The sequence below is a fragment of the Leopardus geoffroyi genome, chromosome A3 (assembly GCF_018350155.1).
Source record: "Leopardus geoffroyi isolate Oge1 chromosome A3, O.geoffroyi_Oge1_pat1.0, whole genome shotgun sequence".
NCBI lineage: Eukaryota > Metazoa > Chordata > Mammalia > Carnivora > Felidae > Leopardus > Leopardus geoffroyi.
The window spans coordinates 8,210,664-8,282,310 of NC_059336.1; the positions used below are offsets into that span (position 1 = coordinate 8,210,664).

General features: G+C 45.5%; 2 protein-coding genes across 3 annotated transcripts in view; one reads left to right on the top strand and one right to left on the bottom strand.

Moving 5' to 3' along the window:
- Positions 1-15,509: 15,509 nt before the first annotated feature.
- On the bottom strand, positions 15,510-27,550 carry PFDN4 (prefoldin subunit 4). The gene is made up of 4 exons (XM_045444174.1): positions 27,298-27,550; positions 19,830-19,937; positions 18,850-18,990; positions 15,510-15,910 (listed from the first exon to the last, which is right to left on the bottom strand). The coding sequence occupies exons 1-4, from the start codon at positions 27,319-27,321 to the stop codon at positions 15,779-15,781; spliced, it is 405 nt and encodes a 134-aa protein (XP_045300130.1). The 5' UTR covers positions 27,322-27,550; the 3' UTR covers positions 15,510-15,778.
- Positions 27,551-57,192: 29,642 nt separating this feature from the next.
- Positions 57,193-71,647, top strand: part of LOC123579977 (1,25-dihydroxyvitamin D(3) 24-hydroxylase, mitochondrial) — a 20,473-nt gene continuing 6,018 nt past the window's right edge. The window contains exons 1-8 of one of the 2 annotated variants that reach the window (XM_045444175.1): positions 57,193-57,867; positions 58,077-58,267; positions 59,491-59,584; positions 61,586-61,682; positions 64,767-64,858; positions 65,508-65,676; positions 67,098-67,243; positions 71,230-71,396. In XM_045444175.1, the coding sequence (XP_045300131.1) occupies positions 57,610-57,867; positions 58,077-58,267; positions 59,491-59,584; positions 61,586-61,682; positions 64,767-64,858; positions 65,508-65,676; positions 67,098-67,243; positions 71,230-71,396 (1,214 nt within the window). In that variant the 5' untranslated portion in view covers positions 57,193-57,609. The remainder of the gene's footprint in view (positions 57,868-58,076; positions 58,268-59,490; positions 59,585-61,585; positions 61,683-64,766; positions 64,859-65,507; positions 65,677-67,097; positions 67,244-71,229; positions 71,397-71,647) is intronic. The other variant, XM_045444176.1, reaches the window with a different exon arrangement.

Consider the following 71,647-nt stretch of genomic DNA (forward strand, 5'->3'; position numbering starts at 1 on the left):
TCTCATTTCAAAGGAGATACAAATATGGGGAGGAGAGAAAGCTGTAAGACACTCTAAAAGGTTAAACAAGAAAACTAAGAGATACTTATAAAGTCTATGTGTCCGCCACAGGCACATTCCCAGAAAAAGTAGTCAATTCTTACCTTGCAGGCATATAAAAAAGGACTTGCTAAAATAACATCTTGTTGGGGCACCTGGGTGGCTCCGTTGGTTAAGCATCCAGCTCTTGATTTCGGCTCAGGTCATGACATGATCTCACAGTTCATTGGTTCGAGCCCCACATGGGGTCTGTGCTGACAGCACGGAGCCTGCTTGGGATTCTCTGTCTCTCCCTCTCTCTCTCTCTCTCTGCCCCTCCTGTGTGCACGCTCTCTCTCTCTCTCTCTTTCAAAATAAATAAACTTTAAAAATAAAATAAAATAAAGCAATTTTTGTAAATGAAGTCATATTAGAAAGCTGACTGATAAGAATAATGATCAAAAGAGAATACACAGGACAAAAGCAAGGATAAACATGATGCAAGGCTCATAGATTCACTCTCTAGCTAAAATGCATTGGTTGTCAAAAATGTAGATATTTCAAGGCTTCGACACTTCCTAGTGAGCACTCGCCACTTGCCTCGCCGACACCAATTCCCACGTCTTTGTATCCACCTCCCTCTTCTCAGTTCTTGCTGGGCGTGGCTCCACCTATGTTAAGGATAGAGCACCCAGGCCAGCCAATCAAACCACCATCGACCACTATCGGTCGATGATGAGCATGTGACCTAAGCTGGTCCAATCAGAAGGAATCTCTGTTTCCTCTGTGTGCTCCCGAGAAGGCTTTCTTTCTCTCAGGTGGCTTCCCAGAGCTGTAGGAAGACGGAGCCCCCAAAGCCATCTGTCACTGGGCACTGTTGCCTGCATTCTTCGAATAAAGCCAGCACAGAAGATGGCATCAGGAATAAATCCTAATGACAGTGTGTGAGCCCTGAATCCAGCTCCCCTGAAGCCAATCCTGCCTGTGAATGTTCAGTTATTCCGCACCAATAAATTTCCTTTTTAGCTTGTATCGGTTAGAGGCAACATTTTTGGCTGATGAGTTGTTTGGATTTTTTTTTTTTTTTTTTTTTTTTTTTAGATCACATTTGATAGAAAGTTTCTTAATGCCTTCAGGTCCAAGCATTTAAAAAATCTTAGCCTGTTTCAAACTTGATGGATAGCCTCAAGGGTTTGAGTATTTTGGGTCAGCTTATATCAGAACCTCACAAAATCTTTGTTATATAAAGGATCTGCTGCTACCAGCCAATGCAACAGGGAAGTATGATAATCATTATAATAATTTTTACAATAATCATTTTTGTAATCGTCATTACCATCACCATCATCAGCCACATACTAAGCGCTTCATATGCATCAAGTACTATGCTAAGCACTTTACGTATATTATCCCATTATTCATTTTCCTAGAAACAGGAGACTAGTTAAAATACAGACTCTAGAACCCAAGCACTCCAGATTTAAATCTTTTTTTCTGCCAATTTCTACCAGTGTGACCTTGTTTAAAATCTCTTTGTCTCCACTTTCCTTGTCTGTAACAGAGAGTGACGTTGCTGTTTTCATTAGAAAGTTGTGAGGATTAAAATAATTAATATCTTGGGGGTACCTGGGTGGCTCAGTTGGTTAAGCATCTGACTCTTGATTTCAGCTCAGGTCATGATCTCCCAGTTCAGTGAGTTCGAGCCCCATGTGGGGCTCTGTGCTGAGAGCATGGAGCCTGCTTGGGATTCTCTCTCTCCCTCTCTCTCTCTCTGCCCCACCCCTATGCTCTCTCTCTCTCTCTCAAAATAAATAAGTAAACTTGGGGCACCTGGATGTCAGTCGGTTAAGCATCCGACTTCAGCTCAGGTCATGATCTTGCAGCTTGTGAGTTCAAGCCCCGTGTCAGGCTCTGTGCTGACAGCTCAGAGCCTGGAGCCTGCTTCGGATTCTGCGTCTCCTCCTGCCTCTGCCCCTCCCATGCTCATGCTCTGTCTCTCAATAATAAATAAACATTAAAAATTTTTTTTAAAAAAGCAAACTTAGAAACAATAAAAAACAAAATAAAAGAATGTCTACAAGTGGTGTTTGTCCCACACAAAGCACTACCTCTGTTAACTTGTCCTGTTTCTTACAATAGTCCAATGATGTAAACGTTATTACGTTCTTTTTCCCGACAAAGAATTTGGTCTTTATTGGTCTTTACAGAAGTCTTTCTGAAGTTTACCCAAGATGGCCACTTAACAATTTAATTACATTACTGAAGCAAAATTCTGTGAGGATAAGGACTCTGTCACTCTCATCTTTGTATCCTGGACATTACCTAGTCCAGTGTCCTTCTAGTAAATATTAATAGAATGTAGACAAAGAAATTGGAAATATATATACAAAGAATATAAAGGCAGCCAGCTAGACAAAGAACAGTGGCCAAGAGTCAACAGTTCTGGGATATTGTATTAGTTATCTATTACCGTGCAACAGATTTTTCTCAAAACTTAGCAGCTGAAATGAGCATGCAGAGATCACCTCCAGTTTCTATGGGTTAGGCCTTCATCACTCAGCTGGGTGTCTCTGGCTTAGGATCTCCCATCAGGCTGCAACCAAAGTGTTGGCTGGTGATGCAGCTTTATCTGAAGGATGCAATTCTAGGCCCCCTCAGGTTAGCTGGGTTTGGTTACTCCAGGGCTATGGACTGAGGGCCTCAGTTCCTGACTCAGTGTTGATGGGTGGCATCCCTCAGTCCTTTGTCACAAGGGCCTCTCCAGCTGGCTTTATCAGAGCCAGCATGTTAAGAAGAGCCAGAAAGAGAGAGAGAGAAAACCAGTGAGAAAGAGAGCAAGCAAGATGGCGGCCATGGTCTTTTGTAACCTACACACAAGTGACATCCCATCACTTCTGTCATATTCTACCCATTAGAAGCATGTCACCGGATCCAGCCCACGTTCAAAGGAAGTGGATTACCCAAGTACTTGAATACCGGGAGGCAGAGGTCACTGGGAGCCAATTTAGAAGGCTGCCTACCACAGACATGGAACTGAAGTTGACTTTGTTTTGCTCTTTGACCCTGACCAAGTCAGACATTCTGTGCCTCCATTCCTTTATCCCTAAAACTTGTACTATAATTCCCCGGGATTTTCAACTCCAAACTGTGATTCTAGGAGGTCCTGAAAAGGAACACATTGCACTTTAAAATCACACTTAATTTCAGGGCACCTGGGTGGCTCAGTTGGTTAAGCGTCCCGACTTCAGCTCAGGTCATGATCTCACAGTTTGTGAGTTTGAGCCCCGCATCAGGCTCTGTGTTGACAGCTCAGCGCCTAGAGCCTGCTTTGGATTCTGTATCTCCTTCTCTCTCTGCCCCTACCCCCCTTGCTCTCTCTCTCTCTCTCTAAAAAGTAAAGATTTAAAAACTTTTTTCAAAAAATCACTCTTAATTTCAAAATGGCTCCAGAAGCTCACCTGCAAGAATGAAAAGGGCTTTAACCTCCCCCAACCCCCACCTTTTGTTAGCATCACATCTGGTAAACTTGTGTGTCAAGAACTATAGTGAGGAAAACACTGGAATGTGCCATTGGATCCTCTTCCCATGCCAAGAAGAGACTTGAGAAAAAAAAGGGGGCTTCTGTAGGTATATGCCCGTTTGCAGCATTCGAGAAAGAGGGACCATGGGCTTCCAAAATTTGATTGAAATGGAGAGTTTGATTAGTTTACCCTGAAGTGTCAATAAAAAATGGTGCATGGCAGATGGTTTTCCTGTGATCCCAACAGCAAGTCCATTTTGAGGTTAATAACCTTTTTGCTTTATTGACTTGTGGGCAAACTCTCTCTGGTGGTGTTTAAGTTTGTTTCCATGTTTTCTTGACCATTATTAAAAACAAACAAACAAAATTCTGTCCACCACTGTTTTTTTTATCTACTGAAGAAACTTCATACTGCTTTCCTTTTGAGCAACGTTCTGAAATCTCTTTTAACCCATCATAGCAACTGAGTAAGACGTCAACTAAAACTACATGTAAGCCATTTATTGATGTTGTAAAAAATATCCCTGCCATGTATTTATTAACTTTTCCTTTGGGTTGAAGATAGGCATAACAGGGAACATATTGGTGAATAGTGTCCTTTGGCTAAAACTCCAAAGGAAAGATGAGATTTTCCTTTTGACTATTAATTAAAAGGTGTTTGTCCGCCCTTACAGGTATCTGTTGATGTTCCCACATGAACCTGTTGTTCATATTCCCACATGAACCTGCTATGACTTGGTGGCCTCTGAATGAGGGTGTGCATATGTTCGTTGTTTGTCTCTTATTGCTCTGTTCTTCTCAATGCCTTTGAATTGGAATGATTTGACATGTAAAAATTGGGAAATTTCACCGTGAAAGAAATTCGGATTTCTGGCTTTCTTTCATCAATCAGAAGCTTCACGAGTCTTGCCCACATCCCAACACAGCGACAGCTGGGTGAAGCCAAAGAGTGGTTTCTTCCTTTGGTTAGTGCATGTCCTTGCCTGTCTTTACCATCACCCCACTCCCAAGTCTTCTAGGAAACTGTAATATCAGCTTAAAATGAAAAACAACTTAGGGGCACCTGGATGGCTCAGTTGGTTAAGTGTCCGACTCTTGGTTCATGGGATCCAGCCCCATGTTGGGCTTTACGCAGACAGCTTGGAGGGAGGCCTGCTTGGGATTCTCTCTTTCCCTTTCTCTCTGCCCCTCCACCACTCTTTCAAAAAATAAATAAACATCGAAGAAGAAGAAGAAGAAGAAGAAGAAGAAGAAGAAGAAGAAGAAGAAAAACAACTAAAAATCTCTCTTCCGTGAAAGCCACGGTGACTTTTAAGAGACAATGAGGGCAGGTATAAACTGTGGAGAATTCTGCCATCTCTGAACAAGGACAGCCTCTACTCACCCAGCCTGCTTTGTTCACTTCTGGGAGCTCCCCAGTCATGGGAGGGAGACATCTGGGGGTAGATCCAGGCATAGCATTTCTGGCCTGAACGTATCTTAGTTTGGGGTAAGATTATCTCATCCATCACGATGAAGGCCAACAGCATGAGAAAACCGTGTTGGGCCTTAACCCATTTTCTTTGCATTGTCAATGGCTTTCCTGTTGGTTTCCCATTCACCTGTTCTCACATTACTTGGTCCTTGGAGCAATCACACCCGACACTCTTGACAGAATGGGAAGGTACATTATTGTCTCTGTGCTGTCTTGGTTTTGTGTTAATAGCAGCCATAATGCTGAAATTAACCCATATTTTACACTTACCCATTGTCCTGCGTGGCACACAGCTGTCGTTAAGTGCACAGAATGAAGATGTGTAAGCATCCTGTTGTGTCCTATGTAAAATTTAGAACCTGCTCGGTGCATTACTTCTGTTCCCCCATCCCTATGTGTTTGTTTGCTTTTAAAGATCTCCATAAAAGGTTACAAACACCAGTTACCAGTTAAAAGCTCTTCAAATCCCATGAACAAACACCATCTAAGTTGCTGGGGGGATTTTTTTTTCTTCCAGTGCGTTGTCAAAGGCCTTCTAGAATGGTTCAGACTCAAGGCAAATAGGTCATTTAAGACTTTCAGGGAAACACGTATCCTATGCGATGCTTGATGCTAATGGTCTCTACGTATTATATTTAGATTGGCTCTGGCAGACTACTATTTAACTTGAGAATAAAATTGTGTATCTTGAAAGCCCCAAACCATGATTCATTATTTACATCAAGGCCTACTTAAATTCTAGCATTTCAGAGCATTTCATCAATGCTGTCTTCCCACCCTGTTCCAAATCAGGTAAAATGACACAAAACACTATCTCCATGAATTGCAGTCTCCTTTTCTGGGTTGTTTTCTGCTTTTTCATTAAATCAAAACGTCTTCATTATCATTTGAACTCAAATGTCATTTCATGCTGATGGCTGAATCTTTCACAGTAACTATGGCAATTGTAAAAAGAATATGAAAAGTAAAATCTCTTCCCCTCAAAAAAAGAATTTTGCCTTCAAAATTCTTCAAAGAAGAATTGTCTTTAGTTGTGTTTTTCAACCACAACGTCCCCCCGCCCCCCAGCCCCTGACCCCCTCAAAGAAATCCATTAGCTTCATCACAGGCACCTGACAAATCCCACCTTGTCCATTTAGACCCAGTGGGTATAGTGCCCATGGCCCACAACACCTTAGGAGTCCATGAAAATGTTTTCATTTCTTTTACAATTAGAAAAAAATAATGACTATAATCCAGCTTGGGTTACATATGTCTTTATGCCAAGGGAGTCATAAAATATACTCTGTAATATTTGCCTTATGGGTAAAAAGGCTCAGGAAGGCAAAAGTGTTCAGGGCCCAGGAAAATCCTAACAGAGGCTAATCACTCAGGCTAACTATGGAAGTCACATAGAATCCATCCACACGATAGAATTCATGGTGAAACTGCACACGTGTAAAGTTAGTTAGCTAGATGGCCTTGAGCAATGTCTTTGAGCCTCCATTTTGTCATAGGACTAATCCTAGCAGACAATATTTATTGAGTTCTTACCATGTTCCAGGCCCGCTGGGGAATACTTAATGCGGGCTGTCTCATGCGGTCTTTGGGCATGGCAGCCCTGGGCCATGGTTCTTGGGCAGCACTGTGCTAGAACTGTCCACACCCAGTGAGGTCATGAGGAGCAAGAGTGGATCCAGGTCTGCTCTTATCAGCACCGTGGACTTGGACAAGGAATTTCCCCTCACAGACCCTTGGTTTCCACATCTGACAAATGGGCATCATGAAAGAATCGGTCATAGGGTTTGAGGAGGGCGTACTAGGTAAGGCATGTCAAGCACTTCATGGAGTGTCTACGCTTGAGTAAATGCTCCATAAATGGTAGTTATTACTATCCTTCCCTAGAAGGTGATCTTCCCTTATGCTCCACTATTTCTAAACTTCACGTATGTGGAATCATACAGAATATCCTCTTTTGTGTCTAGCTTCTTTGTCTCTGAGATTCATCGATTTCTTTTGCATGTCATAGTAATTTGTTCTTTTCTACTGCTGTATAGTATTCCATTGCATCCATTCTCTTGTTGATAGAAATGGGGTTGTTTTCTGTTTGGGGCTATGAAGAATGAAGTTGCTATGAGTATTCTTGAATCTATCTTTTGATAGACACAAACTTCATGTCTGTTGGATACCTACCTAGGAGTGGAACGGCTGGATCATAATAAATATTGAGTCCTTATGGTAGGTAGGGGCTGGGAATATAAGAGGGAGCAATAGATCTGTATGTTCCCTGACTTCAGCCTAATGAGGAAGACACAGCAATAATCGGCACAGATCAATGTAAATTTAATAGCTGCACATGCCATAAAGGACTAGCACATGGTTGCTGTGAAAGTATGGGGGCGGGGGTTGCATGGTGTCTGGAAAGGGCACAGGTCTTATAATCAAAGGAGCCTGACAGACTTGGGGAACCGGAACAAAGGCAGTTAGTGCAGAGAAGAAAAGGGAAATGGAGAGGCTGGCAAGGTTCAAACCGAACAGGCCATGTGACATGTTTTCCACTAATCTTACCGAGCAGTGGGTGGGGGGACATTAATATTTTGAGGGGGAGGAAGAGGGCTGGGTAGAGAGTGATCTCATCAGGTTTGGAGTCTGAAAATATTTGTCTGGCTACTGGGTGGGAGACCGATTCCAGGAAGTATGTGTAGCAAGAGTGGACGTGGGGGACTCATTAAGACATGAGCCATGGTCCTAATGAGCAGTCGGGTCAGGCCAAGGTGGTAAGGACGGAGACGGAGGCATGGGGACCATGTTGAGAGTCATCTCATACACAAGCTTCACCAATCTTTCATGCTGGTTTCATCACAGTCCCTTTGCCACTGGGCAGCTCTTGTGATCCAGACCTCCTACATTTGAGCTGAATATTTAAAACAATACTTAGTTGGGGCGCCTGGGTGGCTCCGTCGGTTGAGCATCCGACTTCGGCTCAGGTCATGATCTCATGGTTGGTGGGTTCGAGCCCCGCATCAGGCTCTGTGCTGGCAGCTCGGAGCCTGGAACCTGCTTCGGATTCTGTGTCTCCCTCTCTCTCTGTCCTTCCCCTGCTCGCACTCTGTCTCTCCCTCTCTCTCTCTCTCTCTCTCTCAAAAATAAACATTAAAAAAAATAATAAATAAATAAATAAAAAATAAAACAATAATTAGTAGATTACTAATGAAATCCAAGTCCTCTTCAGGCTGCTTGTTTTCCATTGCAATCACATCCCAAGGAAGATTCAGTTCAGTTTCTCAGTGCATTTGCTCACCCGTATCTGCGTTACTGTGGGCTTTACGGACGTCTAACTGGACAAACTCTACCTATGATTCCAGCACTGCTGCCCGTTGCAGCATGACTGTGAAAGTCAGAGATAAAAACCACAAAACGAATCAGAGATCAGGACTAGTGTTCATCGTCCCTTTCCAACAGAAATGACCCTTCCCCAGGCCCCCAGTATTATTGTGCACGGCGGCATAGAAAGCCAAATTCAAGGTTCCGGGTGTTCTGTGGGCATGACCGGATGCCTCCCCTCATCTTACAGGATCAAATTGAAACGTGTTCCCAGTAAGAGGGGTCTTTTAAGGTGGCTCCTAGACCAAGGCCATCGCTGCTCTGCTTTCTAACCCCTACCCGTTTCTAAGGGAAGTCGTGGATTTGAAGTGACCACGGGCTCTCCTTAGATCAAGGGGAATTGCTAGAAGATTGTACGTTTGCACATTAGTATTGCAGTGGGGGGGTTGGGTGCTCAGAGGTGAAGCCCCGCGGCTTGGGTTTGAGTCTTGGATTCTCTCCTTAAGGACTGTGGAATCTTGAGCAGGGCCCCTAATTTCTCTGGGCCTCCGTTTCCTCATCTGTAAAGTGGAGATGGTGGTAATGATCATTGCCGCTTGCAGGGTTGTAAAGACTAGATTAATTCACGTATATGAAGGGCTCAGGCTGTGCCTGGCTGTATGGATGTTGGCTGGTTATTACCATTGATTCACTTCCATTGGATCGAGGTTAACTGTTGCGTTGCTACGGGAACTGGCCACGTGAATTCTGCCCTCGGATTTGCTCTGAAGCAGGCGTTGAAGTCACCATCTACCACATTGCCCAAAGCTCGTGCCCACTGGGGGAATTTTTTCGGGGTCAGGCCTCTGAAAACGTTGTCTTTCTCCTGAGATACTGGTATATACCCCTCATTCTTTTTTTTTTTTTTTTTTACATTTATTTATTTTTGAGAGACAGAGAGACAGAGCACAAAGTGGGGAGGGGCAGAGAGAGAAGGAGACAGAATCTGAAGCAGGCTCCAGGCTCTGAGCTGTCAGCACAGAGCCTGACGTGGGGCTCGAAATCACAAACCGCGAGATCGTGACCTGAGCCAAAGTCGGACTCTCAACCGACTGAGCCACCCAGGCGCCCCTATACCCCTCATTCTAATGTGGTATTAACTCATTTTTTCTGTCTTTGCCTTTGCCACCCAGAAGCTCAGAGCATGCTCATCTATCGTGTGGTCTCTGCGGCCAATTTATTGACTTTCCCCACTTTCACTCAACTCATTTCCGTTCTTTTTTCTTTTCCTATTCTGTTAACGTCCCATTTCTATTTCATCCATAGACACTATACATTCGCATGTGTATTTGAGAGGCTTTGTGAAATTCTGTTTGGTAAGTGAAAAAGACACAGATGAAATCATAAAACAAAATAAATCTCAGAAGTACAGCGTGTGCATTCATTAACAGCCCATTTGCAAGCAAACTGTAGGAGTGGGGGTGAGTTTAATCTCCACATCTGTACAATGAGGGGTAATGAGAGAACCTACTTGAAAGGGTTATTACAGGACAGGAAAAAATTAATCCATAAAACGCATTCAGAACAGGGGCAGCGCATACTGTAGGCACTCGGTGCTGGTCCTTGGGGTCACGGTCATTGGAATGATCTGTAGACATCACAGTGGAGATGCTCTCAGACCACTCATTACTGAGAAGCACCTAACACCAACAAGCCCTACGTGTTGTTCTCCAATTTTGTTTTCATGTTTACTTATTTACTTTGAGAGGGGAGGAGCATGGGGAGGGGGAGAGAGAGAGAGGGAGAGAGGGAGAGAGAGAGAGAGAGAGAGAGAGAGAGAATATCCCAAGCAGGCTCTTACTTTGAGAGGGGAGGAGCATGGGGAGGGGCAAAAAGAGAGAGAGAGAGAGAGAATATCCCAAGCAGGCTCCATGCTGTCAGCATAGAGCCCGACGCAGGGCTCGATCCCATGAACCGTGAGATCATGACCTGAGCCGAGATGAAGAGCTGGATGCTTAAACCAACTGAGCCAGGCGCCCCCTCCAAATTTTTTCTACCAAATCGTCCAGGCAACTTGTAAATTCTATCCACTACGTGTTGTGCGTAATCTTTAACAAAGATCCATGTTTTGGATTGCTGCTGTTTTCCCACCTTCGAAAATGGAGAGTCTCAATGCTCCACTTTATGTCAAATGACACAAAACAGCGTTGGAAGTGATGTAGTATGAGATCAGCAACAACCTCATAACAGGCGTGTTTTTCCCGTTTGTATCTGTGCCGTAACTAATAGGATTGTATAAACCGCTTGTCATCGTTGACGGAGTTCATGCACCACCAAGGATCCATACTGAATATGACACTGAATGTGAACAGCTCTGTCGCCCACAAACCGGCCTCCTGCCCTGGCCTCCCCAAGCCCATTTTCCTCGCCCTCCATAACTAGTCACTGATCGGAATCTGCACTTTAAAAAAAATTTGTTTTTTTAACATTTATTCATTTTTGAGATTGAGAGAGGCAGAGCATGAGCAGGGGAGGGGCAGAAAGAGAGACACAGAATCTGAAGCAGGCTCCAGGCTCTGAGCTGTCAGCACAGAGCCCGACACGGGGCTCGAACTCACGGACCGTGAACTCATGACCTGAGCTGAAGTCGGACGCCCAACCGACTGAGCCACCCAGGTGCCCCAAGGAATCTGCATTTTCTTCTAGCATTTAGTCCTCAAGGAAGGGGTCTATAAAGTTAAGTTTTTCCCGTGTGTTGTTTGTCTAAGCACTGTGCCTTCCCTTTCCTCCACAGACTCTTCCGGTGCTGTGTTCCCCATCTCTCGTCTCCTGACTTTGTCATCACCTTCTCTCCTGGATTCCTCCCCATCCACTCCTACGTGTCCTCATGTATGCCCTGATCTCATTAAGAAAAACAAACCAGAAAAAGGCCCTTTGTTCCACACTGCATGGGCATTAATGGTCGTCTGCCTCCTTCCCTCCACTGTTAAGTTTCTTGTAAGAATACTTCTCACTGCTGCCTCCGAATCTCACATCGCCTACTGCTTAATCTTTTATAATCTGTTCATCACTGGCAACATGACCCCTCTAGCTACCCTCTACCCCTAAGCTGGATGGGTCAGTCTCTTTGGATGCTCCCATATCTTGTTACTCTTCTCATCGTGAGGACCACGCATTAGGAATTCTCAGTTGGTACTCAGTCTGCTTCCCCAACCCCCAGACAGACTGAATTATTTGAGCCAGACTTGTTCTTTAGCTGAGTCAGAATCACCTGGAGAGCTTGTTAAAACACGGGTCTCCACCCCCAGTTTCTACAAAATAGTTGTTGAAGGCAACATCCATTCTACCCCACGGCATCACACCCGATTGGGGAAATCCTTTTATCAGGGTGTAGTCCTATGAAAAAGGCCGCATCCTAACATGTCCAGGATCCTGCCCTCCTCACATCGTAATTGCAGCCGCTGTCTCTTTAGCCAGGCCTTTCCCTCATACCTGCACTTTCCTAGGCCCCCTGTCATGACAATCTGTCTTAGCTGTCCCATGCACAGCCCATGCAGTGGCAAAATCTGCATCATCTGGAAGCGTGCTAGGAATGCAGACTCTCGGGTCCCAGCCCAAACCCACTGGAGCAAAACCTGAACCCTAACAGAATTCCCCAGTGATGTGTACGTGCCTTAAATGTTAAGAAACACTTGTCTCTAGGATGAGAATGGTCCTAAAATATGCCTCCCTGGTCCGGCATGGAGTGGAGGCAGCCCCAGGCTCATGGAGCTGGGAAGTGGGGACACCAACGTGGATTCCTGCCCCATAGCGCTGCCCTTGAGCCCCATGGGGTAGGGTGGGCGCTGCACCCCAGGGGACTGGCTGCAGCCATCCTCTCCGGGACCCAGGGTGGGTTCTCTGCTGGGAGATTGCCCAGCCCACTCTGGCTCCCTAGACCCGGACCGGGGCTCATCTGTCTTCTCAGTCCTGACATTTCGCCACCAAAGAGGGGCAGCTCTCCTGGGGGCAACCACGCCAGTTTCCCACCCCTCTTGTCCCAAAAGTAGAGGCAAGTTTCTACCCACCTGTCCCATAGCCGGTTGCCCATCTCCATGTGGTTGTCCTCCCAGCAACTGCCAAGGTCCAAAGCCAAACCCCAGCCCCTCCCCCGGGCCAACCAGACACTTCCGGTGGCCCTGCCTGAGTAATCACGGCAGCAGGCTGCGGGGGGGTGCTCACAAGGTCAAAGACAGGTGTGCAGAGGTGTGTACGTGAGCGGGGCAGGCTGGGGCTGAATCCGAGATAGCTTGCTTTGTCCACGGAGTGAGAAGTTGAGGACCGCTCTTTGGAAATGCGGTCCCGAGGTTGCCAAAATGCATGTGAATTTTCACGGGAGATCTCCTGTCTTCATTGTGGCCGGAAGTCCTTAAAAACTTTTTTTTCAACTATGAGAGCCAAAGAAAACCTGTCACAGGCCGTTACGTGGCCTGTGCTCAGAACCAAGTTCTTCGACTTTGGCCCCCCGTCTTTCCCTGGCCTCTCCGCGTCACTGTCTGCACCCCTACACTCCACCTGCTCTCAGCTCCCGCTTCCTTCTCTTTAGAGACTCCCGTTGGCCTCCAGCTGTCAAAACTTAACTGTACTGGCATTCCCTTCCCTTGCCACCCTGTCTTGATTAGGGCTCTTAAGACTTGGACAAGCCTGAGGGTGGTTGTGGAGACGGGAAGAAATGGACAGGTTTGAGAAGTATTTAAAACTTGGAGTCAGTAGCACAAGCTCCTAGGATTCTCAGTACAAACAATCTACTACCTACTTCCTATCAAAAGCCTCGATAAGATGTAACATACAGTGCACATGAGTTTGCAAACCGGCTGCCTGATGCTCAAATTTGTTTTGTAAGTATTTTCTGTCTAGCCTGCATTAAAAAAAAAAAAAAAAAAAAAAAAAAGTTGCACTCTAAAAAACCGTCATCAAGTGATTGTATGTAAAACTCAGCCGGGGCACCTGGGTGGCTCAGTCAGTTAAGTGGCTCTTTGTTTCAGCTCAGGTCATGATCAAGGTTCCTGAGATCAAGCCCCCCATTGGGCTCCCTGCTGACAGTGCAGAACCTGCCTGGGATTCTCTCTTTCACTCTCTCTCTCTCTGCCCCTTCCATGCCCACACTCTTGCTCTCAAAATAAACAAACTTAAAAAAAAAAAAAAATCAGGAGTCCTGGCCAAAAAATTAGTGGTGACACATCCAGACCAAACTGCTGTGTGGCCACTACTGGCTAGAGTTGAGTGTTAGACGCTTTGTTTCAGATGCAGGGCAAGCTGTTTACGTCTGCACCTAGCCCGACTAACCAAAAAGAGGCTTCGGACACTTTAGAAATGAATTTAAAATGGGAATCAAATATTCCTGTTGTCCTGGAAATTCCCAGGTAAATAAAGAAAAACAAGGTATAGTTAGCAACAATATATATTGATCTCCCCTGACCCTCATCCCCAATGTTAAGAGGGTTTTCTTGTATTAGGCTTACTTGTTCCTGTGCTCACAAGATTTTTTTAAGTCCTGGTCAGTTACATAATTCAATTTCTGGCACATGAGTGTGGTAAGCCTTCGTTGTTAAAATTTCTAAATGGCCCAGCTATAGCCACCCTCCTGTGCTGTGTCTCTGTGGGCCTTCCAGACGCATCCGTTCGCCACCCCTCTCCAGCTCTGAGAAAGATGGAATCCGAAGAACTACCTCCCGATCCCAGTTGGGTTTGGCCAATGGTGGGCTCCAACTGGGTTTTGGAGCAAGAACGAGGCCGACCGCCTAGTCTCCCGGCTCTGTCACTGCAGGGAGGTCGCAGGCTAGCTGCGTCCCACTTCAGATGAAGGCAGCCTTTCCCCAAGTTCCAGAGTGAAGGGCGTGGCTGCTCCCTCCTCTGGCCTCTGACGGTACACAACCCTCCTCGTGGTTACCCTCCACCCTGGGAATCTCGGCGAAAGTGTCCTCAAACTACGCGGAGTGTGCTTGTTAGCTCCTGCTACGGCCTGACTGACACACGTCTCTAGTCTTACCCCTCTAACTGAGCAGTAACCACATGCATGCAAGAAAAAATATCCTTGTAAGAATCATTTTCTAGAATCTGAATTATCACCGTTTGGAAACATTTTGCCCCAATTTAAAAGTCTGCCTTTGTGTCTTAAAAGAATCTTAGAATGAACGTATTTTTTTTATTTTTTATAGATTTTTTTTTTTCAACGTTTATTTATTTTTGGGACAGAGAGAGACAGAGCATGAACGGGGGAGGGGCAGAGAGAGAGGGAGACACAGAATCGGAAGCAGGCTCCAGGCTCCGAGCCATCAGCCCAGAGCCTGACGCGGGGCTCGAACTCACAGACCGCGAGATCGTGACCTGGCTGAAGTCGGACGCTTAACCGACTGCGCCACCCAGGCGCCCCTAGAATGAACGTATTTTATCGTTAAGCCTGAATCGCGTCTAAATATTTAACCAACACCTTGCGTATCAACGTTTAGCCTTGAAGGTGAACAAGTGACAGCACCTCTGAAATTATGTACATCTAATCCTAGAAATAGCCTCATTTTTGTATTACGATCCTGCCCTTGGTATTTTGGTGTGTCAGTGCCATCTGCTGGTAAGTTAATAAAATTTAGGTCTTCCAAATCCAAAACGTGTATCTTGGGGGCGGTGGGGGGAACAGCAAGGGATAAATGTACCGGTTAAGAAAAAAGCCTTATCTGTAACCACCTGGCTCCTGAACTTCCACACCATTGTCAGTATAAGCCCAATTAATTACAATGCTCTATCACAAAGTCTAAAACTTATAATAAAAAAAAAAAAAAACGCTAAATAGTCCTCCCTCCTGGTACATTTCTTGGTTTCTGAAACATTCTTCTGGCATTCTGTTCCATGTACGCGGCACAACATGCCCCAGCAGGTCTCAGCACCGTCTGGTTCTTTTACCAAGGTCTAGGACACCGACATATACATAACAGACACGTGAAATACGTTATGTCTAGATATGACATGTACTACGTATATTTAAACGAAATATGTACATTCAGCAGAGGACAAAGTTTTGGTGGTGAAGTTAGTAGTCGGACGTAGGACGGGATCTTTCTGTAGTCTTCAGCCACCTCCAAATACAAACTGGAAGAGACGTATGTAAACAATATGACCCAACGGCTGAATTTTCTTACAAATAAAAATTGCACCAAATATTCTAAATAATATAGAAACATAAAAGGTTGCTCAACCAATTTTAATAACATGACATAAAGCCCCTACACTTGATAGAATCGTTATGCAAAATACATAGATGAATACTGTCTTCTTTTAAAAATATAAAATAAATAAGCAAGACATGTGAAAATAGGCAAGTTTCCATTAAATAAATGAAAATTTTAAAAAAAGAAAATTTTGCTTTCCATATCATTTGAAGAAGGGAAATTATCATTTTAAACAATATTCAAGTTTATTAAACAAATTAAAAAAAAAGTATTATAAAATGTTTAACTGTCATCGGCTTCGAGGTTTATGTTGCTCCCGAATTTTGCATATAACTGAACTTTCAAATCTGCTAACACCCGCTGAATTGATTCCACTCTGGCTTCTAGGGCGTCAATTTCTTCTTGCAAATTTTTCTGGAAAAAATAAGTTGTTTAAATTAATTCTATTCAACGGATGGTTTCTGAGCGTCTGTAGACGAAATAACATAGGGGAAGATTTCTAGGTCAAAAACTTTCTAAACTTGGATAGGCAGCTAAGTGACACTGATAATTAAATCTAAACCAAAAGTCTGAATGCAGCTATTTTTAATTCATGATTTATATTTGCTTATTATAGAATACATCAAGCCTGTTTCCTCAGTTTTTGCTGATTTAAAACACAAAATGGACAAAAGAAAATTAATTCCTAAATTGTCATATCCTAATAAAGGAAGAGCCTCTATTACAAACACTTTTGGTAAACAGTTTATCAAAGGCCTCGCTTCTGACCCAGCCTCTTCCAACGTTCCCCCAAAATAACTACGAAATGAGAAGAAATGACAGAAAGTCACACTACCACCCGTAATTTAGAAGAACAACTTATAGCCAAAAGCTGGCAGAAATTTTCACTAACTGCAAGGCTCCTGGGGCTAGACTTTGAGAGACATCAGTAGTGGGTGTCTCATTCATGAAACAGATCAGCACCGCCCACATGAAATGCATGGAATATGAGAAGTTCCTTCCTGGCCAGGATCAAAAAAAAAAGGATTTCTCCTTAAACATGACCAAGAAACTCTGAAATAGTGCAGGGGAACAAGGGAAGAATGCCCAGTACTGACAATGTTATTCTTTTAGAAATCTGGCCAATGAATCTCAAAGTATGGCCCCCGGATCACTTGGAAACTTGTTGGAAACAAATTCCGGGGCCGCACTCCAGGCCTCCTGACCGAGAGATTCTTGGGATTTCGGTGACTGAAATTGTCCACAAGCCCTCTGGGTGACCCCGATGCCTGCTACAAGTCTGAGAACCACAGCGGTAAGAAAGAGAAAGAAGATGTACAGCTATTAGAAGGGAGATAAAACTCCTCTACCCAGAAAACCTAGTTCGTGAATGAAGTTGTAACATGCAAGGAAATTATTTTAAAATCGCAGACCCTACCACATTATCGCACATTTCTTAAAACCCCGCCGCGAAAGGCTCCTCTTTGCCTTGGGCCGGGGGAGCAGAAACCAGTCCCCGGGCCAGATCTAGCCTGACGCTCGTTGGCACAGCTTTACTGGAGCACCGCCATGGGCGTGCACGGACACTCCCTGCTCCCATGGCAGCTGTGACAGGGCCCAGGTGGCCCACAAAGCCTCAGATACCTGCTGCCTGGCCCCGCACAGGATGTTCGCTGACCCCTGCTAAAATAAAGTCAATTCATTCAACTTGACTGACAGAGTTCTTCGAGATGTGGCCATGATTTCGGACGTTCCCAAATCTCCAGCAAATTCAACTCTTACTCGTATTTTTGTGCCGTGATCGTTTTAGGACCATCCACACACGACCACCCCGCATCTGTCTGGAACATCCCGTCCTCCTTTCCAGAGAATACCCACTTACTGTCGAGCTGCTTCACCCCTTCGCCAGGGACCCCCTCCTGGCCCTGATGCCCACGCCAGACCCGGTCCTCCGGCCGCCTCTCTCCCCACACGGCCTCCCGCTCGTTAGTAGTTTGACTTGTTGAACTTCCTCTTTCCATTTATACTACACACTCTGTGCAGGCAGGAACCAGGCGTGTTTCGTGGTGTCCCTGTCCTCCCTCCACCCCCCGCGCCCCAAAACCCCATGCCCTGCTCCATGGCAGAACCCGATAGAGGGTAAGCAGTCCACAAATACTTCTGGAATGAATGCATGAATGAATGAATGTATGAATGACCACATAAAGGTTCACTACCTGCGGGGAGAGGGAGGACAGTATGTTCAGAGCAGTGGACACAAACGATAAACTATCTTGAAATACATCCAGCAAGACTATTTCAGGGTGATTAACAAGGAACAGAATTATAAAAATTTACTACGAAAGAGAAGATTTAAACCCAAGAGGAGACACCAATGTTTCTGCGTGGAAGATTCTGGAGTAAAAGGGTTAGTTCTTCCCACAGGTTTATTAAATGTGGGTTTAATTCAGAGGAAGTTTTGCTTTCTATGACATTTGAAGAAGGGAGACTAACATTTTAAATAATTTCTGGACTGATTAAGCAAACTTCAGAAGAATTAGGAAATGTTTGATTTCTATCAGCTTCTCATATGCACAATGTGATTGTTCTTCTCATAGACGGGTGGAGGGCATGTGAACCGGAAACTAATTTCATACCGTATCTCAAATGCCTTAAGTGTCAATAAATCCATACTCTGACCCAGTAATGACATGAATTTCCTAAATGTGAAAAAGCCTCAAGTGTAAGAATGCTCACTATAACATGACTGTGGGAAGATACTGGAAACAAGTGGACAGTGTCCACCAGCATGATGTGAAACAGTCATCAAAAATGTTGCTTTTAAAGCATGTGTGCTTGGCCCAGAGCAGGCCCCCGATGACTTTCTGCTGGACAAAGGAACGTTAAATAGAACCGGATTTAGAACTGGGCAAAATGTGAAGCAAACCTACCCAGAGAAAAGAGGTGAGAACATGAAAGAACTATATGAAAATGTGAATTAAGGATGATTATCTCAGGGAAATGGGATTCCGGGTGATTGCTACTGTCTACCTTATCATATTCTACAGTTTCCACACAGTTAGGTTAGGGCACGGGTTCTGCAGTCAAAAGGCCACTCCCTCTGTGTCCCCCTGAATGAGTCCATGACCTTCCCCAGCCTCTACCCCTCAATTCTAAATTGGGATGCGTGGTCCCTATTTCTCAGACCCCTTGTTAGCATCGAACGCATCACGCCTGCCAGGCTTTCGGAGCATGCCCGGGATGCTGGAAGAACCCCCGGGGCGTCCCCTCGCAGCTGCCGTTGTCCAACACCTGGAATTAACGTGTTCCTTATAGCAACACACACGCTGACTTAAGAGCTAGACTCCCTCGCCCAGGGAGAGACTTCAACATACCTTTGCTTCTTCTAACATTTCCTGTGTTTCTTCTTGAGAATGGCTAATGAAAACATCACCAATTTGATAGGGTATCATTAAGCAATCATCATCCGCAAGCATGATGTCCTCACAGGCATCTTCTAAATTTTGGAGTTGTTTCTATACACACAAAAGGAAACAGCCATGAAAAGCGCACTCAAAATTCCCTGATAGAAGCTGAAACGGCCCATTTTAATTTGGGGACACCAGCTCCGGGAGAGATCCTTTCACAAAGGTATTCTTACACGAACCGAAGACTTTCTTACATTTTTAGATGGCGTTTCATAAGGAAGCAAGCGCTGAAAAGCGAACTCCCACACCGAGCTCTAGAGATTTCCAGAGCGGTGTTTCCAAAACACGCACCGGTGCTGGGCAGCAGGTACCCGTGGCCACTCAAAGTGTCTCCTACCCTAAGAGTTTCCAGTTTGGGAATTCTGCCTCCCTCGGTAGAGTAAAAACAAAACAAACCTGCACTTCGCAGCCTTGCCTGATAATAGGATGAAAGCAGATAATAACTCAAATTCCACCAATCAAATGCACCCAAACTGGACTTCCACGAGGAGGGCCCCACAAGGAGAGGCTGGGCCCGGGCCTGTCGCGCAGGCGGGCAGGGACGGGGGTGGCAGCCCAGTGATCTGCCGGGCAGCTTCCCCTGGGGAGGGAGGCGGCTGGCTCTGGGATCACCGCAAACAACAGCGATTCCATCACCGGCCGCATTCTCGGACACGCCGTTCCCGGACCTGCTCCTGGAGCCCCGGCCCCGGCTCATACCCTCAACGGTCTCTAAGTTCTCCCACGCCCCTCAAGCGAGGTCTTTCCTCTTAAACTAACTGGAGTGGCTTGCGTCATCTGCGACACAGAGCCCAGAGAAACATAATCACATACTACCGAGTTCAGTTTTAAAAGCTATAGTATAAAGACCTTTTCCTTTCCTTAAATAAGATACGTTTCTTCACTACCTTCTTTACTTCTATTTCCTCCTTCAGCTCTGTGATTCTACTTGTATTCCGTGCAAATTTGTTTATCTTTTGTTGATCTTCAAAAGTAACGTTGACGTCTTCTGCAGCCTGAAAAAAAAAAAAGGTTAATTTTTTGTAGAATTAATTTTAAGGGAGAAGGTATAGGTTGGCTTTTTATATTGACTCTGAAACAACTCAATACACCATTTGCCCTCATACAGTCGAGAACCACAAGAGGTACAGAAAATCACAAACACAGGCGTTATACTTGTTTGCTCCACGAGCTCAAGATTTGTTCATACATCTGGGGCAACTGGTTGAGCGTCCGACTCCTGATTTTGGTTAAGTCAAAAGCCCAGGGTTGTGGGATCGAGCCCCATGTTGGGCTCCATGTTAAACATGGAGCCTGCTTAAGATTCTCTCTGTCTACCCCCCTGCCCCTCTCGCACTCTCTCTCTCTGAATAAAAAAAAAAAGATTTGTTCATACATCTATGATCTCTTCTGACATCCTACAGAATAGTACCTAAGCTACAAAAACACTTCCTATATAAACAACAATTAGGAGTAAGTCCTAAATCAAGTCAGCCAACTTTGGCCTGGAGCACAATTTCTCGAGTTAGAACATTTGTCATCAAGATAAACCACAGAGCAAAGATGATGTGGTAACAAACTCTGGCAAATGCCTCACACCAGTTTCTTCTCTCAGACTTACAACCTGCCTAAGCTTACTGAGGCTATCAGAAATCTGACAGTCTCTGTAATGTTTAGCACAAATGACATACTGGCAAGAAGGTTACTATGCATCTCAGTGGCTATATTCCACACAGAGTAAAAATTATGTTCCTTTTTTTAAGTGTTTATTTATTTTGAAAGCGAGGGAGAGAGAGTGAGAGCGAGAGAGAGAGGGCGCGAGCATGTGTGCATGAGCAGGGGAGGGGCAGACAGAGAGCGAGAGAATCCCAAGCAGGTTCCACTGTCAGAGCAGAGCCACATGTGAGGCTTGATCTCACAAACCATGTGATCATGACCTGATGAGAAATCAAGAGTCGGACACTTAACTGACTGCCACCCAGGTGCCCCCAAATTATGTTTCTTTTAATGCAAAAGCTTTTACAGACCTTAATTAAGAATGAGGGGCACCTGGGTGGCTCAGTCGGTTAGGTGTCCGACTCTTGATTTCAGCGCAGGTCATGATCCTACTGGTTTGTGAGTTCTAGCCCCACATCAGGCTCTGCACTAACAGTGCAGAGGCTGCCTGGGATTCTCTCTCCTTCTCTCTCTGCCCCTCCCCTGCTTACGTGCATGTGCACACACGTGCACGTGCGCACGCACACACACACACAATCTCTCTCAAAATAAATAAACATTTAAAAAAATGTTTTAAAAAGGGGGCACCGGGGTGGCTCAGTCAGTTAAGCATCCAACTTCAGCTCAGGTCATGATCTCACAGTTGGTGAGTTTGAACCCTACATCGGGCTCTGTGCTGACAGCTCAGAGCCTGGAGCCTGCTTCGGATTCTGTATCTCCTCTCTCTCTGCCCCTCCACACTCACGCTCTGCCTGTCTCCCTCTCTCAGAAATAAACATTAAAAAAAATTTTTTTTTAATTTTTAAAAGAGAATGAGGTGTAATGTACTATATATATAACATGATTAAAATCAAACGTTTAAAAATATTTAGTGATTAAATTTGAAAATTAGAGTACTTAGATGACAATCTATAAAATCATAAAAATAATAGCTAACATTTATTGAGCTCTCACCGTGTGCCAAGAACTTTCTGAAGTTTATCATCACTGTTAATCCTCCAATAAATCTTAACAAGTAGGACCATCAGGAAGTAGCACTATTTTACAGATGGAGAAAGTGTGGCACAGAGAGGGTAGGTAATTTTCCCAAAGTCACACGGCCAGTAAGTGGTGGAGCTGGATTTCAACCCAAGTAAGTTGACTCCGGGTCCAGACAGGTCCTCGAGCTCTCAGAAATTAAAGGGTGAAAATGTGTGTGGGCACGTGATCATGCACAGTTGGAAGAGGCAGCAAGAAGTCCTTGACTTTCATCAGATTCCCAAAGGAGGACCATGCATTTAAAAAAAAAAAAAAAAAAAAAAAATTTAAATACCACACTCTCCTTAGAGTTTCCCCTCATTTATAAAATAGGAATAAGAACACTGGATTACAAGGTAAATGAGGGGGGAGAGAGGGAAGGAGAGAGAGGGAGAGCGTGGGCCTTTCAGCAAGGATTATTTTTGCTCTTTGGTGAGGATTCACAACAACCACACCTCATCCTTTTACCTGGTTTCTCATGACCAGTCACATAAGAGGTGTATGCTTTTTTTGTTGTTTTTAATGTTTATTTATTAATTTTGAGAGAGAGAGAGAGAGAGAAAGGGAGAGAGACAGAGAGAGCGCAAGTGTGCAGAGGAGGCAGAGAAAGAGAGAATCCCCAGCAGGCTCCGTGCTATCAGCGCAGAGCCCAAGGTAGGGCTGCATCCCACAAGCTGTGAGACCACGACCTGAGACGACACGAAGAGTCAGACACCATCGACTGAGCACCAACACCCGGTGCCCCAAGAGGTGCGCACTTTGATTTCTCCAGAGGTAGAAAGTCAACCTGTTGTGTCAAGCAAGACTGGAGCTCAGTGGACAGAATGTCAAGGAAGAAGCCTAGAACTCAGCCCTTCCCCGTCCCGGGCCCTAACCACACCACGGTTTCACATGCATCAGGCTCGGCATCAGAGACCCAGAGGACATCTTGAACAAATCCTCTCCGTCACAATACATATAACTTTGAATATTCAACTTTGTGCATGATTTTTATGAATATGGAAATTGGGAAACGCGGGGCTACACTACAGAAGCAAAGTCCATATTCAGATATCTTGGCATTCAAGTTATTTTGCCTACATGAGAACTACCAATTCCCAAAGCAAACAGGGCGCGGAGAATTCTAGAGAGTTCCTGCTTGCCTGCGGAGTTGAAACACCGAGCCCCTGAAAACGTGAATATGTATTTATAGACACATTTGTCATCCTGAGGCTTTCACGGGGTAATTCCCGTGAAAGTAACTACCGCAGGGCTGGCCTGACACACAACGGAGGCTAATGTATTGTTTCTGAATTTAAATGTAAATCATGCTTGATCAGACTCACATACATACAGTTTCTGAAAAGCTGTGGAGGAATTTGGCTGTTTTTCCAAAGCAGGCGTTTCCTATTGTGGTCTCACCACACAGTAGCCCCCAGAATGTACTTGGGGCCTAGAGTCCATTTCCTTAACGGTGGTTTTTTTCACCGGCGTTAAGGGCTACAGGTGGTGAGTGAGGCAGCGTGAGGTCGGTGTGTAAACTGAATGCCACCCAGTGGAGTTCTGTTTACAGCAGAAAGTGAGAAGTCAGCACCTTCCATGACTAATAGCAGTGGCTTCTGTTCTCATCTCACTGTTCTAGAACACTCCTACACTGCTTGAAGCTTCACTGTGGCAGGGAGGGGCGAATTCTTCACTGGAGATCCCCAGACACCAGGAAGTCCATTTACCCCCTGAAATTGTAGGCAGCGTGGCACACACTGGAGGCACATTCCTCTGGGACTTCGCAGCTTTCCTCAGATCCTCAAAGGGATTCACACCCCCAAAGGTTAGCGCCTTCTGCTTTACGAGAAGCCGGATGTACTCACTGCGGCTCACAAAGTCATGAGAACCCAAAGAGGAAGGAGTTATGTTTTATTTGAGGCGGCACAGAGTGGTGGTAACAATGGATTCAAATCCAAGCAAGCAGGAACCTGGACAAACGAGTCAATTTTTTGTAGCCATCTCAGGGTTATCTATAAAATGGGGAAGGTGGTGCCCACCTCGCCTGAGTGATAAAATGAGCAACTAGCACAGGGCCTGTGGACAGAATCACCTTTCGACAAATGGCAGCTAAGTGCTCTGTTTCCTGAATAATGCTTAGCAAAAAATCATTACAGAGGAAAAAGACACAAGGACCTAGAAGAAAATCCTGCTACTCCAGGGAGGAATATGATCCTCAAGATGAAAAGTGGAAATTAAAATTCCCTAGACCCTCTTCTTGAGAATCAGCATCTTGTGGGATTATGTGAGGCAAGTGAACCACACTCAGCCTCGCCCCACACCGAGTTTGGCTATTAGCAGCAGAATGTGCATTGACAGGTGAGTCCATCGGTATTCGAAAAACCTAGAAGGCAATTCTGGCCGATTTCAGCCTGCCTTTATTTTTGTTTTGTAAAGGTGTCTACCAAGTCCGCAAGACGGAGTTTCGCTTCCTATTTTTATTCACTTTTCATGCTTACAGTCATCTATCTAACAGCTATGTGGTAAATGTTTCCTACATGCCGGGCAAAGTGAAGAGAGCCACCACAGCCCCACCCTCCTGAACACCTGCAAGCTTACATTCTCGAGAAGGAGGTGGGCAAAAAGCAAGGTGAACAAGGTAATGCTAGATGATAATGACACATGTGACGGGGAAAGTAAACCAGTTCAGGGGCTGGAAGTGTTGGGGGCTAAGGAGTGAAGGGGGCTTCTTTAGGTAGGGAGGTCAACGATGGCCTCTCCAGGGAGGGGCCATCTGTACTCAGGATCAGAGACAGAAATCGAACACACTCAGTTCCCAGCTGATGGCCAGGAAGATTGAATCACCTCACCTAAACATTTTCACCAGAAAAGCCGTGACCCATTGGGATGTAAACGTAAATGTCAAGCACTCCAAATTGTGAGCAGTTTTTATTAAATTCAAAGGACAGTCCTTATGATATTTCACACTCACTCACTGGCATGCCTGTTTGATCCCAGGGTGGGCAGAGGGCCACACTGCACACGCAGGTCACCGACCAGAGTGCTCCCAGCACTGGAAAACACCTGCAGAAGGCTGCTGCATCTATCAGGCCAGTCTTACTAAGACAACGAAAATCCTTCACATTCTGGCCACCCTCCACCCCTGGATATGTTCATTTACCATCTTGGCTCGACCTCCCCCAATTCTCTATTGCTCTAGCCACTCTTTCTTTCTTTCTTTTTTCAAGTGTATTTATTTTTGACAGGGAGGAGGGAGAAGCAGAGAGAGAGAGAGGGAGAGAATCCCAAGCAGGCTCCGCACTGTCAGTGCAGAACCCAACGCGGGACTGGAACCCACGAACCGTGAGGTCATGACCTGAGCCGAAATCGAGAGTTCGGACACTGAACCAACTGAGCCGCCCAGGCCTCCCTGGCCACCCTCTCTCTAAACACACTCAGGGTCTCTGCAAGTGATGCTCTCCCTCCACAACGCCTCATCCCTTTCCAACTTTCCCTTCCCCTCCTATGTCATCGCCTAGACCACACTTTCTCACCAAAGCCTTCTCTGCTCACAAAACAGACTCCCTCCAGCCCTCATGTCACAAGTCCTTTCTCTCATGGGTCTTAGCAGAGTTGGAAATTTTACAGTTTTCCGGAGGACTACTGAGGAATGCCTGCCCCTCCCCCAGAACAGAAGTTCTGCAAGGGCTATGAGGATAAGGGGATAAAAACATCACTGCTCTCGCTGCTTATCACCTCCAACCGAAACTGTGACACATTACATGCTCAGAAAGTTTGCTGAATGCATGAAAATGTGTTGGTAATCAAAAATTTTGCCGAGTCCAAGGCTGAAATCGTTTTTCTACGTTTACTTCATCTCCCCGCGCTTCAGTTACCACTTCTGTCAAGTGGGGGAGGGGAGAGCCTACAACTAGTTATCTCCCATGGAATTAAAGATCATACCTCACAAAGCGCCCGATTTACTTACTTATTTTTTTAACGTTTATTTACGAACGAGAGACAGAGCGTGAATGGGGGAGGGCCAGAAGAGAGGGAGACACAGAGTCCAAAGCAGGCTCCAGGCTCCGAGCTGCCAGCACAGAGCCCGTCGCGGGACTCGAACCCATGAACCTGAGCAGAAGTCAGACGCTTAACCAACTGAACCATCCAGGTGCCCCGACAAAGCGCCCAACTTAAATACAAAACAGAGGTGGAGTAAATCTTCCAAAGTTTCAGACTCCCCAGAGTCACCATGACCCTGAACCCTACTCTGGTAGGCTTTGTGGACGGCAGGCCAAGAGAGTGCACAACTCATCCTGGTGTGCCTGGGGCGGTCCTGGTATGTGGTCTGTGTTTTGTGGAAGGCAGGCCAAGAGAGTGCACAACTCATCCTGGTGTGCCTGGGGCGGTCCTCATTTTGGCACCCCACAATAGAAGCAATTGGCTCAGGCTATGCATATTGCTGAGTAGGAGAGCGAAGGAATTTGAAGTTGAATGACGCCAGCAAATCCCTTTAGCCAGGGGACACTCATCAGACACCACAGAGGTTAAAAACGCTCTAGAATCACAATGGTTGTGCTCATTTAAATCCTACCTTTGCCTCTATGCTTCAGTTGCCTCATCCGTAAAATAAGGAGCAAAGCAGTCTCTCTCTAAAAAGCGTGTAAGGTTAAAATAACGTATACAACTCGCTTAGAGCTGTGCCTAGCACACAATAAAAAGTGAAGCCTCAGTAACGATCAGATGTTATTATGTCCTTGCCCTTCCCCGTTTCATTTGTCTTCTATCTAGATACTTTCAAGCATCTGGGTAGACTCGGTGAATTACAAGCTGTGAACAGGAATTCAGCGTGCTTAGTAGAATAAAAGGTGGGCTTTGGGAAAAACAGAATAAAGACTGGGTTTGCACTCCAGCTCTGCTTATTAGCTGAGTCGTTTTGAGGCCACTAACCTCTGTTATGTTTCTCCATCTGTAAGATGGGAGGAAACCGTCTTTGCTAAGTTGCTGGGAGGACCAGAGATAATAAACAGACGGCTTCTGGGCCCTGGCCTATCGTCTATCCTCCATACACAGAGTTTTAGTCTGGAAGCACAGAGACATCGAGTGTGGATGCGGGCGGCTCAGGGCTACACACAGGGGCTCTGGGGTCAAATTGCCTGGGGATACAGGAGCCTGATCCGCTCCTCACAGCTGCGTGACCTTGGGCAGCTGACTCCACCTCTCTGGGCCTCGGCTTCCTTCCGCGCAAAGGACGGTACCAGCAGCACCCACGCTTGTGGGCTTGCGAGGGTTAAATGTGACAACCCAGGTAAAATGCCCAGCGGTGACGGCCAACCGCAGTCAATGGGACCTCTGGCTTCTCACCCCCGCAAGGACAAGGCGTGGGCCGCCGGGTCCACAGGCTCTCCACGGCCGTCCCCAGCACCGCGAGAGGAGACCCTGAGCTCCCCGAGGGTCCCGGCCCGGCTGCCCCGCCTCGGCCGGCCGGGGGGCCCGGGAAGACGTCCAGGGCGCCGGGCGCGGGGAGGCCTCGCCGCGGGGCCGCTCTCAAGGCCGGTGGGCTCGGCCTCGGGCCCCACGCCGGGCCTCAGAGCTGCACACCCCAGGCAGCCCGCGCCCGGCCCCCGGAGGCCGACCTCCGCCGGCCGCCCGAGCATCTCGCACCCCGAGCGCCCCACTCACCGCCTTCTTCATGGTGGCCGCCATCTTGGGACTGGACTACGACGCGCGGTGGGGAGGGCCGCAAGTGCGCGCCTCGGCCCGGGGCCGCTTCCAGCTCCCTGTCGGCCCAGAGCACCCCCAAAATACAACACTGTCTCCACATTCCCTCCTACCGCATCACCGACCCGTGATTCCTAACGTCTGGGACTCAGGGAGATAATGTATCCTGGAAAGACTTGGTACATGCCAATTAAAGGCACAGGCAACGCCCTGTGGGCCGACAGAAACTAGGGGGTGTGGCGAACGGCCCCAGCGTTCCGCGGCGGGCGGCAGGGGGCGCCCCGCGCAGCGGGGCGGGGCCGGACGGGGCTGGGGGAGGAGCCGGGGCGGGGCCACGAGTGGACCAAAGGGGAGTTCTCTTTCATCAATCCCACAGACCTTGTAAGAAACCGGCATGCGTTAAACAGAGCTAAGAACGAATGACCTTGGTCTAGAATGTGAGACGTTCGTGCCCTGGTGTAAAGGAGGAGACACTACTATTAATTTATTAAACACTTACTGCGCAATTACTGTGTACCGTGACGCTTGTGCCTCCAAATGTTTTTCTTTTTGTGTGTGTGTGAGGATTCCTTTACACTCCTAAAAATTATTGAAGACCCCAAAGATTTTCTGTGTATGTAGGTTATTTTCATCGGTATTCACCATATTTGAAATTAAAACAGAATTTTAAAACATTTATTAATTCACTTAATAAAGAAACCCATTCTATATTAATATAAGTAACATTTTAAGTTATACAAAGTCACTGGAAACTGGCCTGGGCTTCTGAAAACAAGTGAGAGAAAAAAGGATGTAAGCATGCTTGGTCAGCAGCCGATAGTGTTTTCCACCTGGGGCTCTGGGTGGTGGGGTGTTCCCCAAGCCAGAGTCTCATGGCTTGGGAGGGTGTCATTTGATCTGGGCAACCGCTTGGACAGTGGCTGACCCCTGGCAACCATGGTACTGGCTCTGTCCGGCTCAGAAGCCCTCTGCCTCACTCTGCATTTCACGGTCTCCATTCCCCTTCTCTCCCAGCCCTGGCAACCTTCAAGCAGACCTCTTTCCCAGCAGGAGAACCAGTTCTGTAAATATAAATGGGGACTTTCAAGTCTTCTGCTAAGCCTCCTCTCCTTTCCTTAAATTTGAGCATTTCCAACCTCTGCTTCTGGTTCTTTCTCTAGCAGGGGACTGTCCCCACTTGTTTGGACCGGCAAAAGAAAGAAGCTTGTGGTGCAAATGGAAACAATTGCAGGTCAGGAAGGAAAATCACCAGTCACCACTTGAAAATACTATCCCCACTAAGGGTGACTGAACGTATTCCCTTACACTAAGATGAAGACTTAGTGTCATCCACTGACAGGATCCATGTTTTTGTTTTTTGGTTTGGGTTTTTTTGACCCACGCAGTATTCTTATTTAATTGAACCCACATATGAAACTTACGAAATTGCACTCAACAGTATCAGATTTTTTATTTTGCTTGAGCTTGTAAAATCAGTGTCCCTGTGACCTTGAATCCACATTCCTGCATAGCAGCCAGCTGCTGCTGGTGATAATGAGGTAAGGCCTGTTTAGCTAACAGGCCCTCTCCAGGGCCCTGGCAGATCCCACCTGCCCCATCCTTGTGCCTGTCAGACCCTCCAGGTATGTGTACTTGTCACTGGTCAGGCTTCTATCCTAGCAGATCTAAAAGAATGTTTGTGTGTGCATCTGTTTGTTCAAAATCTGTATCATTGCAGATGCTATTGCAAAAAGGAAGATGAATTACACAAGGTGCTTCACATCAAGAAGCTTACAGTTGGCACACATATATCCCCACAAATTATAGCATGGGAGCTGCAGCCCTGGGACCAGTGCCTGAGGGGTCCTGGGGAGGAAGAGCTTAGCTGGAGTAGCCAATGAAAACCCTGGAATTGGTGGCAGGCTGAATGGATCAAGAAGGGCAGGTGCTGAAAAACATAGACAAAATTCCTTATCCTCATACAGCTTACATTCTAGTGATCAGAGACAGACCATATTCAAAATACAGAAATGAATTACATAGTATGTCAGAGATGAATGTTATTACTATGTGTTATTAATAGCTATAAGAAAGGACACTTGGGGCGCCTGGGTGGCTCAGTCCATTAAGCATCTGACTCTGGCTCGGGTCATGATTTCATTGTTTGTGGGTTCGAGCCCCGCATTGGGCTCTGTGCTGACAGCTCTGAGCCTGGAGACTGCTTTGCGTTCTGTGTCTTCCTCGCTCTCTGCCTCCACCCCCCCCCCCCACCTGCTCAAGCTCTCTCTCTCTCTCTCAAAAATAAATAAACATTAAAAAAAAAAAGAACACTTAAAATAATAATAAAAGACTGTATAACTACCAGGATGAAAACTTCAGGAGAAAGATACAAGAAATGGTAAGTATGTTGGCTTGAAAATTGAAGGGGAAAAACCCCCACCTACCCATCTATTTGAGTTGACATGTAACCTACAAAATTGTCCAGACATGCCCCAGTTTAAGATTCTGTCACAAAGCAATAATGGACTCATGTCATAGCAGAACGTGCATGAATGCCCTCCAGAACCCGCTCCATCCGCGCCAAGCTCCTGGTTCTGAGACTTAAAAAGGAAATCTTGGTGGGATTACCTGTTCACGCGGGCCTTGAGGAGTAAGGGGCAACAAGGAGCCAACCTTATTATCACGTGGTAATTTGTTCCAGGCCTGCAGGGGGCGCCCGAGGGTCGTGGTAGTGCAGCCATTCAAGGCAACCTTTGTAATGTTTTGCCAAAATACAGAACTATTATTTTCCTAATTTTTAAGATACAGTCTATTTTTTAAATTTAGAAAAAATATATTTTAAAAGGGCATTTAAAAATCTCTGACTTGGGGCGCCTGGGTGGCTCAGTCAGTTAACTCTCCGACTTAGGCTCAGGTCATGATCTCACAGTTTGTGAGGTTGAGCCCCAACAGCTCAGCTCAGAAACTGCTTCAGATTCTGTGTCTCCCTCTCTCTGCCCCTCCTCTGCTTGTGTTCTCTCTCTCTCTCTCCGTCTCTCAAAAATAAATAAATAAACATTTTTAAAAAATAATAAATGGGAAGTCTCACATTGTCAAAACCTTCACTCAAAATCTTCACGTATGTATACCAGGCAGATGGAAGGCATAAGCCACCCACTCGCTTGTGACCATCAGCAAACCTCCCCATATGCACATATTATGGAATGTTCTTAAGCCCAAATGTTCCTCCTAAATGAAATTTTTAATAAAGTCCCTAAGTTTACTGAAGTCAAAATGCAAATTAGGAACTCTGGCTTTTACTGAAAATTTCATCGCCAAGCTGTCTGGTTAGTATTTTCCCTTCTCGCCTCCTTCCTATGCTTGTCCGTGATCATCAGAACTTCTTCAGGACTCTTGACCTCAGGTGGTGCCTTTAAACCTAACTCAACATTTAATCCATTCTCTAAAGACTTCCTTGTTTCTCATCAACCTGGTCCATCTTTAAATTCTCCACTTGCTACACAATTTGGTGCTTAAAAAAAAAATGTTTATTTATTTTTGAGAGAGAGAGCAACAGAGCACATGCAGGGGAGGGGCAGAGAGAGAAGGAGACCCAGAATCCAAAGCAGGCTCCAGGCTCCAAGCTGTCAGCACAGAGCCCGACGCGGGGCTCAAACTCATGAACCGTGAGATCATGACCTGAGCCGAAGTCGGGTGCTTTCACAACTGAGCCACCCAGGCGCCTCAATTTGGTGCTTTTTCTAAGCTACCACTGCATATGCCTTACCCTTTCTCTCTCTCTGCTACTTCTTTTGAATATTCTTACTGTGATGGGTAACATAAGGTAGTGTGAATTTGTATATGGCTCAACAATTTCGTAAATGATTTCCCACGACCCTCGATGAAATTCTTCTCTGTCTTCCTATTGCACTTAGGGTGTAATTTAGATTTATTACCAAGGCCTAGCCTCTGTCTCCGACATTATTTTTTATACCATCTTTCCCCTCAATATCCTCCATCTTCTTGGGTCTCCTTTTGGGAATGATACCTGCTCCCTTCTACCTCAGGGCCTTTTCACCTGCTTGTCTTGCTACTCAAGAGGCCCTTCCCCTGTTTTTCACCTGGCTGAATTCTGCCCATCCTCAACACTCAGCCTCTGTGTCGCTCCATCAAGAAATCTTTCTCTTGGGGCGCCTGGGTGGCTCGGTCGGTTAAGCGTCCGACTTCAGCTCAGGTCATGATCTCACGGTCCGTGGGTTCGAGCCCCGCGTGGGGCTCTGTGCTGACAGCTCTGAGCCTGGAGCCTGTTTCAGATTCTGTGTCTCCCTCTCTCTGTGACCCTCCCCCGTCCATGCTCTGTCTCTCTCTGTCTCAAAAATAAATAAACGTTAAAAAGAAATCTTTCTCAAACACATCCACCACCCAGAAAGAGCAACATCCCCCTTGCAAACACTGTTACAAGCCTCTCTCGCACATTTTCTTTTGAAATACGTCTCCCCTGGTTTACTCGCAGCACCCAGTAGTATGTAATTCAGTAGTATGTAATTAATTAGGGTTAGGGTTAAGCTCCAAAGTAATGGGATTAATACAGTAGTATGCAAAACAATATAGCCGTTGATGAATTCATTCAGCAATACGGTACAAGAGTCCATGGCTTATCTCCACTCGCTTTGTGTGTGTGTGCGCGCGCTGGATATGGTACCAGGTGCCTCGCCCAAATAGCGATCACGTGATCATGTGGCTCCATTGCCTGCGCAATCCTTCCCTTCTTCACCAGGTGGCGCTGTGACTCCAGGACATTTTATTTCTGACATTTTTTATTTCTGCAACTCCTTAGGAACTGTCCGCGTTCTCGGCCACACTCTGCTAAGCAGGAATACACAAAATCAAGAAAACCTCTCTTTGAGACAAAATGTACTCATCTCTCACTGGTTTGAATTCTAACCTTAATTTTTACCTGGCAAAAAGCAAAGCATTTTCCAGAACCCTCAAATGTATGCATTGGGTTTAGGCCTTTATGAGATAGACCATTAACTAGCCTGTTTATTTCAAGGGTACATGCCTGTAGCAATTTTCATATTAAGAAAGGAGTCAGTCATTGGGGCACCTGGGTGGCTCAGTCAGTTGAGCGTCCGACTTCCGCTGGGGTCATGATCTCACAGTTCGTGAGTTCAAGCCCCGCGTCGGGCTCTGTGCTGACAGCTCGGATCCTGGAGCCTGCTTCGGATTCTGTGTCTCCATCTCTCTCTGCCCCTCCCCTGCTCATGCTCTGTCTCTATCAAAAATAAATAAACATTAAACAAAATTTTTTTTAAAAAGAAACGAGTCAGAACTTGTTATAAGTACCAGTCACTACGTATCTTCAAATTAAAATATACATTTGATTCATTCAACAAGAACCTCGTATTGAGTCAGGTAGCCTCTTCGCATAGATGCTATTCATAAAAAGGATCTGTTTTGTGCTGGAGTGGGCATCTGTTGTCTTTTGAATACTTTTCTCTATATTTAACATTTCCAGGTGATGAGTGTCGCCCCTCCATTCTGGAAGTCAGGACTCAATTTCCTAGCATCCTTGAAGCTCGGATGCAGGCCTGTGATCAGAGTCCAGCCAATCAGATTCACCAGTGACAGGCCAGTGACCAATGAGGGGAGAGCAATGGAGGCAGGTGCCAGGTGCCCAGGAGATTCCACTCCAGACAGCCGGAGCAGCCTGGCAAGGTCATCTCAATGGCATCCCTGGCTCTTTTGTGTCCACTGTGGATCCCTGGCCACCTCACAAAGGGTCTGTCCACATTTCAACGTCCTTTTTCAAATTCTTGTGCTATATCTATCTATAGGGAGTTCTGGTGTTTGACACAAAGAACCCCGAAGAGATGTGACTTTTAAAAGAAAGTTACTCTTTAGCCATGGTAAATTCAGCTGAGATGATCAGGAGATGGAAAGAAAAATGTTGCAGGATCCCTGTGCTCAGCACAGACAGCTGTGCGGGTGAAACTACCTGAAGAAAAAAAAATCCACTTGCTACATGGCCACAGCACACGCAACGCCAACATAAGGACACTGAGCTGATTTTCAATGCTTTTTATTTTGTAAAGCACATTTAATGAAGAGCCATCAGCTGAAGCCAGCACCAGAACCATCATAAACCACAGCCACAGAATGCTAGTCACCTGGGAGGGCCCCACATGGAAACAGAAACTGATGGAGGAAGAGAGAAGGGACACTGGTGAGAAGTGGCCACTGCCTGGGGCTGGGAGAGCCTCAGAGGCATCAGGATGAGTCTTGGCAAGAAACCTGACTCCGTTTTGCTGACGAGCAAAGGACAAGATTGAAGACGTCATGGGAATCAGTGTTGTCAACTCCTAACGCTTCTGGGGTCTCTCCTTGAGCAAAATACTTGGCGGGCACTGAGGCCAAAGAGGAGGAATAAAAAGCAGCCTCTGCCCCACGCTCACTCACTGCCACCAGAAGAGAAGTGAATGCTGAGACATGTGTAAACAGCAGTTAAATAAAATGAAACGCCATTTTTATTGTTTAGGAATAATTCTACTTCTGGCCACCTATTCTGAGAACATAGGTCTAAAAGCAGAAATAGACTATTCCAAGAGTGCGTAGCAAAGTGGTGCTTATAAAAATGAAGCATTTCAACTACTCTTAAGGGTTTGGCAAAAGAGACCAGTTTAAGTGGCCCATAGGATACTCACCGCAATATGCACGTGTCACAACGCCCATCCTAAAAAGTAACAGCAGAGGGAAACGTGGAAAAACAGGTCAGATGCAAAATTACAATTCCAATTTTGTTTTTAAAAATCATTTCTATATGAGACAGACACTTAGAAACGTATAGGAATGAAATATGTAAAAATGTCAATATGTAACAGTGATTTTATATAGGAGGTATCAGGAATTAAATAGAACTTTTTACTTCCATCTTTATACTTTTCTGTATTTTCTAAATTTTAGAAAGTGAATATGGATTCATGGTTAGTCAGGTAGAAATTAGTATTAAGCCAACCAATATGTAGTAATGCAAGATGTAGTGAAAGCTGATGCAAGCTATAAGGTGAACACATTGTGATTCTAACTAGAACCACAGACAGAATATATAGAAAGAAATACACAACTATTCTGAGCAGTTGTCACTGGGTGGTGACATGAAATCCAATGTTTTCTTTTTTGTACTTTCTTAAATTTCTTTTAATGATTATATGTTACTTTAATAATATTTGGGATGTAGCAGGATTCTTGCACAGAGTCGTGACCCCCAAGGCTTTCCTTTCCAGGAAGCAACTTTATTCGTGTCGGCACAGCTCAGTTGGGTTCATACGTGACGAACTGAGCCCCACACGCCACATGCATTGTTTTTCATACATTTTTTACTTCTTTGTCTCCCATATATGGTAACACACAAACATGTAGTCTGATTAAGTGGTCTCATGTTACAGGGTCGTGAGAGATGTCATGTACGCGTATAACCAGGTTACCTTGAGGTTTTTTATTGTGGTTTGGTTGGTTGTTTATTTATTTTTTTTCTTTTCCTTAGAGAGGGGACCCTATCACAGGGAAACTTCTTTTCCTTTTATAAAAAATTTTTTAATGTTTATTTATTTTTGAGAGAGAGAGAGAGAGAGAGAGACAAAGCACAAATGGGGAGGGATGGAGAGAGAGGGAGAGACAGAATTTGAAGCAGCCTTCAGGCTCTGAGCTGTCAGCACAGAGCCCGACGCGGGGCTCAAACTCATGAACGATGAGATCATGACCTGAGCCAAAGTCGGACACTCCACTGACTGAGCCACCCAGGTGCTCTGGGAAACTTCTTTTTCAAGACAGGACTACACTATTACCTTCCCAGTAAAGAAGGCTAGATGATTCTCACATTCTCCTAATCGCAGGATCTCAATCATCAGAAGCAAAGGATTTATATTGAAATAAGTTCTTGACATTATTGTCCTAAGTCTCTGAGGAGGAATAAGAAGCTCCCTGAAGTATTAAATAGTTAACTACAATTTTTAAAAATTTCTATAAACTCAATCTTTAACATGATGAGCACAAATCTTATAAAACATGGTTGCTATGAGAAGTAGCATTCATTTAATCTGTAAATGTTTGTTATAAGAAATTATTTTGCTAATTTAAAGTATACCTAAATATAATTTTTTATCATTAACTCGGTATTAAACAGAGATATATAGATATATGGAGACATATATGTTTTATATATATAGGTAGATAATTATCAAATATATATTATATTTATATATATTATCAAATATATTTTATATTTATATATTTTATATTATCAAATATATTATATATTATATTATCAAATACACACACACACACACACACACACACACACACACACACACACCATTTGATTATCTGTCCAAGAAGAACTACTCTTCCTAAATACATGGCATTTGCTCCCCCCACATGCATTTCCCCTTCTGGCAATGGCGCTGATTTTGGTTTAGAGATCTTCCTCTAACTCCCTCCAGTGGTCACTTTAACATGTAACTTGCAGAGACATTTGGCCAAACATTACCTTGTGTGTGTCTGTAAATGTTTTTGACTGAAATTAATATGCGAACCATAGAGTAAAGCCCTTCCCAACGTGGGTTGGCCTCATCCAATCAATAGAACATCTGATTAGAACAAAAAGATGGCCTAAGAGTGAACTCCTCCTGCCTGCCTACTGAGCTGGGACACTGGTCCTTTCCACTTTTCAGACTTGAACTGACACATCAGCTCTCCTGGGTTTCTGGCATGCCAACTGTGGATCTTGGGATTTATCTCCATAATCACATAAACCACTTTTTGATAATTATCTTTCTTTCTTTCTTTCTTTCTTTCTTTAAAAAAATTTTTTTTTAACCTTTATTTATTTTTGAGACAGAGAGAGACAGAGCATGAATGGGGGAGGGTCAGAGAGAGAGAGGGAGACACAGATTCTGAAACAGGCTCCAGGCTCTGAGCTGTCAGCACAGAGCCCGACACGGAGCTTGAACTCACAGACTGCGAGATCACGACCTGAGCCGAAGTCGGACGCTTAGCTGACTTAGCCACCCAGGCGCCCCATCTTTCTAACTTTCTATCTATCTTTCCATCCATTTTTATATCTATCCTCTAACTATCTTTCCATCTATCTTTCTATCCTCTATCTTTCCATCTATCTATCTATCCTCTATCTATCTATTTATCTATCTATCCATCCACATTCTACTGGTTCTGTTTCTCTGGAGAACCCAGACTAATATACTCCCAATCAGTCCATGTGATCTGGATGGGCTCTAACACTGTCCTAGGAGTAGAGCATAAGAACAGGCTTCAGCCAATCAGCAAATTGTGGCCGTGTGATTGTTCAGCAATCAGCATATGACCAAATTTAGGCCAATCAGAGCCAGGGCTTCTGATTAGCATGGGCGCCAGAAGACATCTCTCCCTGCTGGCTGTAAAACTATAGGAATGTAAATTCTAGAACAGTGGCCAGCATCTTGCCTTATAAAGAGTGAGCTCATCTGAAAAATGGAGCCAACACACAAGTGTGGCCGAGGAATGGAGAGAGATAAAATAAGGCTTGATTTCTCAAGTGTTGCCCTGGTCCCACTAAGCTCGGCTAGCTCTCCTCCTGAACTTCTCAGTGACATGAGTCAATTCTTTATGTGCCTAATGGGACTTGCCTTAATTTTCTGTGATTTATAACCAAAAGAGTATTAGCTGACATGTTCTAGCAACGGCAATGTCTGAACAGAGCCTGAGACAAAGGCTTGCCACAGGGAGTCAATATTGGGAAGTGACTCTGGAGAACTGGAACAGGGGGTAGGGAGGGGGCTGGGGAAAGTGAAAAAAGCTGGGCCAGGAAGCTGTTCCAAGGGCTGTTTACTGAGCTAGTTACCCCGTGGCCAACTGGACTCACCCTTCCTGGGAACCCTTCAGGGCACCACATATCATAGAATTGTTCTCACCACAGAAATAGCACTTACCTACCCTTTCTGGTTTGCTTGAGTGTTGCCCTGGGGTGTTAACTTTCTTGCACTTTGTTCTGGTACCAGAAGGGTTGCGGGAGCTACCTGCGGCCAGCAGAAAATCCTCTAGAGGTAAGGCAGAGATGAGTAAGGTGCTCTTTGCACAGCTGTTGGTGAGGCCAATGGCCAGTGTGGAAAGATAGGTCAAGGCGGGGATATAAGACAAGGCCTTAAAGATACACAACACCAATATAGATCAGTTATCGGTAGAACAGACTTCCCCTCTAAGATTGAACTCCACCATTTTTTAATGTTTTATATATTTTTGAGAGAGAGCGCAAGCAAGGGGGAGCAGAGAGAGAGGAAGTGAGGAAAGGAAGCGAGCTCTGCACTGACAGCAGCCAGCCTGATGTGGGACTCGAACTCACGAACTGCAAGATCATGACCTGAGCCCAAGTTGGGTGCTCAACTGACTGAGCCACTCAGATGCCCCTCCACTATTTTTTTTTTTTTTTTTTTTTTAATGAACTCGGAAAAGAGCAGGGCTGATTCCTGTGGAGTCCAACCAGGACTCAAATATTGATGTCTCCCATCACTCTTACTTAAGACTAAGTAATCCCCTTTGGGAGTTTCCTGAATCCAATTCTTAGGAAATCGTTCTGTTGCAGAACAGGGTCAGACCAGTTGTGTGTAGGTAGAGGAGGGCTTTCCCCTGAAATGAATGAATGGCCCCCATTGTCATTTATCGATGGAAGAGATCAGTCTTGATCTGACAAATTAAAACGAGGGAGGTAAATTTTAGATCGAGTGAGGAAAAAACTTATTTTTTTTCCACCTCCATCCAGAATTTAAAGAGGTGAGGAAAGAGGCACCTGCCCTTATTCACTCACTCATTCATTCATTCATTCAGCATGTTATTTATCGAAGTTACCAGGAGCAGGCACATAATTTGCAGGTCGTAGCGCAAAATGTAAATGGTGGGGAGGAGGAATTGTTCGAGTATCATTAAGAATTTCTGTAGGGCAACAGCAGAGCATTAGACCAAGTGTGGGGACCTTCTGAGCAAGGGGCCCGAATGTCATCTGTGTGTCAGTCATTGTGCTGAGTTTCAGGCGTACGTTGGCAAACAAGACACATCCAGCATTTGTCCTCGGGAAGAGTCTAGGCTGGGATTCCTGCTCTTCCCTCGCTCGGTCTCCCTCACAGCCTCAGCACCTGCTAGAGTGAGCTTCATTCTATATTAAATAATTTTTCATGCGACCTCCTCCCTAAACCTCGGGAGCTCACCTGAAGAACCAGTGATATATTCCGGGGCAGAGGGGGTGGTCTGGCTACGTTGAGGGACGTCAGGCGTGTCTCCGGGAAACACATTTGTCCCGAGGGCCAGCTTCCTGGGGATTGTCAAATATCAGTTCAATTATTAGTCACAGTTGATTTATAATCTCATTCATACCCTAACTGCTAAGTGATCTACGACCCCGGTGGCCTTCCCACACTCCCTACGGCTTTCATACCTGACTGCTTAACACAGCTACCCTATCTGCACAGTCTGTGAAGCGTTTTGAGTCCGGGACTGCTGAAATCCACAGTACTCACTTGCTAATCTTTAAGCAAGGAAAACATTTCCTTGCAAATGTTTTCAGAGAACATCTCTGCAGCCTCTAAAGCTTGCCAGACACCAACATCTGCCTAGGGGAAGAAAGCTGCCAGATCCAGCATAAGCCACGACGAGTTCTCCTAAGTTGGGGAATGAGGGCAGGTGCCACTATGGGAAGCATGAAGGGGGCTCAGGTGCAGTTAGGACACACGCAGGAGTTCGTGACTCAGGTGTTCTTAGTGCTCCTGGTAGGGGACTTCCGGGACGCGCCTTGCCATGGGTAACGAGGTTTACATTACAGGAATTTGTGTTTCTTTTCATTGGGTTATATGAATTACTCTTATATTCTCAGCTGCAGGCACTTTCACCGTGGCTTATGTTGTGATGGGTTCAGTAAACTAAGGACTAAAAATTTTAGGAATCCTGCGAAGCTCTTAATCCCGAAGGAGGCATCTCCATCTGCTGAAAATGCTATGGGGCAGTTAGTTCTATTTCAAGTGTAAGAAAAGAAAAAAAAAAAAAATGAATCTGAAGGTACATTTAATTTTAAAGATCTCTAATTCATACGCAAAAGTAGGATGCTTCATGTTCAAGTTTTCCACATTGGATACAGTCCCTGATTAAGTAATAGATACTTTTGGGGTGCCTGGGGGGCTCAGTCAGTTAAGCGTCCGACTTCAGCTCAGGTCATGATCACCGTTTGTGGGTTCGAGCCACGCGTCGGGCTCTGTGCTGACAGCTCAGAGCCTGGAGCCTAGCTTCAGATTCTGTCTCTCATGCTCTCTTTCTCTCTCTCAAAAATAAATAAACATTAAAAAAAAAGAATCTATAAAAAAAAGTAACGGATACTTTTTTTAATTTCAAAAGTGACTCCTTTTTTGTATGTATATTACAGTTCAATAAAATTTTTTAAAACGTTTATTTATTATTCAGACACAGAGCATGAGCAAGGGTAGGGGCAGAGAGAAGAGGAGACACAGAATCTGAAGCAGGCTCCAGGCTCTGAGCTGCCAGCACAGCGCCCAAAGTGGGGCTCAAACCCAGAAACTGTGAGATCCTGACCTGAGCCAAAGTCGGACACTCAACCGACTTGTCCACCTAGGGGCCCCTAAAAGTTTTCTTTCTAAAACAATCCTACTGTTTGTTTTTTCCTGGGTCATATGATTGCAGATGGTTTTTGTTGGCTTATTTTAAATTTGTTGCATTTCCTAACTGCCTGGGATGAGCTGCTAACGCTTTAATTCTTTCCCTATCAATTCTGTCCTTGTCCAAAATCGATGATCACGATGATCACGTAATGAGCATTTGCTGATACAAACGTTATTCACCTGGTGCCCCAAGCCCAGTACTTCTCAGATCAGAAAGGAGATACACGCACACTGAGATAACATTGTTCTCCTGAGCAAAACAATTCAGTCTCAAAAGTTTCGAGTTACCTAGAACAAAACAAGGAAGTGTTGCTGAGATCGTTTGAAAGTGAAACGCTTACTCGTTTGAAACCCGCCCCATTTAATGATTTCCTCTTGTCTTGGCTCCCTAAGAAGTTCGGAGTATATTCAGAGGACGTGAAATTTGCAGCATTCACCGGTACCCATCTGCAGAACACGGTTTATTCTGAATGGGAGCCAAGGTGACTTTTGTGAACAATCCTGAGTCTCAAATCCAGATGCCCGAGAGGGTCACCGGAACGTGTGATTCACCTAGCTATTTGAGCAATAAAAATGTCCAAGCGCTTTGAGTCTTAAGAACCTGCAAGCGAGAATGCTGATCAAATATCCTGCTGGTGTTCCAATGATACCTGCTGAATGCCGCTCCCGGTCTCCTTGTCCTGCAGCCTCGGTGCTGACAATCCTCTAGTGGTGGGCTTCTTTTGGAATCCTTCCTCATCCTCACCTTGCAACACTTTGGCAAGCCTCTGTCATATGCCAGATAAATTCTCTTACTGGTTAGGATAGTCGGCACCAGTGTCTGTTGCTTATAACTGAAAGAATCTAAATTAAATTTCCACCCGCAATTCCCAAAGGTCCATCCACACCAGGCCTCAAGAAAGGCCTGCAAATGGGAACTAGTAAACCATCAGGACCCTCCCTCCTTTTCTCCGCTCGGCTCAGCTGCTACAACCTTTTTTATCTCTGAAAATTTTCTTCCTCTACTGATTCAGTGACAGAGGGGTGGGGAATAATGGGTGGTCCCTCCATAACCTCTGATCAAGAGACCAGTTCGCACTAACGAGCGTGCTGTTTCCCAAATCCCAAATCGATGAAATGCTTCAGAGTAAGATCCAAGTGGCCCATTTGAATCCATTGTCACTCCAGAAGGTATGGCCAGAATCCATTGTCATACACGATCATGGCTGCCAAGGGGCCAGGCCTGTGCGGTAAGGGAGAGAGACCATTTTTCACTCTCTCACTTTTTTATCTTTCACATGGGCTTCCCTGAGTCATGATTCTGGGAAGGTTTGCATTGGGATCTGTGATCACTGCCTGGCACGAACCTCTCGGTGTCTTTCATGAGATTATTAGTCAGCAGAGACCATGATTTTATAAGGGTTAGTGGAAGATAGTTCCTTGAAAGTTCACGGGTGACAAAATAGTAGGAGATAGTCGCTTTAGAAACTGGGTTTGATCTTCTGTGCCTTCATTCATTGTCCTCATTAAAATATCCTGGTTGATTTTTCCTGATCAAAAAAAAAATTGTTCTATTTGTATCTCCTGGGCCGAAGGTATTAAGATAGCAGAGGGACACAGAAGCATACTATACTTGGGATAACAGGGAGAGTTGCTTGATCATGATATGAATAGTTCTCAATCCTTTGAATTTCACATCCCAATACATTTTTTTAAAATACAGACTGGGGAGCAGTATCATCAGAGGTACCAACTGTTTATTTTGCCAAGGAAGGATGTGAAACCAAGGAGGCTTACATCTAAGATCAACAACAGAAAAACAAAGACTTTACCATGGGGGGAGAAAGAAGTTGCTGGAAAAGAATAAAGAACTACCTTTCCCCACAAAAAGTTGTTCTGCTAAACTTGTTCCAATTCGATAAAACCCCCAGGCCACTGAAGCAACAGACTACCCGACAACCCTTGCTAGTGAACTCGCATTTGAAATCCACTCCAAGGCACAACCTACCTTTCCAGAGAGTAGGGATAAAATGGGGCCAGAGACAATACCACTTCCGTTAGAATTCTTCCCTCCTGCAACCATGGTTTTCGACAGAAGTGAGGACATGCTCCCCCATCTGAGTGCGATGTCCTTTTGTGCCATGAAGTTCTAGCTGGAAGCAAAACGGACCCTTATACTACCTACTTGGCATGTGCTGGGCACTCCGCTAAGTGGTATCCATACAACTACCCATGAATTTGGTAACATTCTCCTTTTCACTGATGAGGAAGCAGAGGCTGGGAGAGATGCTATCACTTTCTAAAGACTGGGATCAGTTCTGGGGCTGGGATTTGAGCCCAACTGCCTCTGAGGCCAAGTCCGCTCTTCCAACCACGACTCTCCTCCTTTGAGATTCAAACCAGGATTTTGACAACCAGAAGACACACACACATTTTCATTTTAGAGAAAAGTCGTTTAGGAAAGAACTCATTTTCTTTTGGGCTCCAGACTTGAGACCTCAGAAAATGTTCCTAGCTCTGTTGCCTGAGTCATGGCGGAGTCATCTTGTTGAATAACAAAATATCTGAGTCACTCGGACTTCATGTAGGAAAAAAACAAAACAAAACACACGAGCGGCTTTATTTGAGATTGAATGGTTTTGAAATCAAGTCACAGGCCGGGGCATGAGGCTAACAGACTTATTTATGTTGGTGAGATGAACTGATTGTAAGTGTTATGTAAGTAAAAGTGACACTCCCCAGGATGAAACAATGTTTCATCAATGTCACCATTGTTCACGGTGAAACTCTATGGACTCACTGATCATTAGTCTTCAGAACAGGCAGGGAGCCTTTCTGTTTCACTCTGTCCATTGCTTATTTATCTCAAGGATAAAAACCAATTCCCCTCCATACATATGTCTTCTGATATATTTCAAAGTCTGAATTTAATTCCTGTACGTTCACTTGCAGGCTTGACCGTGTATAGGTGGAATTGTCATTGAGTTCTATGAGTGCAGACTCTTATGTCCCTGAAAATATCCCCTGAACTTCTATAAACATCTCCAGTTCTCTTACCAGGAAATTCACATTTAGAGAATGGGCTTCACTTGAGGATATCCCACTGATAGAAACAAATTCAGACTGAGATCCATACACAATATCAGATTCTTTTCCGAAAGCTGGTTTTGACAGGAGCAAGGGGACAAGAACAAGTGTGTATTAGATATGATGATGGGGCGCCTGGGTGGCTCAGTTGGTTAGGTGTACGACTTTGACTCAGGTCACCGTCTCACAGTTTGTGAGTTCGGGCCCCACGTTGGGCTCTGTGCTGACACCTCGGAGCCTGGAGCCTGCTTCGGATTCTGTGTCTCCCCCTCTCTCTCATTCTCAGTCTCTCTCTGTCTCTTAAAAAATGAATAAACAGGGGCGCCTGGGTGGCGCAGTCGGTTAAGCATCCGACTTCAGCCAGGTCACGATCTCGCAGTCTGTGAGTTCGAGCCCCGCGTCGGGCTCTGGGCTGATGGCTCAGAGCCTGGAGCCTGTTTCCGATTCTGTGTCTCCCTCTCTCTCTGCCCCTCCCCCGTTCATGCTCTGTCTCTCTCTGTCCCAAAAATAAATAAACGTTGAAAAAAAAAATTAAAAAATGAAATAAACATTAAAAAAAGGGAAAAAAATTAGATATGATGAAAATACATCAAGAGCTAACATTTGCCTGGCATTTACAAGGGACAAGACATTATTCCAGGTGTTTGACATGAATTAACTCCTTGAATCGTTTTAACAACATTAGGAGATAGGTAGTCTCCTAATCCATATTTTATAGATTAAGAAACTGAGACACAGAGATGCTGAGTGATTTGCCCAAGGTTGCACAGCCAGGAAGTAGGGGAGCTGGATTGAAACTCCATTGGTCTGACTTCAATTAGTCCCTTTTGCCCACTGCACTAACTAGGCCATTGAGCTGGGGCAGGAAGGGGCCGGGTGACAGCAAGAGCATGGCAGACAGTGAGCTGCATCCCAGGAACGACTCCCGGCTTCCAACCTTACTGAGGACGTCCCGCTAGCCCTGTTTGTATTCATTCAGCCTGGAAAAGAAAATGCGCAATTCTCTTATCGATTCAAAAAGAAAGATGCCAATATTCCAAGAGTCTTTATGAAAAGTCTGTTTACCGCCAGGGCTTGGCAAGTCTCAGAAACGGGCAGCTGCTCAGGACCCTTGCAAGGTTGAAGGGAGGACACCCCTGCCACATTTGCAAAGCACACGGCCTCTTTTCTTCACCGTGTGGCCACAGTCGGTCAGATTTCTTGTGTTTGAGTAACAGACGTCCATGACAGCTAACCAAAGCAGAAAAGGAAGTTGTCGATGGGATATTGCGGAGCCCACGGAATTGATGGCAAAGCTGCACAAGCAGATCTGGACAAGCGGGCAGACCTCGAGGGAGATTAAGCAGCCACGCTGTGGCCCAAATTGCAGCAAAAGGAAAGTCTGGTTGGATTCAGAGTCAGGGAGACGGCCACAGCACGGCCGGCAGAGCACATTTGATTCCCTGGGGGCCGCTCACTACCCGACCAGCAATCAGGACCGCAGGCTCTTCGTCGGAGCCCTCAGCCGGAGCATCCGATTGGCTGGGGTTAGTCACATGATCTCTACTTGTTGAGCTGGGAGGCGGGCTTTCTGTTTTTCATTCCCCCCTAATTAACGTGCAGTGTCATATTAATTTCAGGTGTATGATATAGCGATTGAGCGATTCTTGTTCAACAATTCTGCGCTCATCGTGATAACTGTGTTCTTATTCCCCACCACCTGTCTCACCCATCCCCCCACCCCCTGCCGTCTGGTAACCATCAGTTTGTTCTCTATGCTGAAGAGTCTGCTTGTTGGGGGCACCTGGGTGGCTCAGTGGGTTAAGCCTCCAACTCCTGGTTGCAGCTCAGGTCCTGATCTCACGGTGTGTGAGGTCAAGCCCCACATCGGGCTCCGTGCTGACGGTGCAGAGCCTGCTTGGGATTCTCTCTCTCCTTCTCCCTCTCTCTGCCTCTCCCCCACTTGCTCTCTCTGTCTTTCTGTCAAAAATAAATAAATAAGCTTAAAAAAAAAAAAGAAAAGAGTCTGGCCTTTGCTTGATTCTTTTTTTTTTTATTCTTTCTTCCTTTGTTTTGTTTCTTAAATTCCACACGTGAGTGAAATCGTATGGTATTTGTCTTTCTGTCACTAACTTATTTCACTTACCATTACACCCTCTAGATCTACCCCTGTTGTTGCAAATGGCAAGATCTCATTCCTTTTTATGGCTGAATAATATTCCACTGAATATATATCTACCACCTCTGTTATGTTCGTTAATCTATTTATGGACACTTGAGTGGTTTCCATATTTGGCTACTATAAATAATGCTGCAATAACCATAGGGGTGCATATATCTTTTCCAATTCATGTTTCCTTTGGGTAAATACCCAGTGGAATTACTGAATCGTATGGTAATCCTATTTTTTTTGAGGAACCCCCATACTGTTTTCCATCGTTGCTACACCAGTTTGCATTCAAGGGGGACTTTCGGGAGCCCCTTCGGCTTCTGTAGTTGGTGCAAATGTCCCCATTTTAGGATTTCTCAAAATATTCTAGGCTCCTGTGCTGGGCAGAATGGCATATTTGCCATCCAGATTTAAAGAAAATGCAATAATCATCAAAAGTAGGGCAAGAGATTATTCTCAAGATAGAACGTGGAAGAGTATGGATGAAGACATGCTTTGATTTTCAGCTCTCCCACAAGCTTACCACGTGACCTTGGGAAGGTTGCTCACAATTTCTGACCTTGCATTTCCTCATTTGTAAAATGATAGTCAACGTGGTATTTACCTTCAGGATTTGTGGTGATTCCCGGAGATGGTGAGAGCAGGGAAATTCACATTTACAAGGTACACCCGAACATCTTACATATGCATCTATATTTATTTTCCACTTCCTCTAGATGCAGAAGTGGCAGAAATAGAGTTCTATAGTGGGAAAGGGGCCTTAAGTTAGGGTGGACCACGAGAGATGCAGGGTTGAATTATGGAGAAAACCTGGAAAATGGCCATCCCTGCTAAGGTTCATAGCAAAATCTGCTCACACCTTCTTGCGGCATCCTTGAGAATGTAACACCTCAGGTACTTCTTCTCCTACAACTAACTGGATGGCCATGATCCCTGGACGTTCCTTCTGGGTGTGTGTTTTTCAAGGTATCTGGCAAAAGTTTCCCTTTAGGAACCTTCTGTTTGTTCCCACATGATAGAGGCTTCTGAAGATAGGATTACACATATAAAAAATGCTCCCTGGCCCCAATATTCCACCACAGATAAACCTACCCAAAACATCCACCAAAAGCACTACTTCTGGAACTAAGACATTCCCCTGTCTGTGGCTTCGATTAATAGTAATTTAGCTGACATTTCCTTGTGAATATTTATTGACTACTTGCCACATGCCTCATCTGCATTGTCTTATTTAATCCGCAAAACAATTCTATGAAGTAAGTACCACCATTTACAGAAAATGGAAATCGAGTCTCAGCGAGAGGATGTCATGTGTTCAAGGTCATGCCTCAAACCCAAGTTTTTCTTACTGTAACCTTAACTATCATCCTGTGGACAATGTATTTGGCGGGATGGGTGAGCAGGTGGAGTTTTTGCAGCAAATTAAGGGCTGCCGTGTTCTTTGAGGGCCCTCGTGCAGTAATTGGTTCCCTCACCCCTCTATGGCTCAAATGGCAAGGATCGCTCATAGCTACCCTCACCTTTTCCCCACTAACATAGGTGTGTGCCAAAAATGAAAAAATTCTGAATGTTCCCTCTGGGGCTTATCAAGAAATTCCATCTCATGCGTTCTTTTGACATCCCTTATGGGGTATCTACCTTCCATCAGGCCGTGTGAGGAAGTACCCTTTGGAGGTAAGCCAAAGGTGGTTACAGTGATTCCCCCTGGTTGAAGCCTTTGTGGTTCAGGGAAGCTGTGCCCCTCCACACCACAGTGGGAACAAGGACTTCGGGTAGAGGGCTCAGTGCCAGACCACAGGATATACCAGGCCTTCTTCCTCTGAGTTGGGGCAGGGACTGAGGGTAGGTGTTAGGAGAATTCAAAATTCCTGTTTTGTGTTTTTCTGGAAATACAGACCCATTATCTTTTGGACTGAAGATCATACGTGATTACAAAAAGGGGCTGGGGGGGCACCTGGGTGGCTCAGTCGGTTAAGCGTCCGACTTCGGCTCAGGTCATGATCTCGCTGTCCATGAGTTCTAGCCCCGCGTCGGGCTCTGTGCTGACAGCTTGGAGCCTGGAGCCTGCTTCGGATTCTGTGTCTCCCTCTCTCTCTGCTCCTCCCCCACTCATACTCTGTCTCTCTCCGTCTCAAAAATAAATAAACATTGAAACAAATTTTAATGGGTTGGAAAATGACATCATAGACCTTCAAAATAGCAAGTGCTATTAAATCTGCAGGTGTGTGTGTGTGTGTGTGTGTGTGTGTGTACGTATGAGTGTGTGTGCGCACGTGTGTGTGTGTGGAGGCAGAGGTGTGCCAGGGATAAGCACATGTGCATGGGTGTAAGCCTGGGGGTTGTGTGGTTGTGCGGGGGTGCATACGGGTGTGTGTTGTGGGTGCTTGTTCATGTGCTGGAAGGCGTGCTTGTGAAGAGGTTGTGCCCCCGCAATGTGTGTGTGTGTGGGAGGGTGTGACTGCGGGGGCATGTACAGATCCACAGCTATAAGTGTGTGGGCAGGTATATGTGCTGGGGGGACGTAGCTCCACAGTGGAGACAGATTTCCCACATAAAGGGAGAAGACCATGGGAGATCTGTGAGGTCCTGAGATTTTGAGATACAAGTTGCCACTTAAACTTGCCATATGAGACTTTTAGAGGTCCTCATGATTTTACCCGTCCGCCGAGAAGGCCACTGTATGTCTCTTTGCACGATCATTGTGAGATGATCTCTATTGAAATATCCACTTTCTCTGAAGTCTCTAGCTGGTAGGGAAGAGCTTTTCTGATGATCACTTCTTTTGTAGTAGGTTACGAAAATCAGATCCCAAAGAACTCTCGAGCGCTGTGCTGGAGTTTTCCTGGAGTAGCCACCTAAGTGGCCTTAGATGAAGGCTGTCTGGCAGATGCTTTTCACCTTGGACTCCACTTCTGAGGGAGTGTCTGACTCGAGCTCCCCACTGTGGATGCGGCCACCCAGCTTTCCTGCTGGCGGGGCAGAAACGTAACTTCTGGAATAAGAAGCATGGGCTTTTTGTCTTTTCCTTTAATACCTTTCATTTTTTAATGTTTTTATTTATTTTTGAGAGAGAGAGAGAGGCACAGAAGGCGAGTGGGGGAGGGGCAGAGAGAGAGAGGGAGAGAAGAAATCTGAAGCAGGCTCCAGTTCTGAGCTGTCAGCACAGACCCCGATGTGGGGCTTGAACACATGAATGGTGAGATCATGACCTGAGCTGAAGTCAGATGCCCAGTTGACTGAGCCACCCAGACAACCCTCCTTTAATACTTTAAGGTAAGAAGTTGTCACACATCTAACACTGACGTTTAAAAGAACAGAAAGAGTCATTCATTAACAATGATGGAAGAATGGGGCATCTGGGTGGCTCAGTCGGTTAAGCGTCCGACTTCTGCTCAAGTCATGATGTGGTTCATGGGTTCGAGCCCCGCGTCGGGCTCTGGGCTGATGGCTCAGAGCCTGGAGCCTGTTTCAGATTCTGTGTCTCCCTCTCTCTGCCCCCTCCCCGCTCAGGCTCTGTCTCTCTCTGTCTCTCAAAAATGAATAAACATTAAAAAAAAACTTTAAGAAAAAGCAATAATGGAATAATAGAAAGAAAGGGAAAACGAAAAGAGAAAGAAAAGGAAAAGTGCCTGCATGGAAGCATTCACACCCATGGGGAAACACTTATTTTTTTTAGGGACAATAAACTTATTCTTGGTAAATAAAGCAGAGTAACTTTGGAGTTAGACAGGCTTTCGAACTTGGACAAAATACTTACCCTGAGTTTCATCTGTTTTCCTGTAAAATGGATAATAATATGCACGCTTCTCAAATTTAATACTCATACAAATCACCTAGAGGTCTTGGAAAAATATGGATTCTGGGGGAACCCGTGAGTGTTCACGTAAACATACAAGATCTCAAATTATTCTGTCCAAGTTGCAATAGGATCAGACTCCGATTGACTTCCCCCTCGTTGCCGGAAGCACCACCATTTGACCTTGCACAAGAACCAGCCTGCAGGAGGTTTGCATATGGTTCTCCGGCAGCAGAAGATCAGGTCACAGGATCCGGACTGTGAGAGCTATTTGGCATCTGCTCCTATATGAAGGCTGCTTAAGTCCTCTGCTAGCTGAATTTTATTTTCCCAATGGACAAAAGAACTCTCCCGGAGTTTTCTTGCTTCAGAAGAGTTTCACTTGGCCCACTTCACGAATACTGAACAACGACCAGCTCTCCATTTGCATTCGTCCTGGAGTTGACTCACCCAGACCACAGAGGTACTTTCCACTGGTTCCCCGTAGGTGCCTGTCCCCTGTGGAGGTTTGCACTGCTGGTTCCTATTAAAGCTCTGGCAAAACACAATCAGAGCTCGACGATGCTTCATGCAAGTCAACAGCCGTAACAAGAAACGTCAAGGCAGGTTCTCGACTTACAGGAGCAAAAAACAAAATGGACTTTGCTTCCAAAGTAATGAGCAGCAATAATTCTATCATGGGATTTCTCCAATTTTCACCCCGATGGAATTAGCCAAGTTATATTATGAAAAAAAAAACTACAAAGAAAATTAAAAAAAAAAAAACAGAATAGGTATCAAAGTGATAATGCAATGATGATGTAATTGTATTTTGATTTGATTTTAAGTAGGCTTCACACCCAGTGTGGAGCCCAACACGGGGCTTGAACACATAACTCTGAGATCAAGACATGCGCTGACATCAAGAGTCAGACACGTGGGGCGCCTGGGTGGCTCAGTCGGTTAAGCGTCCGACTTCAGCCAGGTCACGATCTCGCGGTCCGTGAGTTCGAGCCCCGCGTCGGGCTCTGGGCTGATGGCTCAGAGCCTGGAGCCTGCTTCCGATTCTGTGTCTCCCTCTCTCTCTGCCCCCCCCCCCCCCGTTCATGTTCTGTCTCTCTCTGTCTCAAAAATAAATAAACGTTAAAAAAAATTATAAAAAAAAATTAAAAAAAAAAAAGAGTCAGACACGTAATTGACTTAGCCACCCAGGCACCCTGACAATGTAATTTGAAAAGTCAGTGATGAAACATATACAGCACCAATGGGATTTTTCAGCATCAATGGATTTTATCATAGGTAGCTCAACTTCACTCTAGATCTAATAGTTATACCTACACCTTCTAAAACTGTTATTGATAATAACAGATAATACTATTTGCCATGCAACAAATACTGTTCATAATATTAACTCATTTAATAAATTCTTTCCATTTTCATGTGGAGATGTGTTATTACTTTAAAGAGTGCACTGGGGCGCCTGGGTGGCTCAGCCGGTTAAGCGTCTGACTTTGACTGAGGTCATGATCTCACCGTTTGTGAGTTCGAGCCCCATGTCGGACTCTATGCCAACAGCTCAGAGCCTGGAGCCTGCTGCGGATTCTGTGTCTCCCTCTCTGCCCCTCCCCTGCTCACACACACACACTCTCTCTCAAAAACAGACATTTAAAATTACGAAAAAAGAAATAAAATAAAGAGTGCACATCTTCTTTGTACAGATTTCTACTTTCTCAGACATGTGAAAAAAAGAAAAAAATGAAATAAAATATTCCTTTATATATAAGATTTGTAATGAAACATATTATTTACTAGGAACTGTTTTTCACTAGAACCGTAAAATCAATCAATTCAAACAAGTACAGCTATAACAAATAAGACGTTTAATCTCTGTTACCTTGTAGTATATTATTTGACATTTATTGAGCACCTAAACTGATCCAAGCATAGATATAGGTACTAAGAATATAGCAGAAAACAAGACAGATAGTCTTCCTGCCTTTAGGGAGCTGACATCCTAAAGCAAGCTAGAATTCAAGTTACAAGACTGTAATTATATAATACCATTATATATTATAATATATTTTAATATTATATAATATTATATATTTATATTTATATAAATTTATATAAAATTTATATAAATATATATATTTAATATTATATAATATTATATAATAATATAATATATTTTAAATATAATATATATTATATATAAATATAATATATATAAATATAATAGGGGCGCCTGGGTGGCGCAGTCGGTCAAGTGTCCGACTTCAGCCAGGTCACGATCTCGCGGTCCGTGAGTTCGAGCCCCGCGTCAGGCTCTGGGCTGATGGCTCAGAGCCTGGAGCCTGTTTCCGATTCTGTGTCTCCCTCTCTCTCTGCCCCTCCCCCGTTCATGCTCTGTCTCTCTGTGTCCCAAAAAAAATAAATAAACGTTGAAAAAAAATTTTTTTTAAATATATATATAAATATAATATATATAAATATATATATAAATAGAGAATATATATAGGGAAATATATATATTATATATTAATATATATTAACTATATATAATTATAAATATAATATATATTTTATATATATTGTATTATATATATTATATAATATATATTATATTATTATATTATATTATATTATATATTATATTTGTATATATTATATATTATATTATTATATTATATTATATATATTATATTTGTATATATTATATAATATATAAATATATATAAAGAGAATATATATAGAGAAATATAACATATATTATATATTAATTGATTAATTGATTAATATAGTAATTAATTAATATATAATATATAATATATTATATATAATAATTATGTAATATATTATATATAATAATTATGTATTAATATATATTATGTATTAATATAATATATATTAATATATTATATATATAAGAGAATAATTAATTAATTATAATTAATTATGTATTAATATATATAGAGAAATATATATATAATATATAATTAATTAATTACAATTAATTATGTATTAATATATAGAGAGAAATATAATGCATATATTATATTTATATATATGCATATATGCATATATATTTATATATATAATATATAATTAATTAATTATAATTAATTATGTATTAATATATATAGAGAAATATAATGCATATATTATATTTATATATAATATTAATATATTATATAATATATTATATATTATATATATTATATAATATATTATATTATAATTATATATATATTATTTATATTATATTATTATTTATATTATATTATTATATAGTATATTATTATATCTAATATCTAATATAATAATATAATATATAATGTATATTATATATTATATAATTATATACTATATAATAATTATATTATATATATTATATATATATAAGAGAATAAAAGAGACAGCCACTATTATTTCCATGTTATAGATGAAGAACCAACTCGGCAATACATGGAGGGATAGAATGAAACTCAGGTGTAGCTTAAACTCCCTAAGAAACAAGCGTTCTCACATAAAAAGCAAAATAATACTTACCTTAGAGTTTGCCATGTTCGTAGAGATAGTAAAGCATCTGGCAGACACATAGGAGCTCCTTGATAAACTATACTTTGTTGTACAAGGAGAATGATTCATGAGCTTGAGTGTACACATTGTATTTTTCATCTCTTTCGCAATGGAACAGCTCTTTTAATGAGGAACCTTTTCAAAAGTTCTCCCCAACTATGGGACTCAGTCAGTTAAGCGTCCAACTCTTGATTTCAGCTCAGGTCATGATCTCAGAGTCATGAGATTGAGCCTCGAGTTGGGCTCCTTGCTGGGTGTCGCGCCTACTTGGGATTCTCTAAATAAATAAGTAAATAAACAAACAAGCAAACTTTTTTTCAAAAAGTTCAATAAGAAGTTCTCTCTGTGTAAACACGTCTTGGGGGATTTAGGATGCATTTTTCCATAATGTAACTTTAACTTACCAACAGGACTGAATTGTACTCGGAAATCATTAAGCATATTTGGGGCCAGATGAATGTTTGGGAAGATAGTGTTTAATTGTGTCAGGAAGGTATTTCGAGGATTCACCTTGGAGCACCTGGGTGGCTCAGTCAGTGTAAGCATCCAACTCTTAGTTTCAGCTCAGCTCGTGATCTCACGGTTTGTGAGTTCGAGCCCCGCGTCAGGCTTTGTGCTGACAGCTCAGAGCCTGGAGCCTGCTTCGGATTCTGGGTCTCCCTCTCTCTCTGCCCCTCCCCTGATCACACTCTGTCTCTCTCTCGCTCTCTCTCAAAAATAAAATAAAACATTAAAAATTTTTAAAAATCAAGTATAATCTTAACCTTCCTGACCTATAGGCATAGCAACCCCCAATTTTGAATGAGGAAACTAGATCCAGAGAGATTAAGTAACTTGCCCAAGGCCACGGCTTGTGAGTAATGGAGCCATGGTTTCAATCCAATCTGTGGAGACTGAAATTACTATTTTTGTCATACAGAATTGCTTCCTATATGACACACAAATAAAGCCCTCCAGGATTTACCAGCAAGTTCTCAGAAAACAAAAAATGCGTTGATACTGATCTTTTGCTTTCCCTAAAGAATGAGGAAAAAATCAATAATCAATTGCCTATTATTTGCTTATTGGGTGCTGGCCATGGTAAACACCACTAGATCATATACTCCAGGAGAGACAAAACCAAAGAGACAATGTCTGTAATTGCAGGGAGATTTTTTCTCTAATTAGGCAGAGGACTCTGAGACGAATATACTAGAGATTACTTATGAGCCCAATTCGTGTACTTCATCACTTTAATGATAAACATTTCAGAGGTTTAGTAGATGCCAGGAACTTCCAATGCTTTGTCATCCTCAGAAAAACCCCACTAGGTGGGTAAGACCATTATCGCCACCGTGAGAGGAGGTACTTAAGCTTACAAAGATAAGTACATTACCCCCTGGTTTATCTGCCTACTGGGCTAACTGGGATTTGAACTCACCAGCATTTCTTTGCTAATATTCCTTTGGCTTAAGCAATTATACAGTTTCCCAAGTTGAAATTGCAATGTTAAGTTGGACACAAGGTATAATCATTGAGAGGTTATACGTTGCCCCTCTTGTATGTAGTTTGCAAAAACCAAGGCATGCAATACAGGAATGCTATGAGGTAATATCCACTAAATGCCCTCCCGTGCTGAGAACTGTGTACTCACTACTCTCCCAGCGAACCCCAGATTGGCTAATATTATTATTATTGCTGTTCCCATGAAGCTTAGGCTTTACTCAGGTTTTGAGGTTGATTCTAACCCCATCTATTCTACAGACGTGGAAGGCAAGTCCTCTACAGACCTAGGGCCTATTGTGCTTCCAGACTCTGAAGCACAAAACTATATAACCACTTAATATATTTGAAAGAGTTTTGTGTTTTTCAGTAGTGAAAGCAGCTCTTGTCCTTCCAAAGATTCTTCCACCGCACCCTCGCCACACAAGCTCACACACATGCACGTGCACACACACACACACACACACACACACACACTTTGTCATCTGTGGTGGTGGCTTGGTGTGTGAGGGCTGGAGTATAATTATCCATTCAGGACTTGGTAAGATTTCCCAGAACAAAACAGAGGGCCTGGACCTGTCTCCGTAATGAGGGTGGGCATTTATGAGATGCTACAACATCTCTCATTAGTGATTCCCAGCAGGATCCCGGGCAGGATGACTCAGAGAGGCTTCGTAATAAGCTAGGGATGAGGCCCAGTCAGGAAGAGTGTTTCTGGGACTGGTCATTTTGAATTTAGCTGTGCCTTGTCAAGGAGGGATGTGTGTTTATGTCAAGCAAGTTTCCAAGAACCAATCTTCTTCTCTCTGCAATCCGGTGTACAAATTACTGGGGACTCTCTCCACTGGACACGAGAAGCCAGTTTTCCTGAAATAAGAATTCTCTTGCTGACCATCGTTGGCACTAAGGACTGCCTGCGCTGCCCAAGTGTCTACTTGGAGTTTATAAAGCAACATAGTGCTAGATTCGTATGAAAACCTAGAAAATATGAAATTATTTCCCTTTCTTCTTGAGTGCATCTGCAGGGAGGGGAAGCAAAGAAAAAATAAGGAGGGGGGATAACTTAATATCTGACTTAACAATAAGAGTTAAGCGGCCAATAAATATATTGACCATTCTCTATGTGCCGAGCACTTGCCACACACAAGATACACACGGTAGACTAAATTCATCTTCTATTTGGGATTCTTCTTCCTCTTCCCCTTCCCCTCCTCCTCCTTCTCCTCCTCCCTCTCCTCCACCTCCTCCCCCTCCTCCTCCTCCTTCTTCAGTTTTTCAACCACCATTAGCACATAAAGCCACATTGCATCACGTAGCCCCCCACAAACCGATCCCACCTACCCCCTTTTGGTGGTATTTCCACTTAGAGAATATTTCCAATATTCTGAGATGTTCTTGGTTTAAGAAAAGGTGGTATGAGATGTAGATGGGTGTATATCGTAAGGGCCAGAATCAGAAAATTGGGGGGCTGAATCCCACACGAGCCACATGTGACATCGGGCTTAACTCTGGTTTTATTTCTTCATTTATTTTTGTCATTGGACTGAACTAAATGGGGAAACTTATGTAAAATGTCTAGCTTAAGTGCCTGGTTTATCATAAGCCCTAGAAAGCTTTCATTTGTATGCTATGCAACATAAGATGTATATATTACATATAGGATATAATCTATATAGTATGTGATATATAAAATGTACTAATATGTATATATAAATGGATATCTGTTAAGCAGATATGATACGTTATATTAACATCCTATACTAGTAGATATAATACATTATATTAATACAATTAAAATAATAATTAACATAACACCTTACATTAATATAGGTATTGTTAACATTAGCAATCATTAACGTCTCAGGACAAATTTGAAATGGCAGTGTTCCAGCTCAAGGTGGACCGCAAAGTTTTCGAGAAACCTGAAAGCTTACAATAAACTCACCAGGGAAGGGGTTGCGGAACAGTCGGGTCAGAAAAGAGCCAGTCACGTGACTGGAAAGCCTGGCGAGGAAACTTCTGGCCGGCGGTAGTTGTTGGTGCTGGGTCATAATGACAGCACACGAATTACTTTAAAACACTCAACAAAAATCTTCACCTTCTCTTCCTGAATGAGTACAACAAGTTCTACCCCTGGCAGCTAGGACGACTCCCGAGAGAGAGAGAGAGAGAGAGAGAGAGAGAGAGAGAGAGAGAGAGTTGTGTGTGTGTGTGTGTGTGTGTGTGTGTGTGTGTCTTGCTTGCTTGGGGTGCACTTTGCAAGGGAGGGTGGGGAAGGTGGGGCAACGCGACTTAACGCTGCCTGGGCGCATCTCTGCACAGGGCAGTCGGTGTCCAAAAAGAGAGGGGGCCGATGGACTTGGGAGAGGTAACCCAGCCTGGAGGGCAAGCCACGTTTTCACCTCGTATTTCAGAACTGCCCCAAGAGGAGGTAACAAGGACTACACTGAGTACTGACTGCGGACAAGGCTCTGTTGTGTGCGCTTTACCTACTGTAATTCATTAAATCTTCAGAAGAACCGAGCAAATGGAGCAGCCAGAGAGGAGCCTGCAAACCCAGCTGGCTCTCCTCGCCCCGCCGAAGACCCGAAGGTTGAAATGCCCTCTCTGGATGCCTTTCACTAAGCCTCAAACACCCCACGCTGGGAGGCGCAGAAAGCCAACCTTCCTCCAGAGAGATCTGGGTCCAGGCTGGCAAGCCCCGGCTCCCAGGACGCGCGGACCCCGGGGCCCCCCTGAAGGCGCCGGCAGCCTCCCCGGGGCCGCCCTCGGAGACCTCGCCGGCCCGGCAGCGCGATTGTGCAAGCGCGGGGCTGCCGCCGCGGCCGTCACTGCAGGCTCCTGCCCGCCGGGTCAGGGCGGGGAGGCGCGCCGGGCGCACACCCGGTGAACTCCGGGCGGAGTCGGCCGCGCTCCCGCCCGGGGAGCAGCGTACCCGCCACCCGAGGCCCGGGCGCCCTCGCTCACCTCGCTGACTCCAGCCTATTTCCACCCCCAGCCCTGCCCTCCGCCCCCTCCCCACCCCCCCCGCCCCGGGTCCCGCGTCCCTCCGGGCCAGGCCAGCCGGGGCCCACTGCGCCCTACCCAGCCTGCTGATTGGCCACCCGGGGCCTGCCCCGGGTCCATAAATACGTGGTCCCTGGGCATGGAGCGTGGAGAGGGACAGGAGGACAGCGCGGCGCCGCGCAGCATCCCTCTGCCCTCATTGACACCTCCACTCCGCGGCTCCGGACCTGGAAGGCAGCCTCGCAGCCCCACAGGCGGACCCACATCCCTTCCTTTCCCCTTCAAAGAGACACCCGGCCCCCGGAGGCACTCCTCCAGCGGGTCCCCGCTCCCTGAGGCTGCCGCACCGGGCAGCGCCGAGCATCCTTGCCGCGGTCCTCTCTGCTCCCCTTTCTTCCGCCGCCCCCTGCGGTCACACCTGCTGGCCCTCTTCTCCCTTCTCCCCCAGAATCGTCAGCCCCCCCCCCCAGATCCCGCTCGCGCCTCTTTAGCAAAGTCGTGCTTCCCGGTCCCCGCGCGTTCCCACGCGCCAGGTGTCCCCCGCTGCCATGAGCTCCCCCATCGGCAAGAGCCGCTCCCTTGCCGCCGTCCTCCAACAGCTGCGCCACCTGGGGCAGCCCCCCAGAGCCGTGACGTCTGCGGCGTGCGCGCCCCCTCGGCCGCGGGAGGTGCCCCTCTGCCCGGTGATGGAACGCGGCGAGGCGCAGGACGCGGCCGCCCTGCCGGGTCCCACCAACTGGCCGCTGCTGGGCAGCCTGCCGGAGATTCTCTGGAAAGGGGGGCTCAAGAAACAGCACGACACGCTGGTAAATGCCTCGTCGGGCCCCAACTCCCTCTCCCCTCTCTGCCCCGCGCCCCAAACCCTCCGCGAGACGCGCGGCCGGGGCGCACGGGGCGCTCCGGTGTCGCGGCAGCGGCGGGGGCCCCGGGAGGAAGGAGGCGGGAGGAGGGAGACGCGCCCCCGGGACTGCTCTGGGGGGGACGCGCGCTGACCCGGCCCTGACCTCCGCTGCAGGCCGAGTACCACCGGAAATACGGCAAGATTTTCCGCATGAAGTTGGGTTCCTTCGACTCGGTGCACCTGGGCTCGCCGTGCCTGCTGGAAGCGCTGTACCGCACGGAGAGCGCGTACCCCCAGCGGCTGGAGATCAAGCCCTGGAAAGCCTATCGGGACTACCGCCGGGAGGGCTACGGGCTGCTGATCCTGTGAGTCTGGGCGGCGGCTGGAAGCTGGCAGGGGGTTCTCCGCAGGGTCCCCTTCCTACGCAGCGGGGCACGAAAGCCCCCACCAGGCGCAGTCTCCAACTCCTGCCTGGATCAGAACGGGTTGCACGCAACTGTACTGCGCGCCCAACACCTGCGTCGTCTCTGGCAACTGGGCAGGGCCATGCCTTTCCGTCCAAGAAAGCCCAAAAGGGTTCTACAAATAGCGGGGTTCAGACTTTGGGGCCGGACGAGGTCGTGAAGTCACCGTGCCAGGCCAACCTATTCTATACAAAATTATCCCTTACAGTTCTCTGTATTCCCCTTCTCTGAGCTCAAACGCCAGAAATTGACTTCTTTGGCTTTTGACAGTTACCTTTTTTTTTTCTGGAGGGGAATGGGGGGGTTATGACCCAGGTCTAGTCAGAAAGGTGAGGTTCAGGGGTGTCAGGGTTGCATTGTAGGTAAGTAAAGGCCATAATGTGGTGAGATTCCTTTGCTTTTAATGGTTAGCATTTAACAGGTTAGCGCGTTTGGGTTTGTTTGTTTTTTTAATCCCTAATAGTTGTATTTTGGAGGATAATACATTTACTGGAATTAAAAGCCATAGTTATGCGTGGTGCATCAGAGGCTGTGCCGTCTGCTCTGGGATGAGGGAAGAAGGTGGATGATAAGAATGAGAGAGAGGGAGAGAGCATCCCAAGCAGACTCCACAGCGCCAGCATGGAGCCTGATGCCGGGCTCAAACTCACAAACCATGAGATCATGACCTGAGCTGAAGTCGAGAGTGGGTCGCTTAAGCGACTGAGCCACCCAGGAATGTGACTTTCAACCTGAGTCAGTGACTAAGAGAAGACAACGTTGTTCTCAAACAGATCTGGGTTGCTGGCGAAGGGAATGTTCAGGTATCTACTCTTACTGCTGAGAATTGAGGTACCTGGCCTCCCAAATCAACCCCCGCAAGGGCACCTCAAAAGGCCCGAGCCCGTATTATCTGGACTTCACCTTTCTGGTGTAATCTTAGGTGGAGAGGAGAGGTGCTTTTTCACCCCGTTGTGAAACCAGCCCCCAGTGTTCCAATGTGCATATTCTCTGGATAGTTCTTAGCAGGAGTCTCAGTGCTTATTTGATTATTTAGTTCACACAATTCCAGCACTGGAGGTGCCTTTGCTTCTCCCTTCTTTTCTCTGCAATTTGCTCTACGTATAATTTTGCTTCTCTCCCAGGGAAGGAGAAGACTGGCAGAGAGTTCGGAGTGCCTTCCAGAAGAAACTAATGAAACCAGTGGAAATTATGAAGCTGGACAACAAAATCAATGAGGTTTGCAGGCTGGGGGCAGCTTCCCTGGGCCTCCTGGGGAGGGAGAGATGTCTATGGAACTTTAAGTCATAGCTACAAAGTACAGGCGGTTTGGATGGTTCAGGGGTCTCCCTTTACTCCTCGCTGTCTACTTCCTTCTCCCCCAAAACCTTACTCCTCCTTCCTTCCCTCTTGTGCAAAGTAACATCTCAGTGAGGGAACGATTACAAGCAGAGACTCTGGGATTCCGGTCTTGGATTTGAACCTCAGCCCTCCACCCTCTGGCCCTGTAAACTGACTATACCCTTAACTTCCCTAAGCTTCACTCTCCCACTCTATAAACTGGGCCTCGCAGGATTAAATGAGATAATGCTTATAAAATTCCTAGGTCGTGCCATTTAAGCTGGGTTTTGCAGGATGAGTAGGAGTCTTCAAGCCAGAGCAAGTGTAGAAAGGCGTTCAGGCAGAAAGAATAGCCTGCTGAAAATAGTCAGATGACATGATGTGTTCAGGAAATAGTACGTTCAGTGCAGCAGAGGTGAGGCTGTCTGTGCAATGATGCTGGACAGAGGGCAGCTCTTAACAATGTTTTTGTACCATGATAAGGCATTTAGACATTGTCCTTTAGTTAACAAGGGCCAAAGAGGGAGGGATTTAAGCATACAGTAATCTCTTTACTCCTGTTCACTTTGGGTGTTTATTTGGAACTGAACTTGGACCCAGAAAGGATCATATAGGTGCAAGAGTGCCAACCCAGAAGGTTTCAGGGACCAGGTAATGAATATAAATGTATAAGGAAGGCCCAGCAGGGATTTTTGCAAACAGGATAGGGCATGCCCTTTCTAGGAGGGACAGCTGCCCCATTCCAGCAAATGACTGTCACATGGGGATGCGGACCTAGTGGCTCCAGATTTTATCATTATTATTATTTTTTGGTTAAGTGGTGAAAATTCCATATGTTGATGAGAAATTTCTGGATTTTGGGGGGGAAACAAATGCAAAGTACTTTTTAATGCACTAAGTGGACAAATTCACAATGTCCGTGGGTGGGCTTTGTACTCACACATACCTTGTTCCAGGCCCCAGCATGGCTGCTTTGCAGCCACGTGTCCAAGGGCGAGTGCCTTAGCCTCACTTGAAGCCCATTCTCTTGTCTGTTTCTGCGGGAAATGGAAGGAAGATCGTATTTCCTACCTCACAGAGTTGTGGGGATCGGCTAAAGTAGCACGCTTCAGGCACTGCTTGGTACTATGCAAGCCTTGTAAAATGTGAGGCTTTAGTCATCACAAACCCTGATTTGGGGGGTGCCTGGGTGGCTCAGTCTGTTAAGTGTCCAGCTTGGGCTCAGGTCATGATCTCACGGTTCAGGAGTGCAAGCCCCACATGGAGCTCTCTGCTGTCAGTGCAGAGCCTGCTTTGGATCCTCTGTTGCCCTCTCTCTCTCTCTGCCCGTCTCCTTCTTGTTCTCTCTCTCTCTCTCTCTCTCTTTCTCAGAAATGAATAAATAAACAAAAAAAAAATCCTGATTTTGGCCACTGGCATCTAGAGCTCTTACATAACATGTCCCAGGTCACAGAGCTATTTAGCAAAGGAGCTGTGTGTAGAATTTGCAGATTTTTCTGGTCCCAAGTTCAAAACGCTTAACACGACGCCAACTAGTAAGGAGATATTTGCTGGCCCAGGTATGGAGGCAGCAAACCTCATAGGGCTTGGGGTGTTGTGACAACTTGGTTGATTCTGATTAGAAGAAATGTTTTCCTTTTCTTAAATTTAGATCAAGAGCTGAAACCTAAGATTTTGGGCGGTTGCGGGAAAAGCTGAGAAAATAACCCAGGACGAGGTTGTTAGGGCAGGAGGTGAGCCCCCGCGGGAGAATATGCAATTAGTGTTGCTTCATAATGAATAACGTTATAAGCAGTGAATATACAAGGTAGCAAACCCCGAAGTCAGCGTACTGAGCTTTTAACCTTTTGTTTTCCTTTAATGACTGAAATGTGTCTTTTGTGGTTTCTTTCCTTTAAGGTCTTGGCTGATTTTATGGGTAGAATAGATGAGCTCTGTGATGAGAGAGGCCGCATTGAAGGCTTATACAGCGAACTGAACAAATGGTCATTTGAAAGTAAGTTTGTCAGGGTACCTGGGTGGCCCAGGCGGTTAGGCGGCTGACTCTTAATCTCCACTTAGTTCTTGATCTCAGGGTTGTGAGTTCAAGCCCCGAGTTGGGCTCTGCACTGGGTGCCAAACCTATTTAAAAAAATGAAAGTAAGTTGCCTTCGCCGTCTTGTTCATTTGATTTCCAAGGGATTTTGAGCCTAAAACGTGGCTCTGAGGATAGTTTCTCTATAACCACGTACTGTCGCTGACAAAGAAGGGCCACCTGCACAGTCTTTTGTGCTTTCGGGCGCTTAAGTTATGCTTTGCACTATAGGTTGTTCGTATAGTCATTCAACAAATATTTATTGAACACCTGCTATGTGCCCGGCACCGTGCTCAGTCTTAGAGATAGAGCAGCGAACAAAACAGGCGATGACCGGGCTCCCGTGGAGCTTAGGGTCTGGTAGGGGTGACAACCAACAAGTAAACACACTTTATTATATACTTTGCCAAGAGGTAAGGGTAAGGTATGTGATAAAGAATGGTAGTGCCCAGAGGAGGCAAGTCTGCTTTGGTTAAGGAGACGGTTGAGGTGACACCTAAAAGAACAAGCCACAGGGCATCTGTGGGAAGATTATTCCAGACTGTGGAGACAGGCAGGGCACATCCCCCTGAGGAGGAAGCATGGGGGATGCGTCCGAGGCTCTGAGTGGGTGGGTGGGTGGGTGGGTGGGGGAAGGGAAGGAGGAGCTGAGGAGAACCAAGCCAGGGGCCGGAGGAGGTCTCAGCCAGCACTCGGGCTTTTAGTTCAAGTCTGATGGTGAGGCATGGAGGGTTCCAAACAGAAGCTGGGGATGATCCCTTTCTTCAGGGAACCCTCAGGGAATAGCAAGCAGGGCTCTGCCTGGCCCAGGAAGCTGCCCAGGGGCGAGAGGCAAGGAAACACTTCTTATAGAGTGGGCAGGCACCTGACCGAGGAAGTTCAAGGCTGTGGGAGAATCCGAAGGGCTGCATCAGCTGAGGTTGGTCATGGCCCTGGTGCCGTATCAGCTAAGTCCTGGCAGATGAGTAGGAATTCACCAGGTGAAGGTGAATGAAGGAGCAAAGAAAGAACAGGAAGGCGTTCAGAATGACGGGAGCGTGTCCTGCAAGGGAGGGGCACTGCGAGGGCAGAGGATGGGAGGAAGGCAGCAGCCGACCCCTGTGAACCAGGGATGGGAATTCGGTTTGGAGCACGGGGGCACCTGGAAGTGATGTTCTACGAAGCGTTTTTAGCAGAGGGTGGCTTGGGCTGATGTGCTGGAAGGATCGCTCTGGCTGCTACTGTGAGGGATCGGAGAGGGCACCCCGGGAGGGAGGCTTTTGTCGTGACCTGTCTCCCCCATCAGCTCAGCCTCACTTTAAATTTTTTTGTTTACATTTATTTATTTTTGAGAAACAGAGTGAGACAAAGCGTGAGTGGGGGAGGGGCAGAGAGAGAAGGAGACACAGAGTCCGAAACAGGCTCCGGGCTCTGAGCCGTCCGCACAGAGACTGACGTGGGGCTCGAACCCACGAACCGTGAGATCATGACCTGAGCCGAAGTCGGATGCTCAACCGACGGAGCCACCCAGGCGCCTCTGAGCCTTACTTTAAAGCTACAGCCCACCCGACTATGTTAGCACATTAGAAAACGCCATGCAAAGAAGAAACCCGCAGAAGGTGTTAAGGGGACGAGGACAGGAAAAAGTGAAGGAATGATTACAGAGGAGGAAAGGGAGTGTATATTTTGGAAACTGTCCACTGGAAATACCCAAATGAAGGAGTATCAAATGCATGTCTTTGCAAGTCAAAGAAGATGTGACCATGGTGGTTTAAGAATTATTGTCCAGGGGCGCCTGGGTGGCGCAGTCGGCTAAGCGTCCGACTTCAGCCAGGTCACGATCTCGCGGTCCATGAGTTCGAGCCCCGCGTCGGGCTCTGGGCTGATGGCTCAGAGCCTGGAGCCTGTTTCCGATTCTGTGTCTCCCTCTCTCTCTGCCCCTCCCCCGTTCATGCTCTGTCTCTCCCTGTCCCAAAAATAAATAAACGTTGAAAAAAAAAATTAAAAAATAAAAATAAAAAAAAAGAATTATTGTCTAGCGTTATGAGAAGTCTCGAGGAAGGCAGTCCACGGCCGGCACACAACTGATGTCACTGGGGACCCTTTCTATCTTTTTGTTCATCCATCCTTTTTTTTTTTTTTTTTAATGTTTTTTAAATTTATTTTTGAGACAGAGAGAGACAGAGGGTGAGCAGGGGAGGGGCAGAGAGAGAGGGAGACACAGAATCGGAAGCAGGCTCCAGGCTCCAAGCTGTCAGCCCAGAGCCCGACGCGGGGCTCGAACCCACGAACCGTGAGATCATGACCTGAGCCGAAGTCGCACGCTCAACCGACGGAGCCACCCAGGCGCCCCTTGTTCATCAATCCTTATTGGCCTGTTGCAAAATGGCTACTGCCTCTCCTGGTCTCCCCTCTGCCTTCTAGGCAAAAAGAGGAAGGAAAGACGGAAGAGTTAAGCCAAACGCACTTGCCCCTTTTAGCAAGAAAGTGAAAGTATTTCCTTTAAGCCTCCTTGGCCACGCCTGTTGGCTTCTCAGGCTGCTACCAGAAGCCCGGGAAGTCAGGGAACGTGATTGACACCAGGGTCTTAGATCAATCCAGATTGTTGCCCGAGGACTGATATGTTGACACCCTAAATAAAATCGGGGTTCTCTTAGGAAAGAAATGGGGGAGAATGAGTACGGGTAGGCCGTGAACAATGACTGCTGTGCATGGTATCCGGGACGAACTCTGACAAAAGCCAGACATTGAAGGACAGATTCACTCGTGTATAAAAATGGTTACGTTTTCACCGCAGCATTTCTGACCAGGAGGCTCTGCAGGGGTTGGGTCATGGGGCGTGGAGACAGCTTCTGGAAAGTGGGAAAAGTATCGTCATGCCCCTTTCTCCCAGACTTTCTACCTTTCCTCTGTTCTTTGAAAAGACCTCACTTTTACAAAAGACGGAATCGTGCCTTCAGCAGCCAGCTACTTGGAGACCCCAGTATTGCTGTGATTGTGTGACTGTTGGTTGTTTTTAAATAACAGGCATCTGCCTTGTGCTCTATGAGAAGAGATTTGGACTCCTTCAGAAGAATGCAGGAGATGAAGCTTTGAACTTCATCACGGCCATCAAAACAGTAAGCATCGCCTTGAGGAGCACAATTTTCCTGATTTGCAGAATTTCACAAACGCGTCGTGTTTCCCCAGGAGTAGCACACACACGTTATTTTGTCACAATAGTCAAGTGTTAATTTCAAGGTGTTACATGTTTTCATGGATGGATGGGCATGGATGGTCATGAACCAGGAAGCATGCTACATCATGGTTTAGGCAAGTTTAAGTAGGTGTTTCAGTTGAAGGTCAGTTGGTGGGAGTCCTATTTCAAAAAGAGTCTGACTTTTTTCAGATGTAAAATTTTTGAATCCTTAGGTCACAGGGGGATATAGAGATACTGTGAAGCTGGTATAGAAATGGCTGAAGTTTGGAAATCATTGGAAATTGAAGTCAATAAGAAAGTGATGGTTTTCCTTTTTCCTTCTTGTGTAAAATATTTAGGTCATAGAATCAATTTTTTTTTAATGTTTATTTATTTTTGAGAGAGGGGCACATCCAATGGTAAATCGTCCCAAAGATTGTTTTCAATGTGCTATGGGGCCCAGGGGAGGGTTCCACCCCCAGAGTTGGTGGGAGAGGCCTGGGGGGTGGGGGGGGGAGTGGGGCCTTTGAGTTCCTGCCTTTCTGGAAGCACGGGGTGTGGGGTGTGGAGAACGCTCCTCTTCCGGTGAGGCGGTTGTCTTCGAGACCAGGGGGATCCAGAATGAAAAGGCGTTGCGTTCCCCACAGATGATGAGCATGTTTGGGAGGATGATGGTGACCCCGGTTGAGCTGCACAAGAGCCTCAATACCAAGGTCTGGCAGGCCCATACGCGGGCCTGGGACACCATCTTCCAATCAGGTAATGGGGCCACACACACCCGGCATCCCTGTCTCTGGAGCCTCTGCCAGAAGGTCTGGAATGATCCCGATGGAATTTGCTCCTCCTGATTCTTATGGGCTTTGCAGTCACGAGTTCAGAATCTTCCCGGTGTAGACAAATTCTAAGGAAAAGGCATATGGCAGCTTTCTGCAGTTTCTAGGAACTCGAAGCAGTTAAGAACAGGAGCTTTGGAGTCAGATAGGTGGATTCAAACCCCAGCTCTGTCACTGGTGTAGTGGGTTGACCACATGTGCTATCTCTCTTTCCTCCTCAGTAGTCTTGCGTCTCAAATGGGCTAATAATAACAATGCCTACCTCACTGCAACTGTTTCTAGGTCTAATGTAGATATGGTCAAAACCTGGCTTCTCACAATACCCAGTGGGTCTGAGCTGTTTCTGCTACATCATGAGGGGAATATTGATGCTGAATATTGTTCAATGAGTATCTCTGTGCTTACCAATATGTACCAGTAGGAGGTCCCGTATCCTATCATACCATGCTGTATATTTCATACACACACATAAACATATCCTCATTGAATCGTCACCAAAACCCCTATAAGATAGGTCCTCCTATTAGCCCTGAGTGACAGAACCGAGACATAAAGAACTAACTTTCTGGCCAGGGTGTGAAGCCAGAGAGAAGGGCTCCCACAGCCCAGACTCTAACTGCTGCACTGCTTATGGCCCTTGTTACTGTTGCCAACCTCACCATTATTATTATCCTGGCTTGGCTTGCACGGTAGACTGAAGGGAGAGAGACGCGTGCCTAGAATGTTCTTTACAAACATTAGAACTTTCTACTACTATCGTCAGCATGCACGGGCACTGCAGTGTGCGTGTGTGTGTGTGTGTGTGTGTGTGTGTGTGTGTGTGTTTGATTACACTGGGGACGGTTCTCTCCTCCTCTATGGCCCAGATTTGGGAGCTCAAGTCCCACTACCTGCATTTGTGACCAAAGTGGCTAGGCACCTGGGTCTGGGTACGAGTTCTGATTCCGAGAGTGGACCCGAGTCCCACCTCTGTCTCATGATGGGCTCTTCCACACTCTAAGCTTTTAAACTCCAACTGTGACCTGTAGGCTAACGGTTGTAGCAGTACCTGGGAATTTGTTAGAAATGCAGATTTCCAGGCTCGCCCCAGACCCCTGATCCCAAATCTGCATTGTAAGAAGATGCCCAGGTGATTCTTGGGCATCTTAAGGTTTGACCAGCCCTGCTCACGCGGTCATCGATCAATTCTTGGCGACTGAATGATGAGTCAACATTAGCTCATTGGACACATTGTCAGTGTCCCTGCAAAGGCCCTGTAAGGTGTCATAGGGGGGATTTCGGCTGGGTTCCCTCATGCTCGATCCTAATCTTCACCTCACTTCCCTTCCCTCTTCTCTTCTCCAATAGTCAAATCTTGCATCGACAGCCGGTTGGAGCACTATTCTGAGCAGCCCAGCGAGGATTTCCTTTGTGATATTTATCTCCACAATCAGCTTTCCAGGAAAGAACTGTATGCGGCCGTCACAGAGCTCCAACTGGCTGCAGTAGAAACGGTAAGGGCTTGATTTTCCTTTGCTGAATGGTCCAGAAAATCTTCTCGCGATGCATTTTATTTTTAAAAAAAAAAATTTTTTTTCAACGTTTATTTATTTTTGGGACAGAGAGAGACAGAGCATGAATGGGGGAGGGGCAGAGAGAGAGGGAGACACAGAATTGGAAACAGGCTCCAGGCTCTGAGCCATCAGCCTAGAGCCCAACGTGGGGCTCGAACTCACAGACCGCGAGATCGTGACCTGGCTGAAGTCGGACGCTTAACCGACTGCGCCACCCAGGCGCCCCTCGTGATGCATTTTAAAGAGGCAGTCAACTCTCTCATTCCACAAGGATTAACTGAGCACTAGTTTAGCAAAAGGGTGCGAGAGACCCAGTGCACAGCCTTGGTCCTTAAACTTGTGACGGGAGGTGAATTCATGTGCTCTATAGCGGAGAAAATCCGTGCGCTCTGTGACAAATACATACACTCTCTGGGAATTCAGAAGCAGTAAAATTCCACACCATAGAAAGATAGGTCATCTAGGTTTTTCTTTTTCTTATTCTTTGATAATCTAGATTTTTTAAAAAATTGAACGCATTCTTGAAGGTTGCGAATGTTACCCCAAAGTGCCTGATTGTGGTTGTTACTCTAAAAATATTGCAATGCTCTCTACCAGTCCAATATTTTCTCTTTTTTTAAAGTTCATGTATTTATTTGGAGGGAGGGGGGCAGAAACAGTGGGACTGAAGATCCCAAGCGCCCTCCAAGCTATCAGCGCAGAGCCCGGCATGAGGGTCGAACTCATGAACCTGAGCTGAGATCATGTCCCGAGCCGAAATCAAGGGCGAGACACTTAACCGACTGAGCCACCCAGACACCCCGACTTTTTCTGATTTAAAGCTTAAAAGGAGTGAGTCAGGGGAAACTTGGTTTCACCTTGCATGAAACAGCTAATTTTAAATGCCCAAATTCTGTCCCCATGTGCTTGACAGCCGTGGGAGTACCAAATCCAGCCAGACTCCAAATGCACATACTGACAGATGTCCGGGTGGGTTTGATTGTCCTTGATCCGTTTTTTTGAGCTCTCACTGGCCGGATGCGTATTAATATTCCTCGTGACCCGACGTTTCTCTAAGAAGAATGGGTCCTGCTTCATTTCTTTTCCGTATTTCCCGTTTCTTTAGTGTCTCTTGTCCACAGAAAACGTAGGGGTTTCTACCTCAGGAGGAACAGCAAAGTTGTAATTTCTCCTCATGCCCCAGAAGGCTTCGAAAGGGGGAAATTCATTTCAGCTCACTTTCATACTGAGTCACTTACCCTAAGAGGATCCTTGGAGGGGTAGAAGTAAAGCCTCACCCTTTATCTTTTGTTCAACTGGAATGTGAGCTCCGAGGGCAATGACTTGGTTTTGGACCTGCTGTATTCCCAGGATGTAGAACAGCACTTAGCATATAGTAGGTGCTCAACAAATACTTGGTGAATCAATGAAAGGACGCAGAAACCAAGTGCCCGCTCTGGGCCAGGCGCTGTTTTAGGTGCTTGAAGGAACACCATGAACCAGAGACAAAGGTCTTGGCCTTCATGGAACTTAACCACTAGCAGGGAAGACCAACCAGACACATGTAAACAAATAAATAAATATGATCATATCAAATAGTGGTAGGAGATATGGAGGAAACCATCAGAGTAAGGGGATAGAAGGGGAGGGCAGGGTACCCTCTCTGGGGGAGTGATACGGAAATGGTGACAGGGAGCTGGCCATGGGAGGATCTGGGGGAAGAGTCCTCCCGGTAGAGGAAATAGCATGTGCAAAGGGTCTGGAGCAGCAAAAACATTGGAGCTGGAGACCTGGCAAATGTGGTCAAGTTGACATTGCAGAAGTCCAGGGGCAGTGTTAGCCAGCAGCCTTAGTACACCATCCAGATTTTATGACACCTGTGATGGAAACGTCTCAGGGCATTATAAGCAGGGGAGTAGCCTGATGGAATTTATGTCTTGAAAAGAGGGCTCGGGCTGGTGGGGTGGAAGGTGCACTCCACGTAGGAAGAGCGGAAGCAGGGAAATGAGCTACGCGATGCATCTCCTCCACGGAGGTCAGGCCGGGATACTTAGGGCCCGTGAGGTCTCCCAGGGCCCTCCCCCCTCGATTCAGCCCCTGCAGTTACCCAAAAAGGCCCCGGCTGTCTTACAAGGCTTTGGCGAAAGCTACAATCATTTGTCTTCTGGAAACTCTATTTGGTACTTGCGGTAAGGGACCCGCTGATATGGTTAAATGTTTCCTTTTTAGTCCTGGCAATTCTGGAAGTCACTTTTGGAAAATCAGAGAAATTTGAAAGTGTATCTAATTTGGTGGCTACGCCCTCTTCCTGTTTTGTAAATTGGACTCTTGTAATAATGCCCGCCAGGGTTTGTTTGCATCTGAGGCCACCGGTCTTCCCATGAAGAAGGTTTGCCTTGGAGGCATCTTCTTCCCAAAATAGTAAATACCATTGGCTCCGAATCGTCTCGCACTTTGCTCATTTATGTGAGTGGCACATGCAATTGGCAGAAGATCTTCGTGTCTGCGATGACCGTTTTTACAGGAATATTTGGCTTATGTTAAGTAAGAAAATAAAAATAAAATAAAGACCTAAAAGCAAATACGTATGACTACCAGTGGTGAATATCATGAAGCTGAAAGCTATGCTGGCTATTTCTGCCCAAATTTTTTCTCTTCTTGTTGCCTTTGGAAAGGAAGTAAAGCACTCCACTTAAGGGACCATGAGCCTGTGTCAGAAACTGTGGCTGGTTCCTTGAAATACTCAACGTGATGCTAGAATTTCTTATTTTGCTATTGGCCTCCTCCTGCAAGGGTTCTGTGCATGTGGCGGAAACTCTGGGTTTCACAGATTCAATTCCAGAAATGCATTTTTTCGTGTGCATTTGCACTGTAAAATTAAAAAGAAAAAAAGACTCATTAGCAAAGCTGCTAGGATCCCCATTCCTCTCTCGCCACTGAAGTTTTCTCTCCATTTTCTATTTTAAAAATGTTTAATTAAATGTTTTCCTTATTTTGACATAATCCTAGATTCACATGCAGTTCCTTTTTTATTTTATTTTATTTTTTTTTTAATTTTTTTTTTCAACGTTTATTTATTTTTGGGACAGAGAGAGACAGAGCATGAACAGGGGAGGGGCAGAGAGAGAGGGAGACACAGAATCGGAAACAGGCTCCAGGCTCTGAGCCATCAGCCCAGAGCCGGACGCGGGGCTCGAACCCACGGACCGCCAGATCGTGACCTGGCTGAAGTCGCACGCTTAACAGACTGCGCCACCCAGGCGCCCCTGCAGTTCCTTTTTTAAAGTAATATTTGTTTTATTTGGGGGGGCAGAATGCAAGTGGGGGACGGGCAGAGAGAGGGGGACAGAGGATCTGGGGTAGGCTGTGTGCTGACAGGCTCACAGCAGTGAGCCCTATGCGGGGCTCAAACTCACGAACCCACGAGATCATGACCTGAGCTGAAGTCGGATGCTCAACCAACTGAGCCACCCAGGCACCCCTCACATGCAGTTCTAAGAAAAAACAGAGAGGAGTCCCTTGGACCCTTCACTGACTTTCCCCCAGTGGTAACATCTTACAACAACAAAACCTTATCGCAACCCGGAAGTTGATGTGGATACACTCCTACCAGCCTGCTTTCCTTTCACCAGTTCTACAGGCATTCATTTGCGTTCAAACAGTTTTTGAATCAAACTATATTTTAAGGGTCCCAATGCAGCTGATTATTTAAGGAGTCTACCTTGATTCCCGCTGCTATCCTTAACTGGCATAGTTTCTAAAACAAATCCAAATTTTCACATCCTGTATTGTTTACTGCACAGCGAATAGGGACATGTGAAAAGGCGTCATGAATGCATTTGCAAAGCAAGGTGCTAGGCATCAGCTTGTATTCAGCTCATAACGGTTTTAAGGCAGTTTATTTGCAGAAACTCAAGGTTACAAGTTTATGTCCCTTTGGCTTTCAGACGGCAAACAGCTTAATGTGGATTCTCTACAATTTATCCCGTAATCCCCGTGTGCAACAAAAGCTTCTTAAAGAAATTCAGAGTGTTTTGTCTGAGAAGCAGATGCCACGGGCAGAGGATTTGAGGAATATGCCATATTTAAAAGCCTGCCTGAAAGAATCCATGAGGTGAGAATACACGGGGAAGCCAAGAAGAATATTCTAGGAAGCCGTTCTCTTAAATACACAGTCAGGGTCTCCGCACCCACAGACAGCAGCACCCACAGTCGATTCAGAAACATTTGTCAAAATGCAAAAAAAAAAGAGCCTTCAGATCATATGACCATATTCTTTTTCTATTACTCATTTCCTAAATCATTTGGGCAAATTCTGCTAAAATTTGGGAAAGTCAGTGTCCTCTCCTTTAAATCAGTAATAAT

Bases quoted from the DNA above. Each gene is read 5' to 3' on its own strand.
- PFDN4 (XM_045444174.1), bottom strand. From the start codon at position 27,321: ATGGCGGCCACCATGAAGAAGGCG. The intron at 18,991-19,829 runs GTAGTGAAGAAA...TTGTGTGTATAG, and splicing joins AGGAAATAGAAGTAAAGAAG to AAACAACTCCAAAATTTAGA. The intron at 15,911-18,849 runs GTATGTTGAAGT...TATTTTTTCCAG, and splicing joins AAATGTTAGAAGAAGCAAAG to AAAAATTTGCAAGAAGAAAT.